The following is a 72,089-nucleotide window of genomic DNA, read 5'->3' on the forward strand; positions in this document are numbered from 1 at the left end:
GGCAGAACTAAGTCCTACAACATTCCAGAAATGCTGCTATTCAATGTACCCAGCTGCTGACTGGAACCATGGCTAAGGTTTTGCTGAAAATATGACCCAAAATTCCAATCCAGCACCTATTTTACACTAAATTTTCAGAAATCTTCCTGAGGTGTCTAAACACAATGATGGTTTCTGAAATGAGAGATGGCATGGGTGGGAAATAATTGGTGGCAGGGAGGAGGGGAAAGGACCACTATTATTTTACAGGAAGATTTTAACATGACCTGTATATTGGGATTTGGAGAAAGGATCCAGGTACGATAATATGATACCCAGTGGCAGAGGAAACAAAGAGGACTTTAGGGGTGGCACTAAGAGCTCCTTTTTATTTGCATTAAGCTTACACTGATGGCTTCAAAAACATAATTTCCTCTAAAATAGTCAAATTGTGCATTATGAATACATTATCTCATGGATTTTGATTGCTTTTTCTGCTGACCAATAATTCACAAAACAATCCAGATTTCTGCAAATGTACCCACTCAACGCTTAGCAAGTGGTCTAAAAACAGATCTTTTCAGCAGAGAGAGAAACCCCTCAGCCAGCTCAGCTCTGTTGGTAGGTCAGATAGATAGATCTTCCATTAGACAGTCATTCTCTCTCACACACATACACGCACACAAGTCAGGACATACTATCCAGCTCCTATATTATGGCAGCCTCCTAAACGTTTCTCAGCTTACAAGAGCAATTGCCATGGAAATGTTGTGACAATCCCCTCAAGGCAAATGAGTGGTCTACACAACAGCATTTCTGAGCTCAAGAGGTCCCTTTTCAAGGCTATATTGAATTGAGTAAGTCACACCATTACTGAGGCAGTCTCAAGACTGGCAGTGCAAAACTATACAGTGATTTGCCAGCCTTAATCGCTTTTCAACTCTATGCAGCAGCTCTCGGGAAGTCCTGAGACATGCTTTTCCAACACTTCCACACTATAACTGAAGCATCCATTGTTAGGGAGCTATTTTCAATTTTTCTTAGCAGTCCCTTTTGTGGCAGGGTCAGCTTTTTAAGGATGGCTAGCACTCCTTTAGTGTCAAAAGGATCCCAGTTTCCAAGAAAAAGATCCCACAAATTAAAAAGAATTAAACAGATTATTTAAATAACCTAATACGGTATTATCACAGCTCAGAATATGTCTATCTTCATTCTTCAGCACAGCTAACTTCCCCTGCCATTTCACATAGCTTTCAGGTATGAGCCTTGTAGGGGTTTAGGATTCACTTTATTCTTTCCGTTCTTTACCTCTTCACATCTTTTCTTCACTCAAGGTTTCTCTCTCCCGCTCCTGTCATTTTTGTGATATATAAGTGTTAAAAATTAGTGTTTATCGTGACCTGCTGTGCAACATCATCTTCCCACTGCCCTAGAGCTGTTATAACTTACCACAGATCAGAATATTTTCTTATGTCTTTTATATAGGAGAGACTCCAGTTTTCAGTCATTGCTTATAACCAATACTTTGAGATCAAAGGTCAGGAGCACTTGAACTGAGGAAGGGAAGCTAGCCAGACATGTAGACCAGTTGCAAACTCTAAGGTCCTGTTAGCTTACACCCCTCTCTGGGGTCTGGTTCAGTGCCATCTCTCTCTGTAAGGGTCATGTAACTGCTCTGTAACTGCTCACTAGAAGAGCAAGAATGACAGTCTGGGAATTTAGGAGACTTGCTCAGGGACAGAAATGATGTAGGATAAGTAAGAACAGGGCAAGGACTTTAGTTCATGGTATGTGTCAATGCCAAGTTTGAGGAAACATACCCATAGGAGTAAAAGACATTCATTCTTCTCTGATGTGTTTGCTGACATGCCCAACAATGCAAAGCAGTACAGTGACAATGCTGATGTGGGGATAACCTTTCTGCTAAGCACCAGGCTGAAAAATAATTCATTTCCCACTGGCTGCCAAATGGCCATTTCCACAGTCACAGCCCTTGGTATGTAGTTGGAGGCTTTTGTATTCAAATTGCATTTGCAGACACCCTGCTCAGCCCTGTTAGGAATACATACTCTCTTAAGGAGAGGAACCATGATGATAACAACAAAGGTGAGTAACCTGCCCATAAGGAATGGGTTCTCCTAATTCGCTCCCTGAAACTGCCTCCTGCATTGTCACCAGACCAGTCCCTCCTCACCAAATGGCAATCACTTCCAATGTCACGGCCCAAGCAGAAGCTGGCTCCCTCTTCCCACTCAACAGAGTTATTTTCACCCCTCCATGCCTACAAAGCTTGTGCTTACCCACCTCGAGGTGGGCAGATCTGAGATGGTCATGACAAGCGCCATGATGCATGTGCCCTCTAGCCACACAAATAGAGATGGTCTCAGCTCATCAGGTCCACCACCATTCCCTATTTCTCCAAGCTGTCATATGCCTGGTCCCACTCTAGCCAGACTCACGAGGAAAGTGCAGCTCCATCTTAAAGTCGGGAGCCTGCTCAGCTGTCCCTTCCTAGAGAAATGTGCAGCTCTGCTTGCTAATTATAATCAGCAGGCATGGAAAGGGAAGAGGAAACTTTTGTGACCAAGCTTGGACCAGTTTCGAATTTGCCTTGCCTGCCCAAATGCAATACTGTTTCTCTTGAAAGGCTCATTGCTAATATTATAATCCACACTGGCAAATAAATGTACACATCGCATTGATTACTAGAATGACTGAAATGAAATTACTTGCTCACGTCTTTCTGTCTTTCTTATCTCCGCACATGTAATTTTCCACTCTATTGTACTTGCTCTGAACTCTGCTTTGAAGAGTTTTTCCATTTACTGAAATACTAACCATTCACAACAATTTATTTGCACTTCTATTGTGCCTGGCTCCCCTCAGAGAATATCAACACAAATTACAAACATCAGTGGTTTTAGCCTCCATTCACTCCAGCAACATAATCCCCAGCCTACAGATGAGGAAACTAAAGCGTGACTTGTCCAAAGTCATATAAGAAACTCACTCGAGAAATCCGTGGTGTCTTAAGGATACTGGAGGCCATGGCCACTGTAAGCATATGCATCAGAAACACTCTCTGTACGTGCAGTGAGGCAAGATCCCCGAGCAGGAGGTGTGGATTCACTCCATCTGAGTCTCCAGTCTTGCAGTGTCACTGCCCAGAATGTCTGACCTATTTGGCTGTCAGGCTGCTTTTGAAGGAGAGACACAAAACCTGAGCCTCATGGTGCCATAACTAAAGAAATCACTTCCAAAAATAAGAACCTGATTCCTGCACAGATCCCTGCCAGCTGAAGTTTTAGGCCACACTTAAGAAAGTGATGCGCACATCAGCAGAAACTTCATTTCAATTTCTTTTCCTCCAAGAGGTGACTATAGTCCTTCCATCCCTAACCTTCACCAGTGGTCTGGAAACAATGTCATTAGGCAATTAGAACAGAATCCACTGAATCGTCTTGACGCATATGTTGAACTTTGAATGCTAGGCTTATGATGAGGAAGATCTCCTCAACTGTGTTTCAGTCCCTAAATAGCAAATATGGAATAGTGAAGACTTCAATAGAGAGGTTAGGTACCCAAATCAGTGACCAAATATAGATGGACTACATAACTTTTTAGAGTTTTTTCAAAAACATTTATCATTCCCAAATATTTACATAGAAGTCAGCCTTATAAATACTTAGATAATTAGATAATTATGGAAGGATCATTTAAAAAGCAGCTTAAAATATAAGCTAAAGTTAAATACATAGAGTAGAAGAATTAGACCTTATCTTCATCTTGTATGCCAAGTTCAGCTTGTTTTGGTTTTCCATTCAAGCAAAAACACTGTCAAAAATTATTTCCTTAGAAGTCAAAATTATTTCCTTAGAAATCAAAATTATTTTCCATTCATAATCTATTCAGTAAAAATCATCATACAGCCAACCTTTTTTAACACAAATACCATGGAAGCTGAATTTTCAGTCTTTCTTTTACAATGTGAAGTCACAGGGAATGAGTTGTTATCTTCCTCTTACAACTGAATTCACACTGTGCTAGTTTCATAAGTTGCCTGCTCACACATCAGACATGGATCTATCCTGAAAATATAGGTGAATAATAGAGTTGATAAAATATGTTGTTTTCACGTGATAGAAACTGTGTAAATTTGATTTGCATTTATTTGACATTTCATTTGAAAAAAACAGGAGTGAAACTTTCAAAATGGCACATTTCATTTCAACACTTTCAAAAGGAATCTTTTGCATTTTTTATCTCAAAATGGCTTTTTCATATCAAAATTGACCTCATTTGAAAATAAGAGGATTCAACTATATAGGGAATGGGTGGTTTTAGTTAGCTACACATTTTAGTCATGCCACTATGAAGCAAGTCACATTGTTTTGGGGTCCTGCATCTCCCCCCAAAAAGGAGACGTGCAGACATGCTCCAATTTGATGTGAGTTGAGCTAGCTTTTTTTTTTTCCTCTCAGAGTTTTTTGTCTCATCCTTGGGTAACATTAATCTCATTCAACTTAATTCCCCCTAAATGCAACAGTGGAATTCAGATATTTATGTGCAGGTGTCTAGGGTGCCAGTGTCTGCATCTGAGGTGGGTTTCATCCAAGAGCAAAAGAGAATAGAACCAACAGAAACTACAAAGGTACTGGGCACAACCTAGAGTAAATGTATACCTGATTATTAAGGAAATCTCCAGTTTCAGTGACCATGACAACTGAGGGACCTTTGTTTAGGTATTCAGTTGCCACACACTGTAAGCACCCAAGTGCCTAAGGGTACATTGCCTTGCCTCTGTCTGGTCTAGGCAGATGCATTTCCCTTGGCCCCTGTCACAAGTACCTCTTCTAGGGCACCTCAAACAGCCCTAAAAATATCAGGGTGGGACACAGAAGTAAACCCCACATGTTTAATTTAACCTACCTAACATGCAAAAACACTCCAGAGTGCTAACTGGCCTACCTATTTTAGCTATTTCATGTTGTCCTTAAGAAGGTGAATCAGTTGGGCAGAGTCTAACTCTTTCTATGGGTAGTGCCTATTCAACTAGCTTAGAGCAATATGTGTTTTAGGTTGATAAAGGTGCATAAAATAAATTTCATTCCATTCCATTCCTGTGGCTTTGCCGTACAATAACAAGTGTGAACTTTGAATATTCACAGCAAACTCGTCACACTGAGAGGACCATGAATGTTACACAACCAGTCACAACAAGTACTTCATGAGCTATTCATTAATATTTTGCAAAGAGGAAATGTGGGTTCAGTTTTATAATTAAAGCATCCATGCCAAATCATTTGCTGTATTATAAGAAAACTGCTCATTATAGAGTCATAACAGCACTTAGCTTCACTTGTGGAAGCCCAGGCAGTGTTCTAAATGGCACTTGGGGGATTCATGTTGCCAGCTTTAGGCATCCCAGCAAAGTGCCTAAATTAGGAGCCCAGTTTCCCTGGGTACCTTGCATAATCCACAGAGAGAAAACAAATGGAACCAATCTCCCTATAGAACACCTCAGTCACAAACACTAATCCATTCTCCAGGCTTTAGAGCCCTTCCAGCCCTACAGATGATTAAAATCATTAATAAAGTAGTTCATGATTGCTCTCACATGGGTATTTAGGACCTTGCAACACACCCTGGGGTATCATGGCTATCAGATAGGAAGCACAGACCCCTCTGGAATTGCTGTGGGGACCAGGCACAGCACCTCTGGCATCTCTAGATCTAAACTACATTACAGTCTAAGTGACTTCCCACTTCACCTCAAAATTCCCAGAAGTTTGTCCTTAATTACCCATGCACACTAAAAGGGAACTCTGTTTTGAGTCTAAGTATTTATTAACTGCCTAAAGCTCTATTGCAGTCCAGGATTAGGCAGACAGGTGACATTCAGGAGACTGAGTCTCTTGGAAAAGCTCAGTGTGTACTGGTCTGGCAGAAATTCCATGGGAAGACAATTGTCCCTCTTGCTGAAAAGGCTCTTTGGTGGCAGGCAAAAAAGGTAATGTAACGATTTAATGGTAATATTTGAAATTCACTTCACTATGTTTAGACTTGTTCCCTCCACAATTGCCTTCCCCTTGTCTGGACTGAACAATCGCCATGATGTAACTATGGAGGTCCTTGAGATGTGTACCATATTTGGGACAAAACAATGCTATTATCATACAAATGATGCTGAAGAGCCTGCCTCTTGTGCAGGCTATACTAAAAAAAAGGAATGAAAAAAAGATTAGATTCTGTGAGATCCTTCCTCTCAAGAACAATGTATTGTAAAGCAGATTTGCTTCATTTCCTTTAAAATCCCTCAGATAATGCAGGACAACGCTTTTCAATGGTTCCCACTATAAGCACTGCGTGTCTGAGTAAATGGGAACATGGTACACTTCAGAAATCATTGTAAAGAATTACTGTTTATCTGGATAAGGAAGGGTAGTCTTAAGACCTGATTATGCCTACTGATCCGAATGCATTGAAAACTCTGTTCTCATTTTCACATTCCTCAAGTAGCAAAACTTGACATCTGTGCAAAAACTGTCCCACCGAACAAAAAATATGGCTGCTAGTGCAACTAAAAGGGCTAGAGTTTGCTGCTAATGAAACTTTCACCACATTTTTATCTGTCCTTCAGAGGAGTTTGTGGTTATTGTTTTTTTAAAGTTCCCACAGGAAATCTCTGTGGTTTTATCTGCACTTGGAAGGTCATGTAAATGGTTGGGGCATGTTTGAATGCTGAAGAAATTATTCAGAATGCAGATTTGTAAACTAGGGTGGTTATTTACTCAGAACAATTGTGCCTGGGCATAAAAGCCAGGAAACACATATACAGTGAGAGGGCTAGATGCCAGCTCTACATGCTCGCTGCCTATCTGTGGTTCTGAGCAGCACTGAGTATCTCTCAGTCAGTGACACTAATGAGGGATGAGGATTTTCAGCATCTCACAGGCTCTGACTGCTGCAGAGCTGTTTAGATGGACCATTCCAGAGTGTGCATGCCTGCTATAGTTCATGGAAATATGGCAGTGGGGATATATCAGCTTGCACCTGGACTTCTGCTCTAGCTTTAAACACATGGCACTGGTTCTTACTGCTGTTATTTGTTCATCTCTTTAACACTAGAACTGCCACAGACACAGTTATCCTCTGTAATTTGATAGTATCCTGGCAACAATTTTAATTAAAGGATGACATCACCAAATATTCCCAAACAGTCTTTCCATCCTGTAAAACATGGCTGATACATCCCTGAAAGACTTGTACCTGATCCATGGAGAGAAATGCTGAAGTCAATCATTTGGTCATTTGCGTAGTGAAATCAGTGGTCGACTGTAGTAGGGAGCAGGCTGCAAACGGTGCTGATTTCATTATGCACAAAGAGCAGGTATTGAAATGATTCAGCACTCAGGCTCTGCCTCCTAAAGATTGCCCACCACACAAAGCAGAGTAATATAATTGTTAAGAACGGAGGGGTACATTTTCAGAGTGCTTGGCTCAGCAGTTTATTCTCCTGACTCTGATTAAAATTAATGGGAGTCATGCAGCTGAAACCCCATGGATTGCTCATGGTTTGATGACACAATGCAGCTGCAAACGAAGGCAGGATTGTGAAGAGTCAGGTACAAAATGGCAATTTTTGCTCCATTTAACCATAATCTCTTTTCCAGCTCTCAGCACATTAACCACTTTTCTGCTGATCATGTCTGAAATGTCTAAAACTAAGTGGTGCTCTTTAGAGTGCCCTATTTCAGCAGTAAAACTGAGACCTTGTCAATAGAGCCACTAGTACCTATGGTAACACCTACCTTGTAATTTGTTCCCTAAAGTAGAAGGAATTTTACAACGTGGATTGATACAGGATGCTTTTCATCCTTTTGCAGGCTGCTAATAATTCCTTACTAAGATATGTGAAGGATTAACTCCTGGGAATGCTCCACAGGTGTTACTGCTAAATCCTGTTTAGTGCATTGCTCAATTAACAAACAGTATTTTTCACTGTATGAAATACACTTGTGTGATTTATGGGTACAAAATAGTTCTTGGCCGAAAGTACATTGTGAATGTTGTGAACAAGCTATAAACACACACTATTTAAAGGCAAAATTTGTAAAAGCTTACTTAATAAAGTACTTCCAGGAAATTTTGGTTAAGTCTTATTTCTCTTGAAAATTGAAAGTCCAGAAACCTTGTGGTCTGTCCTTGTTATTTGTTCACCCCCAAAAAGCTTTACAAAGCCAAATAATTCAAACTCTTCCTTCCCATTGTGATAACAAACCTGTATCTACTTTCATTTTTATCCTGTAAATATCATCTTTAGACTTCCTTGGACACAACACTTAGGACACTCAGCCCAAAACCCACCAAAGGATGGCAGTGGAAAAACTTCTTGCTCATGTTTTACAGACACATTTCATATGGAACTGTTTCCCAAACTGTAAAAAAAAAAACAAGGTAAAACAAAACAAAACCAAAACATCAACAAAAAAAAAAAAGAAAAAATCCAAACCACAAAATAAATAGTATATCCATATGATATCCTTTGAGACATAGAAATCCCAGCTGGAAACTGAAGCTATGCATTAAGAGAAGATCTCTACTCATAAATATCCACGGATGAGGAACCATTCTGTACTGGTGTTCATCCACACAGTGTTTCTTCACACACTGTCTCTGCTCTCCAAGCAGATTTCTTCAAGAATTATTTATGAAGAGCTGGGATCTCTCACCAGTGTGTCAGCCTGTGTCACTTGGACTCAGCCCTATTCTTCTTGCAATATACATAGTGCCACATTTTTTTCCTGAGGGTTGCAACAATGGATTTCTGTGATCTGCTTATGAATCCACCTCCATTCCCAGGAGGAATAAGTGCACTTAAAAAGCCATTTATTTATGAATCTAACTACATTCAAATGCTTTTAGGAAGGTTGCTTTGCAACAGAAAGGTGTTACTTGCTCATACTTCTCCATATAGAAACATGAAGAATTAACACTGGATAAAAATAAAAATCAACAGACCATTTTTTTGTCTTAGGGCTCTTATGCCATGACTATCATCCCAGATTCCAGACATCACTCCAGGGATCAGAATAAGAAAAATAATTGCCAACCTCCCTGAGCCTTTTTCTGAGCTACAGATGCACATCTGAATCTCTCTGGGCCACTTCTCTTACAGCTGATACAAAGGGAAAAGCAGGAATTATTCAGAGCTACGGAAAAGAGAAAATACTTCCCATCTCCAGCAGAGAACAGACACACAGTTAAAGCCCCCAGGCCCTCAATAAGAAGACATCAAAGAATCACTTCCAAAACATAATCCGGTTGCCAAAGATTTGCACTAAGAAATCCCCAGGAGCTGGTGATGCCAGGAACAGTACCATTCCCCATCCTGGATCCTTTCCTTCATGGCAGGGCATGGTATGAAGCTGCACAGACTGCACCCCCACGTTTTTAAGGGAGTCATATTGGCCAAAAGGGAAAAAAGTCTCAGTAGACAAAAGCCCAGGTGCACACACTTCTTTTGTCCTACAGAAACCTGACTGTCCCCCATTCTGGAAAGCTGCAGATTCTTCAAAGGAAAAGAAGCTATAAAAGGAATGTTTTGGAGATAAAGAGACCTTTCATAATTTCCAGCTGACTTTTCTTCCTTCCCCATTTTTAAAGACATGGAATTTTGCATGAATATGGGGATTATTATTGTATCTTCCATTCCTCACACTGAGGTTTCCAAGTTAAATTACTGCTAGTGAAAGACTGGGTGGCCCACAGAGGAAAACCACTTTATGGAGAGCTAACCATTATTATTATTATTCCCAGCAAACTAATCTTTTCGTTTTTCCTGATCTTTAAAATAGACCAAAATGGAAATGCAGAAAATCTTAAATCAAGCTGCATTTTATCACTCCATACTTTCCTGAGTTCCAAAAACTTGGCATCTTTAACGCCACTGTTCCTAGGGGTATTTTTCATCACAATAAAACAATTCAGCAGAGAATGTTTCCATTCAAAATATTTCAAATTGCATTCCTGTCAAATGCATAAAATATCCTGCATTATGCATAAGAAGGATTTGTACCTCAGCTTTGCTAACATAAAACAGTATTTCCAGCATAGGCAACTAATAGAACAGGTTAATGCTCTGGGGTCTGTTCATAATACAGATGATAATGATTTGAGCAGCCTGTGTATGTGCTTCCCACATAAACATCAAGAACCTGAGCTCTTTTCATCAATCTTTCCAACAATGATCTTCTATCACACAAGCAATGGCAGCAATCTTCCCTCACCTTTGTCTTTCAGAGTATTCTTTGGCCCTCCCTGATTACAGGGCAGGAGCTAATTAATTGAGTCACACAGATGCATGTAAAATGAGCCAAGAACCCAGCAGGTTAACCAAACTGCAGCTCACTAGGTAAAGGCACAAAATTTATTCCCACCCCCTGCTGCAGCACGTCCAGCACTGAGGAAGTCGCTTCTCAATGCACCTATGCCACACTGCACTGAGGGGCTCCTCAGGAATTTCTAAACAAGCTGGGTCATTTCTGTGGCAGAGTGCTTGCAGTCTGGAAGACAGTTAGCCACATTAGCATAGCCTGCTAGCCAAGTGCTCATGTTAGCATCTGTTAAAACAGCTATCCTGTGCTTCAGCTTCAAGAATCTGTCTATACTGCCAAATGAAAGACAGCAAAGAGGATTCTGTCCTTGGTCCAAAAGGCACTGGCAGCTTTGCATCATCACAGCTGAGTGACTCAAGTGCCACTGTAAGGATTTGCACTGCAGGGCATAGACATGTCTGCAGCTCCCCACGTAATACTGTGAGAGACCTGAGCTTCTCACAGGAGGACGCAGAACAACCAACAAACACACTGAGCCAGCCAGAAGGAAATGCCAAAGAATGAAATCTCCTAGTAAGCTGGCACTACAACACTAGGAGTCAGAGCCAAACCCTGTACAAATCCACATATCCTTCCACTCTCATTACAGCACAGCAGGGAATAATACCGATGCTGGGGTTTGGGTGAAATTCTCCTTTCCCCCTCTGAAAACTGCATTACTGTGCAAGCAGGAATGCAATATTCTTGGCCCCTAAGGGATAATGACTGCCCAATTCTCCTGCACTTCTCTGAGGAAGTGCTAGGCTGGTTCCTCTACAGGGCAGCTTCTGTGAACTGGATGCTCATGCACACTTTTCACAAACATGCAGTGCAGGAGGCATGCCATGGGACTCTCCATGTTCAGGATATTCCTTGGGCTAGGGTATTAGCCCTAGGTTCTTGGGGTTTTTCTCTTTACAGCTCCTTAGTCCTTTCCTTTCAAACCAGATTGGGCTAAAACTCACTAGCAATAGAAAAGATGGTGCCAGTTGAAAGTGTTATAAACTATGAGATTACAGGTAATCAGTCCATTCTCCTAAAAGGTGATTAAAGGAGTTGTAGGTCAACTGAAATGAGAATCAGCACACATTTTATAGGGTTTAGAAAACTTGACCGAGGTGGAAGAGGCAGGAATCAAGACTTTCTTTGTCTAGAAAAGAGAAGATATTGTAGCTTTATGAAAAGCATTATCCACAACACTTCTGTGTGATTCTTACACAGAAGAGGGTTGAGAGTTGTGCTTTGAACCTCTTGCAGGCAGACCAACAAAACATTCCCAAACTTCAGGCTACAGAAGTCCAGTGGTGGGATTATCACTGCATCCTTGTACTGTTGCTATACACTTCGGTGAAGCCTCTGCTATTGGCCACTGCTCTGTAGAGATGCTGGGGCACTGAGCCTTTGGTCTCAGTGACATAGTCATGCTTATCTCCTTAAGTCCACTTAATTTTCAGCAGAGAAGGTTTATGAAAAATTTCCTACTTGTGAGGGTAGTTAAGTGCCAAAAGAGACCACTAGGGAGACTGCGAAATCTCCATCATTAGAGATTTTAAAGAACAGATTACCTACCCACACAGCTGTCAAAGGCAGCTCAGACAAAACATGTTCCTACCTTCGAGCAGAGGGGTGGACAAGGAGACCTCCTGGGGCCTGGGTCTAGGATTCTGCCTTCTTTTGCACAGCTCTAGCCAAAAGCAGTACACTCCAATATCTTCTTCCAGTGACACTTCCCACCATCAGCAGATCCACTAGCTGTACAGCACTGTTGTCCAACACCTTCTCTCTGCAGCGTAATACATGGACCCCAGTCCGGGAGATGTATGTGGGATATGGCTGTGGCCAGTTATTCCATAGGAATCACACTTAGCAGGCAGAAGTTAAAGAAGTTTAGGAGCTGCTGAGTTGGGGACTGGGCCACTGATTTCCAACCTCATTGCTGAGGAAGAACAACGGTTTAAAGCCAGATTTGTCTTCACATCTGTTCCAAGGACAAGTACAGCCAACCTGGCCCAACATATTGGAGAATGTACTGGAGCCATGCCCTGAAGGCCTGACAGAAAGGTTGTCCATGCATCCTCCCTCCCTCCGTTTGCTTCCCTGTGCATGGCTGACAGCTTGCAAACTGGCAGCAACCCAGAAAGCAGAGGGGAAGACACATGCATTCACCCTCACACATGCTCACTTTTACAAACAGTCATGTTGCAAGTCCTTAATTCTCATCTCTTCAAACCCAACTCACCAACAAAGCAAGCTTTTTGTCCTATTAGGAGAACTCCTAGTCCTGCAAAACGACAGGTTGTTTGGCAGTGTGAAACAGGTTGTGGCTGCAGACTCTGCACATGGCTCGCGTTTGTGCCATTGGTCTGTGGCTTTCAGGGAGCAACTGTTGTGCCGTGACAAAAAAAGCAAAGAAAGAAGGGAAAGAAACCAAATATTTACAGGAGAAAAAGTGATTCTACCCCACATGGTACAAATTTAGGGATGCATTGTAGCTACATCATGTGCTATAGCTACTGAAACAGTTTCCAACAGAATGTTTACACTGTTGTCTGGAAGCATATTGTTTGCCTACTTTTCAAAGCCAATTTATATGCAGCACACATCACAGCATGCACGAAAATTCAGACAAAAACACAGATGCATGCAACAATCCCTGGCCAGCTCTTGTTGTTCCTTATTGTTTGTTTCTCAGAAGTACCCAGGAAAGAGGAGGAAGGTAGTAGCCCATTATGCTGGGTGCTGTACTACCCAAAGTCAAAGACAGGTATTTCACTTGAGGAACATGCAGTCTCTGTTTAAGACAAGATATAACAAGTAAATGTAACACAGAGTGAGGCAGTGACATACGGGAATGAATAATAAGAGAGTTTATGTGTGCCAGCTTTATGCGCTCATGTGCCAGCTAATTGAATACACGATGCATATAAATACCAGTCTATTGAAGGCAACAAGTAAACTGTAGCCAGTTAGCAATTTAACAGGAGCTTCACAGAGAAATTAATGAGAAATTCAAAGGAGCCCATGCAAGGGCATCCCAGAGAAAAGCGTCAGGTAGGATAAATAGAAGGGTATGTAACAAGGGAGCAGGAGGATGAAAGAGGTTGGCATTGTTGCATTGTTTAGATAGCAAAGCAAGGAGGCTTGGGTAACTTGGTTGCTGAAAAGATGTGGAAGTCATGGACCAAAGAATAGAGAGTTTATATCTAACCAATTAAAGAAATAGTGGGACCAAGGAGGACTGCAAAAGACAAAAAAGGATGTCACTGCACTTTGAATAGACCCGTCAGAACAAGGTCAGTGAACGTAGGAAGGTCTGAGTGAAAAGAGTCAGACTGCCACTCATGTCACTGCAGCCAAAAGCCTTCTCAAGAAACAGCGTAGAGCCACCAAACCAGTTAGAGTCTATGCTGGGAAATATAGGGTATGATCTTCTCCACATCCAAGGAAGAAGGAAAGGAGGGAACACTCCCCAAGCAAACCTGGCAACTGGAAAGGCAGCAACAGAGACAGTGAGGAAGGCCTGCCCAAGGCTGTTTACCATGGCCAGCTCAAGAACACACCTTAATTTTAACAGCCAGCTCTACTGAACCACCTTCAACCAAGGCCTGAAAGGACAAGTCTAAGAGAAGAAGTGAAAAGATATATTACTCCTACTTCTTGAAGTGCTCTATTGCAGAAGATCCTTTCTCCCTACATGCCATCAATGCATGGATCAGAGCCAAGTCTCCCACCTCAGGTGTCTTGGGATAAGTGGTGTGAAAACCACTCCTCAGCAAAATTGCCTCTAAGTCCCTGTACTACAGTTCCCTGTGTCACCATGCAGACATACGTCCTCACCACCTACCTCTGTGGCAGGAGCTATTTATGTTCAATATTGTTTATAGACCCCAAAACCTCCATGGGGAAATGCCAAGTCAATAGGCTAAGAGCTGAAAGAAAGTCATTGTGCACTTTTATTTTTTCTGCTTTTAAAAAGACAGTGACCTTTTTGCAACTCTGCAAGCCCTCTTATTAACAGAAGCACTGCCAGTACCATATGGGCACTTGTGTACCTCACTTCCCTCCATGCCCACTCACTGTGGTTTCCCCCCAGTGATGCCACATCCAGCTCCCCACAGCCCTGTCCTGCCCAGTCCCCAGAGGGTGCCCAGTGCCTGGGGCTGCCCTGGTGCCCTCTGGCTGCCCTGATCCTGGCAGGGGCAGTGGGATGGTCCCTGGCTGCCTGGCCTTCCCTGACAGATCCGTGGGGAGTCCCCACTGCACCCTGGCACCTGTCACCTGATAAATATTAGCACAGGACAAAAATGAAAGGACAAGCTCAGACTTGCCAGCACTGAAACATCCCAACCCAGCCTCCCTACACAAGATATTTTGAAGTTTTGAAAGTGCAGGGACATTTCTGCTTTCCTTCTGGTACTGAACTACCAAGAGCCAACCCACTTGTGCTTTATCTACTCTGCAGTGACGTTGAATAGCATCACAGAGAATGGCTGCTGTCAGGATCCCCCCACACCATGGTCACAGTTGGAGCCTGATGCCAAGTCACACAGGGTCTGGGCCACACTGCAATTGAACATGGTGGGCAGCCAGAGCATCCCTACCTCCAGATCACCATGGAAACCTCTGGTCCAAGCCAAATGTGGTTTCCAAAGGGGAGAAAGCTGTCCCCGGGAGTCACAGAATGAAAGAATCATAGAATGGTTTTGTTGGAAGAGACCTTAAAGACCTTCTAGTTCCAACCCCTCCGCCATGGGCAAAAGGACACCTTCCACTTGACCCATCCAACCTGGCTTTGAACACTTCCAGAGATGGGGCATCCAGAGCCTCTCTGGGCAATCTGTTCCAGCATCTCACCACTCTCACATAAAGAATTTCTTCCTAATACCTAAAGATGAAAGCCATTGAAATAGTAAAGACATTGAAGGAAGGACTTGAGAACCACAACCAATTCAGTAGAATCTATTACTTGCATGCTAGCATCACCTCCCTCCCTAAAAGGTGGTGAGCTGAGGAGCCTCAAGGCACATGCTGATGACATTTCTTGATAGTAAGTGGAGAGCTATTCACCTTCCTTGACACACACACAGATGAAGAGGGAAACAATTTTTTGCAGTATTTTCTTCTTCCTTTCTTAGCCAAATCCTCATTCAGGCTGTTGCAGATTATTCACACAGCAGCCGTGCCTGTACTGCCTGATCTGATTACTGCACCAACACCTCCATGGCTTTCAAATTCATTTCACAGGTTTCCAAGAAACAGATGCTGATACCTGATAAGTGGCAGCACCTGGATTCAAAACACGTTATCAGTTCATCTGCCTCCAATATCTTGAGTAACATCTCAGCTTGGTGAAGAAGTGTTGCCCTAACCAGCTAACATATTTCCATGCAGGGAAATAAAGCTCCCGTTCCATACTTGTTGACGTAAAGATTCACACCTTTCATTGCTCCTACTTAAGCACACAGAGCCCAAGTGAGTACAGTGATACTGTTTCAAATATTTGGTGCCCAGGGCTCCCCTTGCATCCCAGAAGTTACCTATTTGTTGCTAATAGCTTTAAAAGGCTGTATAGAACAGCTGAGATTCTTTGAAACAGTTTTTTATTAAAACGAAAGCAATCATTTGCATACTTTTTTTTTTATTATCAGAGGACACAGACACAGTTGTATATGTAACAGAAGAAAATTAACCACATGAACTGCTTTCTTTGTCATTTCAGAGCTCTGAATTTCAGTGTTTCATCTTGCTTTCTGATGTGAAACAATGAACATGTTCAGAAACTATCACACAATAACCATTTAAAAATACAAAAACCATATCATATATTCAACTAGTTTGACCAGACTGATGTTTTCCACAAGACCCCTTACCTTGCTGTAAAACAGAATTACCCAGGAAACAAATAGGAGCCTAGATTAACGAGGCTCTCAGGAATCTAATTACAGAACAGCAAAAAACGTTGGAAAGAGGCACATCAAATAACACGTCTGTTATTCTATGGCAATGCATTATATACACTGAGAGCCACTCATGGCCAATAAAATCAATGGGAGGATTTGCATAAACTTAGAAGAACATAAAGAAAAGGAAAACTGTTCTTTGCACTGCACTGGCTGGAAAAAGGAGTATACAGCTAGATTATAGTAAAACCATTTGTAGGGCTGGGTTTAGACACAGAATTAATAAAGAAAGCAGAGTGGGACAGAAGGGAACATTGATGAAAATCATACTTGCCAGTTTCGCCTCCACAAGCACGCCAATAAGGCAGCCTGGTAGTGTGGCAGCTTGGGAGAGTGTTGAACTGCTTGGAGGCAGCTATAGGTGGGGGCCAGGGACCAGTGTCCCACTACATCACTGATATTAAGGGCAGTGACCCCTGTCCCTTCCACAATGCCTTCCCCTTCCTGTGGTAGCCCTTACACAGCAAAGTGCATTTTTGCCCTCCCTCCTGAACTCGAGCCAGAAACCACTGCTTCCAACTAACAAATGGATTGCTGTCTTCCAACCAAGTCTACTTCCTAATCTATTTTAATCCTTGAATTAATTTCTCTGAGGCCTCATTTCACTCTGATGAAGATCAGTGGAAATTCATTCTGTTTCTGAGTGCCTTGCTTGTGTTACTCTGACAAATGCAAATCAGTGGGTAATTAGCTACTCAGTCACCAGATAGTCTGTGCCCAGCTATTTCTGCAAACAAAAAGCACTGAATCCACCCTCCAGAAAAAGGACAAATTGCAAAGCACTGAGCACAAACAAACACCAAGCAAAACCTAGAAAAAACCATAATGCCAACTGCTGCCAGCAATATTAGTGGTCAGAGTGGGCAATCCCTTTAAAGAGTACAAGTACCTGTATGACACCCCCACATACAGGTCATCAGACCAAATGAACTCTGAAGTGGCAGTAGCATTGTCTAAAGGTCCATTGGATCTCTCATATTGGCTGCTGCCAGTTTTGTCATGGGCATATATCCCTGAGGGACTAAGCCTGAAAAGTCACATCGTATCTTACAAGGTAACTATCACTGTAAACATACAGTTTCTGATCTGTGGGGCTATAATCAATGCTCTGGATTGTATCTAACTTTTTATCCATGATGATACTAACTCTATTTTCTTGGCGAGTACTTGTGTCATACATGTAGAAGATCTCCTCTTTCTTAGTGTTCAATGGCCTTGTGGCGTAAAGAACACCACATAACATGAAAGCATTGGAAACAGATGGCTTGTACTGCCTCGTCTGCCAAGTATTCAGCACATCAAGTGTGGTCTCATTGAGCTTGCTAATCACAATGTTGCCCACGTTATTTTCAGTTGAATATATTACCCATAACCCACTTTCATCCACGGCAAAATCTATGTCCTGCCATGCTACGCCTGCATAAGAGAAGCGGTTACCAATAGCAGCACCTGGAAGCTCCTTCCTCAAAACCTCCGTGTTTGTTTTTATATCGTGCTTCACCATATATCTTGAACCATAACGATGATAGTACAAGTAATTCTTATAAAGGGCAGCACCACTTCCTTCCCCATATGTTATTCTCCTTTCATACGAGTATTTAAACAGTAGCAAATCATCAAAGGAATTATAAATTCTGAAGTATTCTAAGTATCTCCCATTGGTGTTCAATGGTGCAACCCAATAGACTTCCTTCTCTGGGTTAGAGGGATCGTAATCTCTACCCCAGGAACCATATTTGTAGGAAAATCCTCTCCAGTTCAGCTTGGCAACATAAGGCTGGCTAACATTCATCAGTCCACGGTGAACGCAAGTACCTGTAAGTAAAGAGAAAAAAAAACAAAATAAACAGGTTTTCCAAATGTCATTACTAGGGGAGAGGTTTTGCAGACCATAGCCTCTAGACTGTGCTTAGAAGGGAACAGTTTTGTGACCAAGCACACACAAATGCACAGCTTCATGTGTAGAAAGGCTCATTTTGGGCCAAGGTCAGCAACTAGATGGCACCCAATGTTCCAAGTTGATTCAAAAACTCAGAAAAAATAGAGTACATATTATTACACTTATTTTAAAGGGGAGGTGGAAGATTAAGTCACAGAAAGTAAGTGCTCACTGTGCTGTTCCATACAAGGGACAGATTTCAATTTCTACCCATTTGAGGCAGGCCAGCCTGATGCATTAGGAAATCCCTTGGAAAATACAATTTCAGAAGCATTTTAGGTTGTTTTCTACTTCAGTGGAACTGAAAGCATGGGAGTTGGGGGGAAAAAGAATGAGGAGCATCTGATTTCTGTGTATTTCACTGTGAAGGGGAAGAAAGGAGCAGAAGCAGCAATAATTCCAGAGTCACATTTCAGATTAGCATTCTGCTGTCAGAATCACAGCTTTACAACTGTGTGTCACAGCCACATGGTGCCTTCCACCTCAGGCCCTCAAAGAAATCTGCAGACAGTAACAACCACAGCCCAGGAAATGTACACTGATATTACTCTGACTTTTCATGTGGGGCAACTCTAAAGAAAATATAACTTCAAGCTGAACCAGAACAGCTCTGTTTTACACATATCAACTGCAAAACCATTTTCAGCGTCATGGAAAAAATAATTTAAGTACAAGAAACAGTTCCCTTTTGCTCATGCTGAATTAGTGACATTCCCGTTTCCTGATAAATTCTCAATATTGTAAGTCACTGGTAGAAAAAAAACTCACTCAAAAATGTCCCTGGGCTTCTCATGAATGTGAAGCTGCCACTGGCAAAAACCAGTATGCACTTTTCCAAGTGTTAACATTAGTTTTTTTATTACTGCCACACAAGTGTCCCAGATTTTTCTCTGTAAGGTTAGCTTCACCTGAAGACAGAGTGGCTGGTACCAGCTCACAAGTTTAGTGGTACTCCAATGTTTCCCAGTTCAGTGGGGTGTTGAAGCCGCTAGATAGCCTTCCTTATTAAAGATGGAGTATAATATGAATAGGCCCAAGTCTCACACATAAGTTAGTGAATAAATTAATAGCCAGAAATTCTGGGTTAATAATACCTCCACCAAGACAGGAACTCTGTGCTCTGACAGCTATGGTGCTGATGAAAGTCAAGACTAACTTTTGAGGTTTTAATATTTTGAGTGGGAACCATGTAACGATTTCTTGCAGCTTCTATGACAAGAATGGCTCATAAGCTCAGTCACATGAAGGGATGTCTGGCATATAAATAACCTCTGTCTTAGCACAAAGAAGAAAGAGGAATAACAGAGAAAGATTTTTTTCTTTTGCCCTCAAAGCTGACCATCCCTAAGCATGGCCAGACAATACTTATGGAGATGAATTGGAAACTCCTGAAACCAAAGACATAAAAAGTCTAGGAGACATTTTGTTCTCAAAGGCTTTGCAGTCCATCTGACAGAAAGAAGGAAAATTAGAGGCAGCCCAATCTGAAGTATTCTACTTGGAAAAATACTGGGAAACAACATAATTGGTGAAAAAAATACACAGTTACAAAAGCAGAGAAATCTTTTTCTCATCTGCTTTGCCTAGGAGAAAGGTGCTCTACCTGTGGGACTAAGAAAACCTGTGTCCTGAATGTTAGTAGTGTGCAAGCACTGACATTTGTGCCAATGTGTAAAGTTGGTTTGGGCAACGAAGCTCTGTGTGCCTCCCCCTTTCTCAAAATGTACTATTTCTCTGCTTCTACAGCACAACACCTTCACTCCTCACAGTTTTGTACTGTCTTATGCTAGTGACTCTGACCTGAGGGACATGTGATTCATCTGCAGCCTTCTCTCAACATCTGTGAGGAAGGTGGGGAGCAGTTTTATATTTAATATAAATCACTGTAAAGAGATAAATCCCTGTGTCCCAAGGCCACTTCCTTGTTGGCAACTTCCTTGGGGTCAGTATTACCCATGGGAGTAGCTCTTCATCACTGAGTCTCCATCTGATGGCAGAGAAGGTGACACAAATTGTAAACACTCCCATCTCCCCCCCCCCAAGACACTTTTGTGTCCTGGGTTTCTTGCAGCTGAAACATGGCATGACTCTGGTTGAATGCTGCTTTCCTACATGCCACCAAGAATCCATTCGAATCAGCATTCCTGGCTTGGAGCAGATGAGCATTTAAGCATGCACTTAAGTGCTTTACAAAGGACGAGGCCCTGGAGCAGAAACCTTATTTCCAAATATAGCGCACCAGGCAGGCACTGCTGTATGGCTGGCCAGGCTGGATCTCTGGAAATGGCACGTAGCATGTCTAGTGACATGGCCTCAGCACTTGGCACAGCTACCAGCATTTGGAAGTGCTTACACCTCAGCTCATGCAAAGGAAGAAAGCTAAGGCAGCCAGTGCAAAATGGCATGCAGCCTGCCAACTTCATAAATCAATTTGAACTGGTTTTTTTCTCATATCTCTAATATGTATTGTTACCTCTGGCATGAGGACTTCTTTAAAGCTGGTGACATATTGAATATATTACTGTGCTTAAATCACAATAAACTTATCTCAGAATTAAATGGTTATTAAATGCTCTAAAACACTTCATTTGCTTAAAAAAATGTAGCACCAAAGCTTGCAGGTAGTAAAGTACTGCTAAGCTCATCTATATGCGACCTCAAATAATTTTTCATGTCATTAAGCAGAACACAATTCCAGATTTATTTTAATAATTTATACATTGTTTCATAAATAAAAAACAAACGTGTGTTCAGCAGAGAGACCTTTTTTTACAAAAGAAATAATAAATTATTATTTCTTCCCTTAAAGAGATCTCTCTGCTGAACACTTGTTTGGTTTTTATTTATGAAACAATGAATTATTAAAATAAAGTTAGAAGTGTGTTCCGTTTTAATGACATCAAAAATTGTCTGAGGTTTCTATAGAGTATGTGCTTGATTTTTATTTCCTTGAAAATTCTCCCATAATTATTAATTTTTTTTACAAAAATCCTCTGTGGTAGTCGGGGGTGATCTGTCTTTCACACAGGTTCAGAAGAATTCATTGTTGTTTATTTAATCTAAACTTGCCTCCCTGTCTAGATCTTGTGGGGAAAAAATGCACAAAGGAAACAAAATGTCATGTAATTTTGTAAATATTAGAAGGTACTTGAAATAAATCCATATGCATTATTCAAACTTTCAAGTTTTTAACTCCTTTCTCCATTGTTTTGGCCCACAGATAAATGACATCCTGGTGTTTCTGCCTTCGTCTGGTGCTTATGTAGCAAACAGAGAAGGGAAGGACTAGCACAGGTACATACACACATACTTGTCCCCACATAAAGAACCAGTATCTCTCAGCTCAATGATACACTAACCCTTCTGATTCATCAGAAAAAGAGCTGACACCAAGTTGTCAGGACTGAAGGGAGCCTGACTTGCTTGGCTAACAGTCTGCAGAACTGCGCATGAGGTGCATGCTGCTGGGTCTCACTTTACCCTTCACTCTGAAGCACTGGCAGAGCACATCAGCTTCTTACTCCAACAATACAAGAAAAAATTCCAACAGCCTCTTCCCACCAGGCAGCTGCATCTGATTGCAGAAGAGAAGGGACCACCCTTGGCCTATGCAGCCAAAGCTGACAAGACAAGGTGGGACCCACATTGGAAGGAACACCCATGAGGGACACAGACACCAGAAGCAAGCTGGGGCTACATTCTCACACAAGCTCCCAAGCACCAGATACGCACCCTCACCTCCCATCAGATCAGCCACTGCATCCAGATATAGGAGCAGTCTCCAAGCCTTACTAGGGCTTGAGATACCAAGGACTGAGCTCCAAAGGAAAGGCTCATCCTGGCTCCTACTGTCTCACTGACACCAGAAGATCCACTAAGACACTCCAGTCTTCCACCAGTATCATGAGGGACAGACACAGGCTTGCAGCTCTGTAAAAGAAGACCTGTGTGGGCAACATCTAACAGGGGATGGGGTGAAGAAAGGGCATCAGCTCCCTCCAATGCCAGTGAATAAATACATGTGTCTCCAGGGGCAGTTCAGGAAGTTCTGAGGAGGACAACTGGCCAGTCCTTTTCAGGTGCCTCTAGGCATATCTCTTTGTGTATGGATGCATTCAGTCCAAAACACAACCCCAAATGTTCAAAAAACACAGAAGGCTTAGGTCCATAGGAGGTAAAACATAAGTTAAGAGTGAAATCATTGTAAGACTCCAATAGGATTGCCTGAGTTTCAGCATTAGGTCACTCCAGATATTCCTCCTGCTGAGACCTACCCATCAGTAGCTTGAAATCCTTAATTTCTGAGTATATAAAATCAAGGAATAATAATAAAAAAAAACAATGCTGCTCCTTTTTTTCCTTTCTTTCCACTTTGCCTTTGAATTTCACCTGACTCACTTCTCCCTGCTTCCTTTCTCACATCATTTCAGTGAGGTTCAACACAGCATCTGCTGCAGAGTCCTCAAAACACCATCCTGGGGTCTTTTCTGTCTGTACATACCCAACGCAGCCACATGAGATCAGCCCAAAGGAAAACTAGTGGATAAATATTTCTTCCCACTGGAGTGGTGAGGAGAGAGATGCCGTGAACCACTGCAGATAGAAAAGCCAGTGACGATGATGGGGATGACTGATGTATCAGACACACACCTCTTCAGTCAGGGTAAGGTAAATGGAAACCAGTGATTTCTTCTGCTATGTTGAGAACAGGCCTGCTCACTCGAAGAAATACAGCAGCAAAAGCCTTGGGGGACAGAGTCAGAGGGGCTGCATACTACAGCAGTGTGAAGTAAGAAGCTTTAATTAAACTTACATTTAGACTCATGATCTTAGACTGCTTGGGGATTAGTCAAGCTCTCTCTAGTTCATGCTGCCTACCCAAAATATGCAGGAGAGAGGATGAAGGGGGAAAGAAAAAGAAATCTGAAAACAGGACAAAGAGTTTAATACAAACATTATAAATATAATATGAACTAAAATCGGGGCAAGGCCAAGAGGTTTGGCAGGAATTCAAGACATTCAAGTTTGCAGAGAAAACACACTGAAATTGTATTCATATACACAAATGGGTGTTAGAAAGCTCCAGAGGCTTAGCTGTGAGAGTCCCTGCAGCACCTCTAAAATGACCAGCTCAGAGATGCAGCTTTCCCACGTACTTACTCCATCGTCCCAACAAAAAATATCTTACTGCTTTTAAGTGTTTTCAGATACAGTTGGCAGGACATGTAGTTGCTCTACAAAGTCCTCTGCACAGATGATAGTTGCTCCCCATGAGTCATATAAAGTCACAATATGTTAGTCCTGTGTGGATACTAGGGATCTGAGCCTCTACACAACACCTGGGTTATCTGTAGAGCTAGCATCTCCCAACATGAAGAAAACTTGCCAGCAAACAACAGTTTCTCTTCCAGTCCTTTCTGCCATCCTCAGAGACTACACCCACCTTAAAGGAGGCCATGTGCTAATACACTCACACACATCCTCCAACCCCTCCCAGGTTCCTACCTCTGGACAGAAAAACTCTCAGCACTAAAGGTTGTCCTCAGCAGATGTCAGTGCTGGCAGCGCTCTGGAAGTTGTTATACCAAGTAGGGTTTTTACCTCCTTCATTCTCTTCTGCTACAAAGCAGTGTTGCCTTATGCAAAGGTGCCTGCACTGTCTGACCAGTGAGGAATAAGGCAATGCTGAAACAATATCATTTTGGGACCAGATAAAGCCTACCCTTCTCCCTACATGCCCTGAGAAACAATGCTGAATAAGTCTATTACAGTCACAATTCCATGCAGTTCCATTTACCCACCCCAGAGCCACCATCCTGCTCTAGACTGACTTGCCTATCCCTGCATGGAACTGCACTCCAAGCAGTTTCCCCTTTCCTACACAGTGAAATCTGCTATGTCCCACAGACATGCCAACCACCCAGGTGATGAAAGCACCCCTCTCCTCCATCACTCATGGAAGGACACAGTATTCTTGTTCTGGAGCTCAGTACTTTCTCACCAAAACAAAAGCTTGCTGTAGGCTTGAAGAGAACAATTGTTTCTTTCTACACACCATCACCCTCAATAAATCAGTGAGATGTCCTTCAAGTACTTCTAAAACATAGTGCAGTTTTTTTCATTGAAATATTTCAAGTCCTTCCTTAAGGAGCAGAGAAAGGCCTTGGCATTTTTTTTACTGCAGGTTTTTGTTTCATATTTCTCTCCTGCCTGATTCCCAGACAAGGTGTTACTCATACATTCTGTCAGAGAAACACAGCAACTGCTTGCATTGCCGTGAAGCCCTAAAGAAGGATTGCTCATCCTAAGGGAAGCTTGTATTTCTTCCTCTACCTTTCAAATGAGATGTTGGAATTAGCTGACTTCAAGGTGATGAGAACTAAATGCTGGTAGGTGCAAATTTGTGCCCCTTGAGCGCAGGACAACTCCTCCTTTACTACGAGCTCCTCTAGTTGATTGTTAACCAGCTTATGGGAAAAAGCAAGAATCTTCCCCTGGGTATTGTATACAACACAGCACTTTGCTCTGACAATACTCTGGCTAAAGGAAGCCCCTGTGTATAAAACACTCAGGGGACCAGCATGGTTTTAGAAATCCTCCTGTCCATTAGCAATCGGTATTTTCTTGGTCTGGCATATCCAATCTAGTGTTTCCTAAATGTTTTGCTCCAGTACATCATATCTGACTCTCAAAACCTCTCAGACTATGAGACTATGATTCACTCACAATGTGACTTGTCAAACTGAACACAATGTCCAGACAAAAGTTTTCAGTTATAAACTAACTATCACACACCCTGCAACTCAACACCATTATATGAACTGCACTCTGAGAGCCATTGACCCAAGACCCAGAACATAACCTTTCCTAGTTAAGAAAAACTATAAAATCTTAGTTCCATTGAAATCAGTAATACAGCTCCTCCTTATCTTCCTGAGACCAGAATTTTTCCCCAGGTCCCTTGACCACCTGTTTTAGAAGCATCTTTTGATTGTCAAGCAAAAGTAATCTTCATGCAAAACTCCTCTCTGAAGCTTACATATCTACAGCTTTACTACATCAACAGTTGCTCATACATTTTCCAAGGAGCATTAGAACAATATTGCCGTGAACACAGGTCACTTTCACAGGAACTACTGAAAAACAAAGCTAGTTAGTAAAAAGACAGTTTCCTCACAGGTAATTGTTCTAGAAAAAAAAAAAAGAGAGAAGAGGGATAGAGAATCACTTTTCAAACTATAGTTAAGAGGAAGACTGTAACTTCTTCTAGCTGAAAACAGCTACTGTGTTTGTAAGAATTTGATTCCTGCCTTCACTTCCTCTTTTGTGCCATTGATGAAACATGAGATGTCAACTCAAATTTTCAAGAGCTAAGGAGTATCATTACAATTGTATTCAATATTAACAAAGGGAAGTCCCTGCATTTACAGATCTAACCATGTATTATATTATTTCTTATGTGTTACCCAACAGAAATGATTACCTGGTGGGAAATAAGGGGGTGGTGTAGTTTTGGTTGCGTTCTCTTCACACTCTTTCAACCGATTCTGCAGAGACGTAATTTGTCGACGAATTGCCAGGACATTGTTTTTGTCCAGTGACTCTAGTTCATTTACCAGTATAGTCAGATTGGTGATCTAGAGGGGAAAAAAGACAGCAAGTTTAATGCCAATGTTATTTTACAGATATTTGCAGGCAGGACTGACCACAGAAGATGCTACAGAGAAATGTTCTAAGAAATAGGCTTTGTCCTCATAGCCTCAGTTTGACATCTCCAGCAGAGTACATAACCACATGCTTTAAGATTAAGTTGTGTAAGAGTATGCAAAAATTGTGTTATTTTACCCATAGTGTAAAACTATCCAGTGAGTCTTAGGCAAGTAGCTGTTGAACAGAAAAAGTACTTTTTCCAGCCTTACAAAAGTATCTGCAAATTTGATTTACAAAGATAGTTCTTTTAGTCACCTGCTTGATGATATAGAGGACAGTGGAGCAAATGAGATTTCACTTTCCATCTTAAGTAATTATTCTCTCTAGGTGAGTGATTAACTACAATTTTGAAAATGATTTCTAGTCTGCTAGGAAGGTGATAGTCCTTCCCAATTCTTGATTTCTTATTGATTGAGCCACTGCCTTAGCAACAAGCAGCTAATTTTTTAATTATGTAAATTAAAGCACAGAGGCTTTCAAGCATGGGGGTCTGTAAATTAATATTTATTATAATTTAATCAGATGATATATTTAAGGCTATGCAAAATTTTAACTTTCAGGCAGCTATTTGGCAAAACCAGAGTGGACTCCATTTGCTTTGGGATTTCTTTACTTTTCTGTGCTCTATATCAAGGAATAAGATGTTAATACATTTAAGGTCAAGGTCTCTTTTAATTTATGCTGATGAAATGCTAAAATAATTCCACTAGCTGCAGTAGAGATATACTGCATTTCCTCAACCTAAACACTAAAGGGAGAATGGACTATCTGTGTACTTGAACCCTCTGTGACTAATTAAGACCTTGGCAATACCTCCAAATATATTTGCTCAACGATGGCATTGCTTCCAACAAGGCTGGGTTTCAGCTGAGTGACCAGTCTCTCTAGGTCACTGATTTCCACTTTCAGTAACTGGAAGTCCAGCTCTGTGTAAGATACACTGCCTGTCTCCACTTGATGCACTCTGATGGTTAGATTGAGGATTTGCTGCTGATACAGTTCAATTCTTTTTGAGTACTCCCTAACCTGAAAGAAAAAAAAGAGATACATATTCAAGTCTAGGTTAGCAAATAAGACAAGGCTGTCTGACATCCTTATTGCATTTCTGAGAAATATATATATAAAACATATATTTCTGAGTACCCTGTGCATATCTTCCACATACTTGCCATATACATTCTTTACATAAACTGCATAAATGTAATTCTCATCACATCCATTAAAAAATATAAAATTTAACCCTCATTTATTGTTGGCAGTTTCACAAAATCCCCTCAGAAACATCTGGGGATAACTGAAGGCAGAATTTTACTCACAGTCTTCCATTTTTTTAGTTCATTGCCAATATTGTCTCTGTGAGCTAATTTTATCCTCAGTATGCCAAGAACTTACATTGGTGAAAATTTTATTAGGAAATCTGCAGTGTATTATCTCTCAAAAGCAACCAGAGAAGGCAGTAAAATGCAATAAAAGATCCCCAAGTTTTTCAACTTCATTTCCTATTAACTCCGAATCCAAATAGGACTTTACCCTGTGTACATTTGAATTGTGTCAAACATTGGCAGAACTGATTTGATGCTTGTCTTTGGGCAGGGAGGAAGCATTTAAACACAGTGTTAAAAATCAAATCTGGTTTAAATGAAAGTGTTAAATATATGGCAGGCGTTAGCTGGAGTAATTTATATAGCAGCCTTTTCAGTCTTTGAAGCATTAAATAGTTGTCCAGATAAATATATTTTCACACATATATCTGCTGAAATAAAGGTCACAGCACAAGCATTGTGAAGCAGAATGTTAAGAATATTATATGGATTTGGGACTTCCCTTAGAAATGTTAGTTCCTTGAAATTTAATGCTTTGGTAAAGGCACATAATTTCTCTCCCATATGCTTCATACATCATTATATCACAAGAGATAAGTAGGAATAAATGCAAATAGCTTGTTGCACTAGTAACTTCATATTTATACCCTCAGATGGTATTTGTGCCTCTACCTACAGCACTGTAATTTCCATTATTATTATTTCTTCAGCTGAAAGACTTAGCCTACATCTTCTGAAGCACTCCTGCATTATCTTAACATTAAAATAAAGTCAATACTCTTTTCCCATTGTCTGAAATCCTGCCGTGGTGTGAAGACCACGTACTCTCTGCTTTTTCTGCTCTGGCAGCAGCCCTTGAGACAGGGACCCAGAAAAAAACCCCACATTTATCAAATTCCTTTCAATCTTGATTGAATCCCTTGGGTACCAAAGAGGAGGTATGGGAGCTCATGGCATGGAAATTTATAAGTTATATAGTGATGTGGATTAAGGAGGAGAAGCATAAGAGTAGATCCTCTGTTCAGAAGTATAATTATCAATAACGGCACAACTACACTGTAAATCTTAAGCCACTACAATAGCCCTGCATGGACATACATAGTATACACCAAAACCAGGATGCTCAGTTCCATGTACTTAAATTTGAGTTTGAAACAGATCTTCTGTTCTAAATATGTGCAGCCAGGCTTCAAGCTGCTCAAAACTGTCAAGTTTCCACAAGTTGTAGCAGAAGCACCCTGGCTCACAGCACTGGATGCTCTAGATGTCCCAGATCAAGCCAGGATAACTTCAAGTCATTGAACTAAGAATCAAAAGTTATATAATTCAAGTTACACAATTAAGAATCAAAAAATAACAGCCTGAAAGACCTAGACCTAGTTCCTTGTTACTGGCTAGCAACAGTGATAGCTGGGATCCCCTTGCCATAGCTACCACCATCATCTGGCAGGGAACAGCAGGAAGAACCAACCCTTTTGGAAAAGTCAGCAGTACTTGGACCTCATACTTTCAATGATCACCAAAATTAGTTTGGTGTTGAAAGACAACCTGTAAAAAATCATTTGGAAAAATTATTCAAAGGTGAATGTTTAAACTATGTGTGTCTAGGTTTGTTCAACAACAACAACAACAAAGTAAGTATATTATTACAGCCCGAGAAGTATGAAGCAAGTCCAAATTTTAAGCAAAATTGTACTGCTGTGTGAAGCTATGTCTATCACAGAGGTATCTGGAAATCTGTCTAAGTATTAACCTTTCTCACAGTAATACTGGAAATAATGAACTTTCTCACAGTAATACTAGTAATAATAATGCAATACAGACCAAATCTACAAACCACTGAAATAAACAGGCTGCTGGAATTAGTGATGGCTACTCATTAGTGAGTAACCTGTGAATTTGAAGTTTTCTCCAGGATTTCCAGAGCCTGGACAAAATGCTGAGGGCTGGAACAAGGCATACATAGTAATTTCAGCCCTGCCTGCAGAATGCAGACCTGAAGTTCTCTTCCCATATTAGAGGATTTTCACTCAGTCAACCATCTAGGTCATTTAAGGACATGTCAACGCCATCCAGCAGAGTGTAGCTGAGCCTGAACTAGCACCATCACTCTGCAGTGCTCTGCACAGCCACACCAGCATCGCAGAGAGCTTAAGCTAATAGCTCCCCTGGCGAATTATAGGACAAATAAAATTTTCTCAGCAGTGCTGCACTACCAGGTCTATACTGCTTCTGCAGATAAATCCAGCACATATGTTAAACACTGCAACGCTCTGTGTGGAGATTCCCACCTGCTCAGATCTGGCTTAGGAGCTTCTGTGGGTTAGAAATATCAGTTGAAAAAAGAACACAATATTGCTCTGTTGATTGGCAGATAGATTTAAGCAGCTTGTAATCCTTGCTCTTCTACTGCATCTACCTGCTCAAGACTGCCTGTAGTCTCTTGACAGGCTGGCACAGAAATTCTGTGCATATCCTATTTTTAGGGATACAGATCAATAACTAATACTGATTGCTGCTGCATTTGTCATAAAAGCCTAAAGTAGGGTATGATGAGTGCATAGGGCCTGTATTAGCCCTTTATGGGGAAAAATGGAACCATATGAGGCATATGTAAGGAGAAAAATCCTCAATTTCAATTTTTCCTTATTCCAAGCATTGTCACCTTTGTTTAATGAAAAGGGCAGGAAAAATCTGCAATGCTCATTTAGTGTGTCATTTACCTGCAACTGGTATTTATCAAAACAGGTTTTGCAGCATGCAAGCAGACATTTCTCCAGCACACATTTGGAGAGTACAGAAGGGGGAACAAAAGTGCAATATGAAAATGTAAAACAAAAAATGTGGGAGGAATGAGGGAAGATAAAGAAACTACAAACCCAGCGACTTGCTAAAATCACTCAGCCCAGGACAGTGGCTACGAGCAGGTTTGACCTCTACAGATCCATAAGGAGCAAACTAGCAGTCTGCCTTCTGAGAAGAATTCCATTGCAGGTTAACCTCTTTCGAAAAGCAGGGGGTTTTTTGCTCCTGTTTCTGTTAAGTGAGAATGTTGTGGCCATCGTGAGCCATGTTCTGAGGCACTTTCTCTCCTTGTGATTGTGTGCTGATCTACCCCAGTTACAGAATTGTCCTCTTCCCCTTCCTATTGAGAGGAACAGCCAATTCCCACTTTGCTTTAAAAGGTTAATTTTCTTCTGTAATCATAATTATGCTGGCAAAGGTTGATGCGACAGAGGAAAAATTAGTCTGGTATTTTCAGCCTACGGTTTGTACTCACTTGGCACATGAGAGCATCTCTTTATCTGCAAGCTTCCTTGCCTGCTGATTCTATAAAAGGACCCCCTTGCTTTTTGAATTAGCCAACAATCAGGCAAAAGGTTAATGATCCAATCAGGTTGTTTATCTGGGACTTTTAGCACATGGAAAGCATCCTTAAGAGGGTCCAATCCTGCAGCTCCAATCCAGGAAAAGTTCCCATGAGCTTCAGAGGGCATTTTAGAAGAGCAACAAAAGCATGGATTCTCATAGCCAAAAAAGGAAGCATTCAGTAGAAAGTCCCACTTCTGTGGAGAGACTAGGCCATGTCTGAATGCAATTCCCTAGGATTTTGCTCAGGATCATTTCTAATAATGATCAATATTGAAAGCTTAGGTTTCCTCCATTTCATTACTTCCTGGTCTCTATGAGTATTATTATGACTGACTTAAGATACAGGATTGCATAAGCAGAATTTTTTTCTACAATTTGAAGGGTAAAGAACTTTTGAGCATGGAGATTCATGCATGACAGGATCTCAGAATACTTAAGTTGAGATATCAATAAGGTAAAGCTCAAAAACTCTCTTCTTTCTAAAAAGAAAAAAACCCAGATTATAACTGAGAAGTCTTACACACATCAATTTACACCAAAATTCAATCTGTTCGTTTCAATTTCTGACCTAAAGTGTCTCTTTGCCCATATCACACCAAAGTATATGTCACACTTCAACTAGATGCATTGTAACACTGCTTGGCTGATTGGTCTTGACAGGATGAAATTCAGTGAAGCCTGAGTTAGGTCAGGAATTTTCACCATCTGCAGCAAGAACTGCAAGTCAAGGTTAGTGTCTACACTGTGGTACACTGCTGGGCACAGAAGGGTGACAACAGTCACAGCAGCTGACAGCAGCTGGCAACTTAGACATTAAAGTCGAGGGTGGGGATTCAGCCTGCTCTGAATTTAGAGGGGAGTTTCAGGTACAAATCTGGACACCTAATTTTAGGTATCTATAGCAGTAACCTGTGTTTTTATATGAGTGAGATGTCTGACTTCATTGGAGATTTGAGGCTGCCCAACACAGAGAGGTCAAGCAGCACTTGAGATGCTCCCATATCTGCCCGGCACCAGCCTAAAGGGAACCTGCACCATTCTGAGTAAAATACCAGTAAGAGATAGGTTACACCAGCACAAGAGACTGGGAAAGGTAGTACACAACTGCCTCAAGGAATCATGCCAATATTTAGCTAGGAATCATGCCCCTCATCCTGTCCCAGCACAGTCACTTTCAAATGCTGGCACTGACCACAGTGGGAACAGTATGGGGGCCTGAAATCTCAGGGGTTTTCATGGCTCATTAACCCTGAGCTGCACTTCCACGCTCCAAGAGATCAGGTAACTCCTGAGCTTGGAGGCAGCAGGACTTATGTCAGTTTGTCCTTCATATGCCTGCCGACAGCTGAATGTGTTTCACTGTTAGCTCCAGCTCTTTCAAAACAAACTATTTGAACTGAAAGATCTTACCACCGAATCCTATGCCTGTTGTTGTGGGTTTTATGCACAACTTCTTATCTGTTCTTGATTATACCAGAGGAGGGTTATGAATATTTATGATTAGAATTTATAATTTAATGCTTTGCCTTTTCTGCTGATTAATTCAAGGACACTTAGTTTCTTAAGATGCTTGGTTTCCAAAGAAAACACTTTCTGCTGGACACCCAATCTGAATCCTGAATATTTATCCACCACAAAAAGTCAAAGGCAGACTCCTGTCTTCACAGGCAGCTTCACCCAGTGCACTTCAGCATGTGTAGGTTTGCACAAGTTCCTCAAAAAATGGATCTCAATTCATGCAACAAGCAACCAAAGCAGTGTTTGTCTTCAACAGAAATGCATAATTCAGCAGTCTCACTGCCACAGCTTCAGATGTTGAAAAGAATGATTTTTTTTAAATTTATTTACTTTTCCCTGTGACAGCAGAAGCAGTGAAGGGGCAATTATTCACCTACTTCTTCACTCTGGACTGTGGTGGTGACCTTTCTTCTCTTTCCCTTCACTGCCTTCTCACAATCTGGCTGGCTTGATACAAATAACACATGAAAGAGCAGGAGGCTGGGCTTCCTATAGCATAGTGTAGCAATCACAAACTAATAAAACTGAGCCAAAAGAGGAAAAACATAACCATTCTTCCAAAACATACCATATGCCTCTAGCTGAAAAGGCCTAGAAAAGAGACCTGAGAATATTCAAATGTATGACACGTTACAGTGTCAAAGATTAGAGATTTAATCACTTTTCTCCTTGTTCTTGCAAAGCCCTCTTTCTCACTCTTTTAAAGACACACCACAGAAAAAATTTCACTTCTGTACTTTTTTGTAGGCAGCCATTCTTCAGAAAAGATGCAACTGTTATTTTTAAGACAAAAGAACACCTTACTTTAGAAAGCTCTGCCTCAAACTTCTGTGAGAGTGTTGTGGCTATAATTTCCAGTTGCTCAGCCTTCTGCACTGGAAAGGTGGTATCAGGCAAGTACACGGAGCACTGACAAGTTCCCTCATCATTCACAGAGCCGGACACGTTGGCAAAGAGCTGCAAAAACAAATTGGTAAGAAAAAAAGTGTTAACATTATTCTCTAGAATCAGTCCCCAATAATGTCTGGCAATAATATGAGTTGTGCCAATCATGAGATCAACAATTTCTTTACTAGTCATCTTTCACCTTTTTCTTCCAAGGAATACAAAATATCTAGCAATTTTTATTACTCATCCTTACAAATCTCTCCAAAAATAATTAAATATTGCTTTAAAGATTTTCCCATTGGAAAAATGGAGACATATAATAGTCATTATGTTCCCAATCCTGTGGACAATGTTCCTAAGATAAAGAAATAACTTTCCAGCAGATAGAAAAGCAGGCAACAGCAGGGAAATAATAATGTGGTAAGTTAGGTCTACTATTCTGTTCATCTAAATTGGACAAATCATTTAGCCATTTACATCCATAGAGAGGAAAGCACTGAAGTAGAACTAGTAACAGGGAATGTTTTGGAAAAAAAAAACTCATTTGAAGATTTGCAGCCAGCCACAGCAAACAGACATATGCATTTAATTATACACCACTGAAAGGTGATGAATTAAATATGCAGGTTGGCCTAGGGTAGAGATTCTTATTTTGCTACAAAATATTGTTCATAACACCCACACATCACAGCCCACCCATCCATCCTTTTGGATAGTTGGCAAAGCTCTTGCCCATGAATTTCCTTGTCCCAGTTGTCTGCATGCTCACAGCATCATCACCAAGCAATGCACATAAGGGACAGAAAGGTCAGGGTTGGCACCTCCTGATCTTGCCATAATTTACAGCCAAGGCACACTGTAGTCTATAAACACCCGGCTGAATACTGAGTATGTTCAGAACAGTTTTTTGTTTGTACACAAAATGCTTCCAATTCATAAACCTATCACGAATTTATTAATAAAGATATTTGATGTTACTTTAAAATATTCTGGCACACACTTCAATGCAGCTGCATATTTTAAAGCTACAGACTTGCTCTTTAAAAACACTCTTTCTATAATCTCTTCTGCCTTGCAGAAATCCCAGTGTTATTAATGTGTTTTCTCTTTTTCTTTCGCTCTTAAAAATAAAAAAGCAAACAACAAAACTATGTCCTGAAAGCTGACATTTCAGTACTTCTTCCCTTGCTTTTTCACAGCTTTCAACTAATGCACTAACTGAAAAACCAGCTCAGAACACACAGTGATGACCAGCACCAAAGTTGTCTTGATCTGTGAGCCCAAAAAGAGAAGAGCAGCAAGCAGGAATGATCCCGCTTCACACTTCTGGCAACCTCTTTACTGCAGCCACAACAAACAGCATGCATCTCGTTTTGAAAGAAAGCATGGAAAGTCGTTTTATCTGTGTTGTTCAAGCACCATGGGTCTTAAAACTTCACTCAGACTGCTGAAGACATTTAACATGAAAGGAAGCAGAGAAGTATCTCATGGCATTCCAGAATGTCCCAGCACATAACGTGCATTGATTTCTCTGCCAGGCAGGTTAACAAAGCACTTCTGAAAATCCTACTGAGAACACATTATGCCTAAGTTTCCATGTATTTTTGAAGATATGGCTACCAGTATGTAAATTACTATGAAAAATTAGTTCCTAAATCACTCAGGTATTTTTACACCTCTGAGTCCTCAATGCCTTGGCATGGTTGGGATGGCAGGAAAGTTGCTCAGCAATAAAAAAGGAACAGATGGAAAAGACTAAAAGAAGAAATAAATGTGGCTTAGTGAGTATATGGGAGCTTATTCAAGACCATTGCATATTAGCATGCTAATTTTTGTGTGGAAAGTATTGTGTTCTGTTCCTTCTGTGTGTAACACAAATATGAGTATATGTCTACAAGAGGGAGTATGCTATACATTGTATAGCAATAGTGTGTGCTATACCTTTGCATGCATTATAGACCCTGCTGTAAACTGCAGTCTCAACTGTACTATACCAATTTTCATGTGCTAAAAAAAATTCATAAATGTATTCAGATACCTCCAAAAAAAAAAAAAACCCTCTAACTCATGCTTTTAATCTCCTTGTGAAAAACAATCATTATATTTTAACATTTGAGTTAGGAGGGAGCTTTGAGTTGAAGGCAGAGCTTCACTGCAGTAAGTGCTGCTTATATTGAAGCCAACAGTTTCCCCAAAAGAGTGGAAACAGCCTGGGCAGACAGAACTGCTTCCATTCTTCCATTGACATTACAAACATTGGGATCATGATGTTGACAAGACCAAGAAGCATTGTTTAGTTAAAAGCCCCTTGGGTCAATAAGTGTTTCAATCAAAATATAATACCAGCCAAATGACAACCATGTAACAAAATTGTCTTCCATCATCCTGTAGAAAAAATACATGAGATAGACTGCTACTTTTGATGGAGTTGTACAGTTTTTAAAGTTTAATAATTTATACAGAACACTTAAAAGAGAGTAAAGAGTCCTAGCCTACAGCAAGGACTTGACAGCAACATTTCACTCTGAAAAATTGTTACATATACGTATTTGAAGCTATGAGAAATGTTCCTTCTCCACATCCCTTCAAATTAAGAAAGGGAGTAGGACTGAGCAGTTACTCAGTTTTCTGAAAATCAAGAAATTTGTCACTGTAGCCTAGCAATATTTGCAGCTCTAAATCAGCTTTTTGCTCATCCTAAGACAAAGAATAGGATCCACAGAAAGCACACAGCAGAGCCACAGCAGGGAGAGAAGCCACCTCAGCTGGGCAAGGAAATGGATAGAGTTTGGGTCCTGCTAATCAGAATCTGAAAGAGAGCCCTGGCTCTATTTCACTTTCTAAATGCTCTACTAGAGCCAGAGACTCAACTCTGTCTCAGGAGAGGTCCCTCCACACACCCCAAATACCACACTGGACTTGCCTGGACATACAAAGGATCTGTTGTGAAGCTGAACATGTGCTTTGGATGAACTCTGTTTTTGACAAGTTGCAGGACCATACAGAGCAATTGTGACCCACTGAATCTGCTCCAAAGTGAACATGTTACTAAACAGTCATTGATAGAAAGATAGAAAGAAACTGAACTCCAAAATCTGCAGATAATGAACTTAAGCAGAGGGACCTGAATCTCATTTCTGTGCCTTCTGGTACAGACCAGAAGGCACAGAAATAAGATTTAGGTCCCTCTATCATCAAATAGCTGATAATATTTTAACTAGGTAGAACAGGGAGAATCAAGATTCAAGAACCAAGAATCAAGATTTTCTCACTCCCAGCAACCACAAGTGGGCACTCCTCAGAAGGTATTTTCAAGGCCCTGTTCTAGTTTAAGAGTGAAGACTTCCTCAGGGAGACTGCAATCACCAAACTGTTTGGGACATTGGCATTAAACTCCCAGTGCCCCACCCGTTTCATGTCTGTGGTCCAGTTCAGCAGTTACAAGGTTAAGGCCAAATTTTGGCTTGCACTTAAGGCATTGAATGACATGGTAACAGTAGAGATGATTTTGGATATCCGCTACTTCCTAAAGTACTGGATACAAAACACAAGTGCTTCTTCCAGGCAGCACAACTGGTTTACCTGTGTCAGAATTAAATCACTAAGTGACTGTGTAGCATTAAAACAAAAAGGACAAGTGCCTAAATTTTGTCTTTTCCGGACTATATTGAAGAATAGTAATGGTTATACCTTTGGGGAAGTGATCAATTTGCCATTTGTATTCCTAGGCTGAGTCAGATATGGAAGCATCGTACTGAGATGAGCGGTCTGAAAAGCAAAGGAAAGGGTTTTTTAGAGTGATTTTCTGCATACGGCATTATCCCTTCCCCACCAGGTAGCCCCCATCCTGCAGCTCCGAAGCACTTGGATTTTATTATGGGAGCTATCCTGAGCAACTGTAACATTTCTGATCTGCTACTGAGGCGACAGTCTCCCTGGGCACAGTGTCACTTCACAGACACCTCTCCTTGAAGAAAGGCTCTGTGTGACCAGAGCAAGGCAGGGGACACTCAGCCTGTCCAGGAGGTGTGAGCTGAGGATGTGACGGGCAGCCGTGGCAGATTGCATGGCAGTCTAAAAGGACAGTGCTTTGCCCCTCTGCCCTAAATCCAGAGAATACTGTCCTCCCAGAGGGAATGTCTCCTCCTCACCACCCAGCTCATGCCCCAGCCTCTAAGCAGAGGATTCACTGCCCCTTTCACACCAAGCTGTCAGGCTGTGAGCTGTGATGGCTGGGACACCTGTCCCACTCTGCTACTAGCACCATGGAGGTGACAGCATCCCACTGTGGAGAGGGAGCAACGGGAGAAGACACCACATTGCCAAGGATACCACCAGATCCACCTTGGGAGGCTTTTATGCAATAAGAATATGTACATTCCCTTTAACTTCCATCCGTGGCTAACACCTGCCTTCCTGCCACAGCAAGGACAGCAGCTGTCACCCTGGCACCATACTGGGGGTTACCACGGCCCCACACAGTGGGAAGAGCACAGTGCATTGCCGTGATGCAGCACACTGTCACCCAGAATGGGAGCTCACCAAAACCTGTGCCAAACTGAGAACTGGAGCAAGACACATCCAGTGTCAAATGGGGTAAAAGACAGAGCATCAAATGGGCTCCCCCTGCAACAGGACACTCACTGCTGGATCTTTCTGCATTTCCCAAATCCCAGCTGGAACCCTGCTCCTGGAACCAGGGGATGGTGGGGATATCCAAATGGCCAGCAAAGGGCAGGTCTGTTAAGTGCCACATTGTAAACAAGTTTTGTGGGACAATTTGTCAAATAAACCCTCTTGAACAGGTACTTGTGTGCTCATATAATCACACTGAACATGATTAGCAGCTGGTAGCAATTAACAGTGTTAGGGCAGACAGCATCCCAAATTGTGCAAATTACACAAACTCAGGACTAGCTTAAAGCTAAGCAGACTAAGGAGGACTTTCTCCCCATTAAGCTTTCTATCCTCAGCTTATCAACATATATTTACACCTCCATCTTGAATTCTGCAGCTTTTCATTCCTTTAGCAGATAAAAGCACCTTCCCAGGAGGTGCTAACTTCACTGCCTGCATCCACAACACTCTCAAACTTAAAAAAAATTTAACTAGGGACACACAGAAATTTTCTGGTTGGTGAATAAACCAGATAAATTAGAAAGAATTATTGGGAGTCAAAATGGATTTCTTTTCTCTAATTTTAACTAATAAATACCAAAAAGGCAGCCATTTTTGGTCAAACAAAACCAAAATGCTTTGCTTCATTTAAAAAAAAAAAAAAAGGACAGTGAAATCAAAACTAAACTATCTTTCACTAGTATAATTTTTTGCTTTAAAAAAACATTTTTTAAAGTTGTCTCCTTCCTCCCTGAATTTGATGTAGCTTTTGGTTGGGGGTTATTGTGGGGGTTTTTCTGATTGATTTGGTCCGCTTTGAATTCCCCTCTTACCCAAACAGATAGAATTTTTTAGGGAAGAGGGAGAGAACCCAACAATAACCCACCAATATGGCTTTCATGTGCCCAGCCACAGAGTATGACAGCAATCATGCAACTGGGAAAGCTCCCACTTCCCAGTTCCTTCCACATCAAAGATCTCGATCTGTTCCTGCTATAAGCCCTTGCTAATTAATTAGAAGCTACACAGAGCATTTAATATCCACTCAGAACCTCACTGGGAGTTGCATTCATCTAACCAAAGGCAGAATTGGACTCTGACTTTAAACCTGTGCCGCACTTTTACGTTTATTACCCAGTCCCTATACATTAGCTGGGGGGAGGATGGAGGAGTACTTTAAACTTTCTCCATGCAGAGACCTCAACCTTTGTCTAATAATTTTCCAGTAACCTTAAAAGAATTTTCATCAATCTAAACTACATGAGAAGACAAGAAGGCACCAAAGCTCAGGTTATGAGATCCCTGTCTTACCGCTCCTGTTGCTGCGGTCGTCTCAGCCAGAGCACTCATGCTCTGCACAAGGAAAAGCACAGCCACCAGTGTGTACTTCATCTTCTCAGCCTGCAGATGAGACAGCAAAGGGAAAAAGGGTTTCTTTTATAGTACAGTCTGGGGATTTCCCCAACCAAACCTTAAGGAACTTCTATGATATTTTTACAGGTTTTGGATAAGTGATGTAATAAACTCATATAATAACCAAATTACTAACGTACAAAGAACACATGAGTTACCATCATAAATTAACGATATCCAGTTTTCTAACAGGAAACCTTTTCCATGGGGTAGAGTATCTGATCTTAATCTTGATTCTATAGAACATCAGGTGCTTATTTGCTACGAGAGGTAAACAGACATTCCCTTTACAGTGACTCAATCATAAAAACCCTTGTAGATTCTTTGAAGATTCCTTCAAAGTTGTGCAGACAATACACATCATTGTGGTATTTATTACTTACATGTACAGAAAAGAGCAGGTCAGGCTAGACTGCTCATACACCAGAACCACATTTCCCTTTTCCCAAAGGCCAACAGACCTTTGCCAGTAAGTAAAATACACAGAGGTCTCAACAGCTTTTCAGCTCCCTTGATTATCATATAGCACAGGTGGGACACAGACTACCTCCCATTTCATTCCCAGCAGGTTTGTGAGTCACATATTAACACTACATGCCCATTAATGCTTACTTGTGCATTAACACTGTGTACCCATCTATGCTTACCCACCTGCTCTCTTTTCATGGGGCTGCATTCCATCTGACCACAACAATTCACTGTTCTGTCTCTAGAGCACTGATCCAGAGAGATGAAAAAAGGTCACACACAATTAGCATGGCCCCCACACTGCCCAGCTGTGCCACACCACCCTGTGAGAGCCAGCGAGCTGCCTGCAGTTCCCACAACACCCAACCCACCATGGGAATTCTCCACTTCCAACAAGCTACTGCCTTGATAGCCTCAGCTGCAGACCTTCTGCGCAGAAAAAACTAAAATTTCTCTGCTGAGTTCTTTGGATCGCTGGGAAAATGAGTTTGTTTGGAAGAAAGGTTCTAGTTGGGACTAAGGGAATGGCTATACCTATGTGCTTATAAAAGTCAAGAAGTCTTAGACCAAAACATGACAAAACACCATTTCAATTTTCCTTTTTCATTCTGTCAGGCTTAGTTCTACTGAGTAAGCAACAAAAGGCTGTAGCTGTGCCTAAGTGAAGAAAGAGGTTAGGAGACTCTTATTCCTTACCAAAGTTGGTGGGCAGAGGTCAGGGCAGGAGCAGCAGTACTTCTGAACAGCAGTGCTGCCTCATCGCCCTGGTGAGGAGCTTTAAGGCTTCCTTGTACTACCATAGCACTATCAGCTCCAGGTGGCTATGGGAAAGCTGAGGCTGAGGGCAAATCCATACTAGAAAACTCCTGAGAGAAGCCATGTCCATTGGAGTAACATGTTTTTTAACCACAGCTTTGCATAAGCTTCCTGACATATTCACAAGGCTGGCAGCAGCATCTTGCAGGGTAAGGATATAATAACTTCTTGCAAAGACATTTTTTCACAGCAGAAGCTGCATCTCTACTGGAGGATTTCATGCTAATAATTCAATAGAAGATAGACAAGACCTGGAAGGCATGCGATAATGTGTAAGCAAAAAGAACCAGATCCATGCTGGTAGAGCAAGGAAATGAATTCAGGTTACAGCAGTGTGCTTTCCTGTGTAAATCACAGTGCTGTCAAGGGAATGGAGAGACTGATGCTGTAAGTACAGACAGGAATAAAGCCCTGAGCTCCAAGAGAAGCAGATTGGCCTGTCAGAGCTGCTGAAGGCTGCGAAATATCCTTTGCACCATAAGAAAAACTCTTGGCCACACCAGAGCAGAGCTCAGGTGCAAACCAGTACATACGTATTGCAAACAACTGGTAAGCCTATGCTGCCCACCAAGGTAGCTCTTCTCTCAGGTTGTGATAGCCTGATACTGTGGAATTGCCACTTCCTTTCCAGAGTTCGGGGTTTTTCCGGGGGATTTTTTGGCTTTTTTTCTTTTTTTTTCTTTTTTTTTTTTGGGTGGGGGGGGTTTGGGGTTGGTTTTTTTTGAGTGAACCAACTGGTCTCCATACAAAACCAAGGGAAACTCTGGAAACGGATCACTCCCAAAAGGTGTCATGGATGAGGATTTGTTCCTTATCGGCCATGCCTGATGCTAACCAGCTCTCCAACTCCTGCCATCAGCCCTTCTATCACATCACTTGTTATGAAAATGCCACCCTGTTAGTCTTCAATCCATGCCTCAGGTTCTTTCTGATGCTCCAAACAAAAAGAAAGACCCACACCAAAAAGACCTACACAAACCCACACAGAAAAGTAATGATCGCATCTTAGCACCAAAGAGCCCAGAAGAGCTCTAAGAGGACAAGTGTTTCATCATGTGGATACAAGGGAAACCACTGGGCTGTTGCAAGGGAGCAAGCTATGACCAGCATACAAACAGGCCACTTTTCCTGAGGCCCAGGCATTATTCCAAGGGGTGAATGCATTTAGCATGATAGATGAAGCAGCAAGGGAAAGCACAACACAAAGACACAGGTAAATCGAGGTGACAGTACAGATGCATCTGTGTGTATGAAGACTCCAGATTGCAACAATTCCTTGTCAGCTTGCAAACTGCCTGAAGGCAGCTGTCCATGGCACCTACAACCCCACTGGACTTGCTAAGGCACCACGAGTCCGGCTGGCTACAGAGAGGGTAACTTTGCAGCACACACGGCCGCACTCACACACTCCACTGCGTAGCAAGCAAATGAAACTTTCTAGGCAGCTTTGTGCTGTCAGCACAGACACAGCATAGAGTTTGGAGCCTGATATCTAATCAGGAGAAAAACCTGTTTTCTGAGCATAACAGTGAGGCTCTGTTCTTTCCAGAGGCTGGGACTGCAAATCACCCACAAAGCATGAAAGTTTCTCAATAGTTTTATGTTTAAAATGCAGTTCCAAGATAGGAAGCAAATATTGGCTAAGTAATGACAGTAAATCAGTTGCTTTGGCATTTTCCGCAGTATCACATGACCTCGCAGAGACAATGGGGACCTACATTTTTATTCCTAATTGAAGAGTAATTAATGCTAAATAAAAATACTTTCTCTAGATCTACATAGAACTCTTAATCTGAAAAATAACTTAGACTCATTTTCTACATTTTAGAGGAGAGAAACTTTATTTATATGTCATATAGAAAAGTTGTGATTATTTAAGAATTTCCACTTGGGAAAACAGGGAAATACAAGGATTTTCTCTTGGTAGAGCTGCACCCTCACTAGTGTACTTCCTTGTTTGCAACAGTCCAAGTGGGCAATTCAGGGCAAAGTCCCTTCTTTTCAACAGACCTTGTCTTTGATTTCAGTGGGAGCTATACAAAAAATATCTTCCCAAAAAGCACACTTATGTCTTAGGTGATTCATATCAACTGCTCTCTAAAGCTCAATCTAAAGTCACAGGAGTCAAGTATTACTTGATCATGCTTGGCGGTACGAACATAACCTTTTACATCTCAGTTTCCCATCAACATTTGGAAAAGACAGTATTTCACTGCCTCAGAGCCATGTTTTGCAGTCATATGCATTAATAAGACTAAGAGGCATTCAACTATTAGAGAACAGGGACCACATTAAATATGCAAAAATGCAGGCCAAAAAAAAAGATAAAAGTTCTCAGTCTATTGGGCCAAAACCAGGATGAATTGAACAGAATTCTACCTATCAAGTAAGCACCCACATATATATTTATCCTAGCTAATGTCACAATATCAAATTCTCTGAATTGTTTACTACATTCCCAGGACAGGTGTATGACCTGCACTTTCTTAAAACAAGAAAATAAAAACCAGTGGATCCACAGTGGGATATAGTATCTCACTGTGCTAACTTGCCAGAATGGTTCAGACAAAGTACTGCACTGCACATTATGTTTTGCAAGTCTAATGTAAAAGCATTTCTACTGTTTGCCTGCAGACGCGATAAGACTCCGAGCCTCATGGAATCAGCCTTTCAGCGCATGTCGTCCAGTACCCTCTGTACTGTGGATTTAGCAAAGCTTGCCTAAAGCTGGTTAAATCCCTCCTCCTCCTACCAAACTACGTATTCCTGAAGTAAAGCCAGAAATATGGAGAAAATGTTAATTCAAATTCATCCTATGACACAAGAACATAGCAGCTAATACTCCTTTTTATTTTCTGAAGGTGTTTCTTTCTGGAAATAATGAGTCTGGTCTTCTTTGATTATAGGATCATCCTGTAGTGAAATAAGGAGGTTAGGGGGGTCAGCTTCCTTCACTAAGGTGTCATAGAACAATTGTCATCAGGAAATCCATCTATTTCATTATACCAATGTTTGACATAGACCTGTTTTACTCTGCTAATCCCTTTACAAATTACTTGCACTTTTTCCCCTCTTCAAGTGATTCATATTTTTATGCAACATATTTTGATGTCATCTATCATGAAGCTCATCTATTTGGAAGACATTATGCAAATACTTTCATTTAATCCCTTTATCAGTAGAATGTCAGGTTAGTGTTTCAAAAAACATCCCTCTGGGCCATGTCCAAAATAAGAAAGCATATGGGAAATATTAACACCTAGTTTAAAAATTATGTTGGTAAGAGTGAGTCTCAGTCTTCTGAGGCTGTAGGAAAGGGGCATCTTCCTGGAGCAGAATGAGAATCTGAGTAGAATTTGCAGAAAGGGTGAAATTTTCTTTATACCTTTAAAAATGCCATGGACACCAACTGGGCTGATTCATCCACCAAAAAAGAAAGAAAAAAATTGACCATATGTCAAAAAGAAAGACCTTCACCAAGATATAAGACTAGGACAACAGCAGCTGAGGTTCCACCAGCCAGAATGATGAGACACTATTAACCACAGATTCTGTCTCTTGGCAAAAAAGCTTGTTACCCTGAAACAAAGCAATCCAGAGACTCTTGGGTAAGTGAATTGAGTCTAACCATAATCTGCCTGAGTTCAAAGCCAAAATGTACCAATAAAGTATAGTCCTGGTCTGGAAGAACAGGAAGACAACAGGCAGAGTGGAGAGTGGATGGAAAAATGGTAACAGCATACATGAAAACTGGTATATTTTATTAGAGAACATCAAAATGCATGAAAAGCAAAATCTAGAAGAGGAGTATAAGGATGTATATATAAAACAGTGACAGCAGTATCAAAATATGCTGGGGTGGTGAGTGAGAATCAATTCCCATTCAAGGATGTGTAAGAATAAATAACTAATTCCTTAAAAGAAACGAGAGCAAACCCAGAGAATAGTGTATATTCATAGAGCACAGCAAAGGAAGGCAGAAGAAAACATCCAGGAGAAGGAGCGTTAAAGGACATTTTGGTTACAAAAGTATACAGCTGCCTGGGGATTATGATAGATTTTCATGGACATCTAGCCACATGTATAAAGGCAAGAGAAACCTGCATGCAATTTTGTTTAAAGAAGGAATAATTACTTAACAACAACCTGGGGCAATGACAAGGCAGGGGACATGTTATTGCTGACAACAGAAAACTGCTCCTTCAAAAGGCATCTTGGAAACAGACCCAGCATGACATTGAAAGAAATTATTTACTTTGGTATTATGTTGTGGAAAAATAATTTTCAAAAATAAAAGTTGACACACAATTAGCAAAGACTGCAAACTAATAATGGTTTTCTTATCTGAGCAGCTATTCGTTTAGCTCTTCAGTACACTGCAGTTCAAACTTTCAGTCTTGAACTTATTTCTGTCCCTTCCCCCTGAAAGTGTATCCAGTGAAGAGAATTCCTACTCTCTCAAAAAAATTTTTCCTTCATACATATGTCCCAGTCCCAAGGGACACAGGTACATGGCCTGGATGTAATCAGAGTCACTAATACAAACCCAAACACTTACTGGCACCTATATAATAAAGACTTAATACAGAAAGGTCCTTGAAACATCTGTTCCACATACCACCATATCACAAGTCCCAACAAAAATAAGATCTTTATTAAAAAAAGCAAAAGCCATTTCTCTAACTCCTGCACATGCCTGTGGCTGGTGAATACAAATGCAGCCACTTGGCCAGAGGGAAAAGGCTCCCAGATGCTTTTTATGGCTTTGCACATTGCAGGCAAGCTGCTGCCTCCATCAAGCTGCAGAGCAGCACCAACCTTATGCACCAGCAGCCATGGCTGCTTTGTGAACAAGGAATGTGGCTCCAGCCCAGCCCGGAGGTAGCAAGTGTTAGCAATCCCTTGATTAAAAGTGCACCTCAATATTTAAACTTAAGGGACAAGAAAGAGGATCTTCTTCCTTACCATTGCCACAGCTTTCAGACATGGGGTTTTCTCCTTTTTAGTCTTCCTACTCATTCTGAATCTCAGATCAGTGTTGGCTGGACATGCCCAGGTAGATAATGAGAGAAATGTGTTTTCATGACAGTTCTATGAATACTTTCCTTCTCACAGATACAAAGAAAATCTCTTCCTTCTCTATAGGCCAAACAATATAAAGTGTTCAGTCACACCAAAAACATTAACAAACACTTTCTCTTCAGTTGTCAAAACCTTCTGGGCTTGGCATGGTTGCAAAAACAGGTCCTCCTTCAGGTTTTCATCTTTAGCCAGATATCACAATTAGGAGGACATGGAAAATATCTGAGCTGAAATAAGAAATGAGGAAACCTACAGACTATCAGCTGGTTACAGCTGCAGCTTTGTTTAGCCTTTAGCATTGTGAACATTTTCACATTAATATTAGATATCCCTAAAGAGGCCTGTAGCATGCATTTCAAAGGCCTCACTAATCCCAGGCAAGGAGAATATTCTCATCCCTTTCCTGTGGCATGCACACAAAAGTTAAACCAATCCTACACCTACTCACTCAGCCTCCTCCGAGCATTGCATCATCACGGCATTATTACATCCAGGATGCAGGTGTGACCATTTTATCTTCAAACTGCCCAACACTTTGTGGCACAGGCCTGATCTATTCATGTCAGACAGGCTGTACAAACAGACCAGACCAGTAGCTATTCTCTTGACTAGTCCCTTCATTCCAGCCATGTTCATCACCCATGGAAAAGAAAGCTCACACCCAAATAATGCTTGATGCTGGAAAAGAAAGTCATCATTTGGTTTTATAAGCTATTCAAACATTCTGCTTTACAGTACCTGTAGACATGGACACATGTGCTTTGGGCTTTGCAATGGGCACAATGATCCATTCTGACTAGATACATAATTTGCATAATGGTAACTGCAAGCAATGCCAAAGCAGCCCTGGTCTCCCAGAAATAAATAGATGGACCACACAAGAATGTGCTTCTTGGGCAGCACAAAGGGAAATCATGCTCAGATATTCTCTGCAGCTGATTGACCTGAACTATAAATATAATGGCATGCTAAATTTCTGCAAACCTCAGGATGGGATAGGCACTGTGTCACCTGCAGCTGCTCTTATGCAACTCGGACTACTTCTCAGAACCAATTAACATACCAGCTCTCAACTTTTCAGACAACTGAAGGAAATAAAGTTGCCCAAGCAGCCCTGGGGATCCTGGAGCAAGGTAACTTTCCTCCAATACTACTCACACTATAACACACACCCTGATTGCTTTCTCCCCTGTTGACTACTGCAGACTTTCTGTGGGCTCCAGAGTTTATTAGTCCAATCCATCCTCAGCTGCAGTGGGCTTAATCCAGTCACAGAGAGAGCACAGGTAATGACCCCTCTATTAAGACATTTACTAGGGCAAATGTCTCATTTTCAGTCCTTTGTAATACAGCCAAATTTCAAGTGTCTGAGTTCAGTGCCTGCCTTAATGATTTCTTAAGACTCTGGGGGACCAGAACAATTTTTTGTTGCTGTTGCTTTGAGAACAAGGTTAAAGGGGAACAGGCAGTTCTTCTGAATGCTATTTTTTTGGCAGAATTCTGAACAGCCTCACTGGCATCCAGAGGAATCTGATATTCAAATGAACCTAGAGCAGGGGCTGAAAAGCCTTGCTTATTGACCCCAAGAAAAACCTGATTCCTTTATAGAAAAATATCAAAGACACCATGAAAGACTACTTCTACAAGGAGGGAGAAAGAATACGAGTCCATAATGCCCAGATCCCAGGTGAGGTACTGAGCCACACCACCTCTCGGGCATCTCGACAAAGTGCTGCACCTTGTTGATCTCACTCCAGCAGTGCTTATGTTGCATCCATCTGCTGCCCTGCAACAGCTTAGTAGCCCCAAAACAAGAGTCAAAAAAACAGAACTGCATCCCCAACCACATTCCACTTCACAGTCCAGGGTAACTTATGAGTGAATCCAGGTTTGTGCTAAGACAGTACACTTCTTACTGGAACTTGAAGGAGCTGGTGCCCCAGTCTGCTATCTGCCAGCCTGGCAGGAACTTCTTATGGACCAACTGCAATAAATAGCAGAGAAGGTGGGGCAGTAATAACATCTTGAATTGCTGTAGATTGAATTGCACATGAAGATGTAATTCAAAACATATGGTATGCTCTCCGATGCTTGTTTATACCACAAAATGTGTTTAAACTGAGATAGTGTGAGCTTTAAAGAAAAATAAGTTTTTCCTCAATATTTGGATAGGCTCTCATTTCAAAATAGGTTTAGTCTGATATAATTTAAATGCACACCAACTGCAGTTAAGCTAATTCAAAAAGAAGACACCCATTCAGTGGAATTGGTGCATCTGCTGAGAGAATGCATTGCTCTTCACAGATATAGATAAGTCTGAAGAAATGTCTGAAGAAATTTCTCAAAACACATATGAAAAACAGGTAAGAATAGAGCACGCAATGAAATTATGGCCAAAAGGAAAGAGAAGTAGGGGAAAAAAATCAAAGTTGATTTTAAAAAAAAGGAATTATAATGTTCAGTTACCTAGCCATTCGTTTCTAGAAATACACTTCACATACCATTCTGAAAAGTCAAAACAAATATGAAAAAAAAAAAAGTTGTTGTTTTTTTTTTTTTTTTTCTACAGATTCAGTCTCTGGAACCTGTTTTTTTCTTTAAGTCTGTATTTCAGCTTCTCCCTGAAGGTAAATGAGTGTCACAACATAAACTTGACAAGGACCCATCTGCATGTCTGTGTATTAAAAACTCAATCCTCTTCCCATTAGACTCACAATGGCTGTTTTAGCAGTACAGCAACTAATTTCCCATAGCCTGTGGAAGTTTGCCATTGGGTTTGAAATTTCCGGCCAGGCTGTTTTCTGCCAGTTTGTAACAGTATTTATGCAACTTTATCATTATGATCTCACCAGGAATCTGAAGCAACAGTAAAATGTATTTACACAGAAACAACCTTTACCTTGTTTCCTCAAAAATACACATATCAGAATAGTTCAATTTGCCCACACAAAAATTATTAAATCCTCCATCATGAATGATTCTGTGCATTCCTTTATAATAATCATAAATTAATCCTCTATATTTTTCATTATCAGTTTTTAAAGAACAGCATTAGCATCCTACTCAACTAGGATCTCAGTTCTGATCTCTTCAGTTGTTTAATTAAAAAGTAGATCTTCATCCTTCTTATATATTAAGTTATAGACTCAAAATGAAAGTAGAAAGTCTGCCCCTCCTTTAAAATGCAATTAAAGTTTCTCAACTCATTAGTTTTCATTTTAATTGAAGTAACATTGCTCCCTAGGTTGCTTAAAAACAGGAGTGAAACATCCATCAATCTTCTTACACCACTTGTTTAGTTTCTGCCCATCTGGACTCTGTTCTCATTATCAGAGGCATGTCAATAGAGCTTCCTCAGTGCAAGTCTGAGGAGAAAGGAGAAAAACTCTGCCATCTTTACACACCCAGACAACCTGAAATCTCCAAGGCCAGTCGTAGCCATTCTTGGCATGACATTTCTACAGGTTTCTGCCTCCAACTGTCCCTCACATCACTGCACTGGCAGTACCAACATGGCAACACAGCAGAAAATGTGACCCTCTCCAAGCCTTCTCTGCTCATATCTCAGCACCTCAGCTTAAATGGCTGGAGGAGGCAAAGTCTGTATGCAAAATGTGTTAACCTTTTCTTGCTGCCTCTTGGGTTTGGAGGGGGGAAGGAGAACCTCAGGCAGGATCAGCAGTGAAGAACTGGCAAGGACTGCAGCACCTCCCACATGGCTGAAAGCAGCAGCCCCAAGCTTCTAAGAATCAGGGTGTGCAAGATGGAACAGGAGAATCTGAGGCAACACAGCTCTCAGAGGAGCAAAGCATAGTGTGAAATGAGTCTCAGAAGGGGACTCACTTCCCCAGGTGGTTCAGCTGAACTCAGCCACCCGACCTGAGGGTGAGGTCACCTCTCCAAGCCCAGTAACATGGCTATCTGATGGCAGAGCATGTGACAGGTCTCAGACCATACCATGGGAAAACCATGGCTGAGAGATGCTTCCTGTTTCCCTGCTATGCTCACTCCAAATGCACAACAGATATTATACAAGCAGCTTCCCTTCCGTTGGATTTGCTTGCACCTGTTATAATCTAATTAGGAGGAAATTGGACTTCCTTTGCTAGCATCATAAAAAGAGGCAACATAAATCTTTCTCTCAAATTCCTCTTTCTTCTTTTTGAAATGCCAGAAGACTGCCCTGTGAACCCAATGTGCAATTCTATTTTGCATAGCATGTTGAATAATGGATCAAGTTTATATCTACCAGAGATGAAAATCATGCTTTTTCTGAAATCCATTCTCTGCTTCATGGACCTCAAATCCTTTATGTGTTATGCATTTCAGCTGTCATAAATCCATGTAATGTTCCTGTGCATGACACTATTCATTTAGACCACCAATTTAGTTAAATTGACAGATGTGAAAAAACCACATGTAACGAAACAACTCCCCAGTGATCACACAGCTGCTGATCCTGAAGGGACTGTATGCTTAATTCAGCAACAATCAGGCACTTCCATCCACATTTGCCACCTGCTGTCAATATAATGTCAGGTGGAGCTGTGCCACTCTCACTAAGCTTACTTCTATTCAACATTCTCCTGAAAGCTTTTGCAAGCAAATTAAGTGCAGTAGATGGGATCCTGCACCCACTTGTCCTGTGGCTCATAAGAATCTCCCCACTGGTTTGATCAGAGCCCAAACACCAGCTCTTAAAGATGAGGAAAATTAACATTTGGTCCTCTTTCACTTCCTTTGCACAACATCCTTGTGTGCATTAAAAATAACTCAAAAAAACAGAAAACACGCTGAGCAAAGGGTATTTAATACCCTTATCTTTGAAGTCTAGATACTGCCACTCACACTACAGTTCAACAGTGCAGTAGACTCTGCTTGGAGTCCTGGGCATTCTTAAAGAAGTTTAGAGACCTTCTCAAACTAAGCCAGACAAGGTATATCAAAGCACATTATTAGGCCCCAATTCAGCAATGTCTTTAAGCAAATCCTTATGGCCTTAATGTAAGTAGCCAAGAGCTTTGACAACTCAGGTCTTCAAGCAGCAAGGAAACCACATATCTTTAAAATGAGCATATGGCTCTTAATGTTTTCTGAAAGGCTTTTGTTTCACAATATGCATCAATTTATTGTGCAGAATCCAGTTTTCCACAATTTTTAGCACAATGAAAGTCATCAGGAAAAACTAAATTTGCTTTTCTATAGAACAAAATGTGTTCAGATTAGATTTCATTTTGGCATACAACAAAGAACAAATGGAGGATGCACTTTCTTCACACAGAATTCACCATTCTCTCTCTCCAAGTGGGAGAAATGCCTGCTTTTCTGTTCAAATCACTATAAATCAGCTTTCATCATGAACTTTCTGTGCAATATTAGCCTGCCCAACCATGTAAATAAATAAATGAATCAATGTAACATTGTTTTTATATGGCATATTGTCATCGTTCATTAGTAATTTAATTCTGCATGTGTTCTGCAGCTTGATAGACAAGTTGTGCATGGGAAAAAAAAACAACATTCTTAAGATTTTGGCACCTACAGCAAAGCTATTAAATTCATATTAATGCTTCAAAATAAGTAATCAGCAACTCTGAAAATCAGGTCATTCATTTTTGTGCCTAAATTTAGATCTAGATGATTAACTTTAGGCATTCACAGTTGAAAAATGTTCATCCAAATGTGTCATCAGGGAGGGTTGAATAGATTTCTAGAAGAAACACTTGAGAGAAAAATTCTAAACGATAACAATTTAGATGATAAACAGTATTATAATTAATTATTCATATAGTTCTATTGGTGTGCCTGGCATTCTAAAGGCAAGAGAAGAAATACAGCTAAATATGTTACTCTAAATATACTTTAAAGGCTAGAACTAAGGCTATAAAGATTTAGAACACAATTACTAGTGTTCATCTGATTGTAGTATTTTTCAAAGGAAAGAATTTAAATAGAGATTTTTTTTTTCTTGTCTGCCCTTTGAAAAGGTAAGATAATACTTGTGAACTGAAGCTCCATAAAACAAAATTTTCCAGCTTTGACCTATATCTATAAAGATATTAGGATTTTCAATTTCTATGTCAACATCCAGCTTCACCTTGATATCAAGGGATAAACAATGGGAAACAGGAATGGGATTCATGCCTAAAATAAGCAGACAGCAAAATAATTCCAAGGAATGACATACATAACACTAAGGCAAGTGCCAGTTAGAAAGATTTATGATATGACTCTCCTTCTGTTAGTCAGAGAGGAAGAAGGACAGCTAGTTTCAACCAGACTTCTGGCTTTCAGAGGTGAAATAAATCCTTTCATTGGTGCTTACATCAAAGCTGGTATTCTTTTACCAAGATTTACTTCTTTTGGATTTAAGCAAGCAAAAACCCCAGCATTTCTAGATGCTAAAATTTAGGAATATTCAGTACCCAAAAATACTATGGTTTTGCATAAAAATTCATGATCACTCAAGACCAAGAATAAAGTATTTTAGTAGAGACTTTATAAGTGTCAACAAACTTTTTTAATGGGGCCAGTCACCCTCCTGACAAAGCAAAAGGCAAGTGTTCACTTGAACAGAGGGGAGAAGGTATGAGCACCAAGAAAAGATGTGGTCCTTCTTAAAGATGTGTTAAACACCTCACATTCCTGGTGAATCTCACTCCTGGCAGGCAGACAGTGACCATTTGAGTTTCACTCTGCGCCAGCTTCTGTGTCTGGCATCCCAGCCAGTTAGTACAATGGATTTCTCTTCCTAAGGATCTAACAGTACTAATGAAGAGGTACTGAACAAGTCTAAATGCAAAAGGAAATGCATTATAGCAGGGACATTCACAGAAATAACTTAATAAAAACTGCCCATTTTGCAAAGAGGAAGATGGATGTTGTTTAACAGGGTCTTTTTGTCAGTAAAACACTCGCTTCTATCCCTCTAGGAAAACTCATTCCTTTTGTGTCTAAAGACAAAACAGTTGCAGTGTAAAAATTTCCCATGAAGACAGTAATGAGACCAGAACCTGGAAAGCATTTTAAATGTGCACACCTGGATTACAGACAAGAAGAAATGTTTACAGATCCAAATTCCCTCTTGCTACCACTCCCTGAGATGACAGTGGCAGCAAACGACCTCTTAAGTCTACCTTCAGCAGTGACACTTGATTTCTTGTGGACTGTTGCAGTGTTGGACAGAACACATTTTCAGTCAGTACATACGGCAAAGATGAGGCTCAGGAATCTGTAAACTATCAATGATGTGGCCACCAAATCCTTTCATTAAGGGGGGAAGCATGAGGTGGTTCAGAGAGGGTCAAGTCTGTATAAAACAGGCTAGCTGGATTAACTCTCTCTCTCCCCCCACTGGCAGTGGAGTCTAGAGGCAAGCTATCTAATCATAGCCTAGACACCTAATTTTTAGACAGTAATATTTAGGTAAGACCAATGCAGAAAATAGCCTACAGCAACTTTAAATTGAAGACTAGGGTAGATTAAGGGTATGTTTTGCTGAAACAAAAGTAATTCTCATAATCTGCTTTCTGAAAGAAGGAAAGTAATAAAAACACAACCAAATCTCAAGCAGTAGCAGAACAAACCACTATATGAGAAGCACACACTACATGCTGCTTTTGTGGAGGTGTGAGAAAAGGCCTACTACCCTCACAGCACAGCTAAACAAGCCACGCATCAGCTGGTTACCAAATCAGAAAAGCACAAGCTGTCAGACCTTTCCTGACAGCTCCCAACTTCTGCAGGACTCCTCCCATGCCAGCAGAGCCTGTCTTTGCACAGTGCATTTCCCACCAGCAGGTCATACAGCAGTACAGTGGGGAGGGTGCCATGGATACAATGCCAGCTCCCGATCACCCTGTCAGAACAAAACTGCCTACTTTTCCAGTGCTTCCAAGCAGCCTCTGATGAGGAACTCCTACTGGGAGGTGTCATTTTGATAGAAGGCATCAATGACCCACCTTCTCTGACTGACACCTCTGGCACAGGTCCCACTCTTCCCTCCATTGTCTTGCACATCTCTGATGAGAATTATTAAACTCTCACATCAGCAGAGTCCTTCCCACTCAGGCCCTCCTTGCAGCAGAGTGAAATACCAACAGTGAGACTGAATAAATCTGATGCAGTGAATATCACTTTTCTTAGGACTGGTCTAGAGCAAACAAAAAATAGTTTTACATCTGTAGTCTCCATAAATCTCATTATTTGGGTCCAGCTAATCTAGGCCCAGGACAAATATTTTGTGTCTAATTAGGCAAACCATCCTCTCCACAATAAAATTAATATGATAAACAACAGATCTTGCAAACAGAAAGCATTGTTTGAACATTGTAGTGATATTTTTCTCTATTACAGAAAGCATTGAGAATAAAATTTAATTATTCTATATGTTTTAAACAATTTTTACTAACTTTAGTAATTTTAATGGACATTTTTGACCACTTACAAAGGCAAATATTCTTCTTTAACCTACTCAGTGTTCAGTATGGGAAAACAAAAAGAGGATGTTTGCAGTTTATGGCTACATCTGGTAATGCTGCAGCTCATGAGCCAAATTGATATTATTTAACTGAGTGTCATTTACCACCAGTTAAATACAATTCTCATAGTTCCCATGCTAAAGAGCTTGAAACTAGGCATATTTGAATTAGGGTTTTAAATTTTGTCCTTCTTGTCTTTCCAGATATTTAAAAAGGAAATTGTAACTTCTAACCATAATGAGTTATTCTGCTGCCAAGCCACTAGGATGGAAAGGAAGAAGTCTTCATACTTAGAAGGCCTTCACATATTTAATGTTGCAGGTCACTGGGGTTACATGCTCTTAACTGAGAAAACACAATCTCAGTCTTTCAGCTTTTATCTTTATGCACTTTCAGTCTACAATTAGCTCAATTCTGAGCATCTGGTCTTTTTAACCCCTTACATTCAAAGGTCATTTGATCTTTTACAAGTCAAGGTTTTCTGATACAACAAACATCATTTCATATTTATTAAAAATGGAGACAAGTTAATGACATGTAAAATTGACCATCACAGGGTTATATGTTTTTTCGGATCCTTCCTGTTATTTGCAATTACATTGAAATGCTAAAAATAACTTGAAAATTCTGTCCATTTTCATGACACCTCTTCTAGCAAACATGCAATGGTGCATGAGAGTTTACACATTGATCAGTTACCAATTTAGAAGTAGCTCCAGTGGTCTTTTTCTTTCAAGCATCTATCATAGAGGTTAGCTTGGAGTGACTGGTTTGGTTTGAGCCACTGCTGCTTTTCTAACTCCATTAGGTTCTGGCACAGATGAAAGTAGGTCTCTGCTGCCACTGAAGGCAATAGCAGAACCCTGAGTTCTGTACTACAAATAATTGAGAGAATGAAGGACAGTCATGATTCTATATTTTCATACTAATATCAGGTATAGCACAACTGCTCAGATCCCTGTTCAATATAAGTGAAAAAACCCCCAGGTTTCAGTCACAGGTTTTTCAAACACAAAGCTTTTAAAACAAAGTCTGAGAGTCTTAGTGTTTGAGATTCATTTGAGACATCCTTAATTCTCCAATAGTATGAAAATATTTTTGTGACTGTTTCTAACACTAAATGAGCCAATTTGAACATCCATTCATCTTTTCCAGAAACAAACTCTTCATTTTATACTATATAGCTGGTAAGTATAGAAGATCCATCTCCTACAAGTATTTGGATTTCATTAAACTAGCTCATTGAAGTCAAAGGGACTATTAGGTGCACACCTCAAAGCATTTGAGTTCAGCACCTTATTTAGAAGGCTGTGAAAGAGATGAGGAAAAAATAATCAATTTCACTTAATTTGAGACAATTCATTGATTTAATAAGGTAATAAATAGGAAATTCAATAATCTTAAGTGATTTTATGCAATGGATAAAACAAAGACAGTATCACCAGAGAACAGTTCTTGTTAAATCACTCTTAACTAGCATTGTCACACCCCCAGCCAAATATTCAGTGCAGGCTTCATAAATAATACCAGAACACAAGCCATCTTTTTCAGCTGCTTCTAGATTACCATTCATACCAGAATTAGCATATCAAGGTAGGAAGAAATGCATGAATAGTTATTATCTCAATTTCTACATGGAAGATTAAATGAAGAATTTGCAAGAATATGAGGGGCAGACCTACAAATATTATTTATATGTTGAAGCAAAACCTTTGAGCTAAAATTCTGATGGTACAGTAATGACTTTGAAGGAGTGAAAAAGCAGTGTCTTTGAGCATGTTATTTCTGTGAGATATCACTGAAATAAATGGCAAAAATTACTCTAATTGGCTGTACTGACAATGAGTAGAATTCATGGAGCCCTTGAAAACAGACAGCTAGGAAACCAGAGGAAGAGCACAGCTGAAGGCAGATGAGCCATGGCAGTGCACATAAGCCAGACAATATTTTGGCACAGTGAGGGCTCATGAACTCCCAGTTCTTTCTCCTTTTCACCCTTCAAATTTTCAGTGGTACAACTTCCAAGCAGCTCCTCCTCATTTCCAAGCCCTATTTTTCCCTTGCCAGTCACTGTCCTGAGGACCACAGGGAAAGCTCTACCAATGTCCATCCTTCTATCAACAACCATCAGACTTTCCATGGAGAGGTTTAGGGTAGAAACCATTCCATGTCTACTATTTCTCCCCTAGATATCAGATAGCCATGGATAACTCTTCACACAGTGTCAATATCATGTGGCCCTTCTCAGCCATTCTTGTATCATAGAAAAGACTGGGAAATCTGGTGCACCACTATGAGACTCCATTCATTTTCTTGAACAAAGAGAGGAATATCTATAATCCGTGGGGTTTGCAGATGTGCCCACCTTTCTTAGGTGTCCACTTTTCTCCATTGATTAGAAAGAAGGGGTGCCCTGCAGGGGGACAGGATTATCCTTTCCTCCCAGGTATAGGTAGCAAAAATATAAACACATTTGCACTCAGGTTAGGTAAATATCTTAATAGCAAATCCCACCTCTAAATACTACACAGGGGTACAATAATGTTTTATTACATCATTTATGATTGTCACACCACAGAAAATCCCTGGCTAATTCCTGCATTTTGCCTAACTACCTGTCAATGGACTAAAAATAATGTTATGTATTCACATCAGAGCAGCTGGTCCACTTCAGACCAAGCAGCATCTGTTTTTGTTTCAATAGTGGAGAGAGTATGAGAAAAGGGAGCTTTGCAGGAAGGAGAAAGAAGGGGAAGATAAGGAACAGAGACAGCAAAAACAGAACAAGGAAGGGGAGATGAGAGAGCATCACTGAAAGCAACTTTTACTGCAGTTTAAGATTAATGACTGCTCATCCACAGGCACTCTACAATCTGAAGTAAGTGGAAGAAACTGGAGCTGCTACTCAATAGCTAGTGTAGCCCTTTGCAGACATAAAAAGCAGTACACTGATGTTCCCACTCAGACATATAAAACCAATGTGATGTATGTAGCTTTTAAGTGTTGGTGCAGCATAAAAGTTTTATTGCTGCTTTGGCTTGAAGAAAGCTTCAAACCTCAGTTTAGGAATTGCAAGCCCCTGTAAAAGTGGTTATGAAAGGCATTTTTCCTAATCACGTTAGCAAACCCTTCTCTCCGTTTTCCCTCTCATTAAAAAGCTTAAATATTTTACAGCTATAGTGTGCAGGCTTATGTCCAGATTACCCTTCATTAAATGACTTTTACAGTAACTGGATACAAGCCTTTTCTATTATTACACAGCAGCTAATTATGTCTCCTTTGTTTTCATTTCATCGTTTTAAACAAAGCTTTTAGGGACCCAGCTACTCTGTGAGAGGTGTTGCCAAGCTGAACACATTTCCAGCAAATCCCAGCTGGGCTGCATTCATTTCATCTGATGATCTTTGCAACATGAAGTAGCTTTTTGGAAAAGAGAAAAAAGTGGGGGAAAAAAGGTAGGAAGGAGAAGAAAAATAACATCCAATCTATAGTGTTCTTACACTGCTTTAGTGCAAAGACAACTCACTGGGGAAAAATCCTTCAGGATGTTAGTGAAGAATGAAATATGATGTACAATGATTCTAAACATCATAGCTAAGCTACGTGAATGATCAGTTCTATCAGGCATTTTCTGAATTCTGACAGCATTGCTGTTTTAGATTACCACAGTAATGTTTCCAAAGTGTATTATTACATTCACTGCAAGAAAAGAAGGGGAGGAGGCCTGAAAATTACTTCCCTTCTGGCAACAAATTGTCATTCATGCCCCACATTGAGCCAGCTCCTCACATTGCCCAGGAAGCCAAGGGAACCAACAAAAAGATATGATTTCCCCAGAGATGGGGAGCCAAGGGAAATGATCAGGCATCTGAAGACTCCCTAGGGTGCAAAGAGCAATAGCAAAAGGCTTTGCTAAAGAGATACTTTTCAGTATATGTGCAAATAAAATCTACATTTAGATTTTAATTGCTCATTCTCATCCATGATACACTGAATAATCAAAGTAATCATATCAGAAATAAGATTTCTTATGAGTGTTTCCATGCACAAGGCTGTATATTATGCCTCCTGAAGCATCTAAGATGACTGGACCTTGCGCCACAGAACCTTAAAGACCCATCAGTGTACAAGCCTTCTTTTCTCATGGGCATTTAATAACACTCTTTTAACTTCTTTTTAATTGTTCTTTCATCCTTTTAAGCCTTCCTTGACCGAGTAGCTTTCTAGCCCTTCTTGAGCAGATGGTACTCAACTAGCCCTCAAGGGGAAGCCTTGAATCTTCCTGCTATCAACATTCTTTGGGCCTGTGCATCCCACACTTTACTTGCTATAGCTTTACATGTGATCTGAACTGCAAATATTTCTAGGATTTAGGGAATATAAAATCCCAAAAGACAGTAAATTTGAAGATCTTCTATTGCTATGAGTCTAGAAGTTGATAGGATTATTAAGGAGAAGTTAACCTTTCTAAAATATTCCAAAAAGATGTCACTGTAACGAATTCAGCAAGAAACTGAAAAGACTGAACACTTGACCTTACCTCTACCAAGCAGAGTAGATGGTTAACAAGACACAATGCTTTTCAGGGCCTTACAGTACCACCACATATTCTCACTACCAATACCAATGGGGAATCAATCCTTCTTTACCTCCTGAGCACTTTCTCATGTAGACAGGAGAAGAAATGAGCAGCCAAAGGCAGTATATATGACAGCCCTTCTTCAACCTTCATATCTTGTAAAGAGGGTATGCATGGCAGGTTTTGTTCATGCTGTCCCATCTCAGGTCTTTCTTGAGCTAAATAGGAGCCAAGCTAACTAACCCCTCTTCCCAAAAATCACCTCCAGCTGCCTAAATAGTCCACTATAGCCCTTCATCCCAAATATTGCCAGAGCAATATGACCAGTTCATAACATCACTGGTCAGTGCAAAGTATGCACTCCAGGAAAGTCCTTCTTTACACCCACTTCACCCACTCTTCTTACTAACACCAAACTTCATGGCTTCTTTCAGAAAGACCTGTGAAGTGAGAAGGCACCTTTATCTCCCACTGACAGAAGACATGAAGCTGCCTCCTGTTCTGTTAATCCACAGACCTCCAACCCCATTTGCTTTATACAACAGCAAAAAGGCACAATTCCCTTCATTTGTTCCAGATGCAGGAAATTAAATAGGAAAATGAAAAATGGTTTAGCAAAAATGTATCTCTACAAGATCCTTAGTGGGGTTATCTTTCCAAATCATGCTTGTTTTTCAGAGATATTTGTTCATGCAATGGAAAAATATGGAAAACAACCCATCTGCCCACATAGGCGTGGCCTTCATTTTCATCTTAAAAAACCCTGACATTTCTCTCCCTTTTCAGGCCAAAAGGAGAGGGCTAATCACATAAGGGGACCCCCAAAAGCTGTCTCCTTGTTGCTGTTCCACTGCATGGGCTTTGGCAGAGACACAGCAGGGGTCCAATGCAGCTGCTGGAGAGCCTGCCCTGCTTTGCCTCTGCTCCTGCTATTCTGCTACTATATAAGCAGTATAAACACCAAAAAGAAAAGCCTGTCAGGCAGACCATTTGCCATTATTTGGAAATTAGCAAGCTTTATACTGTTTCTAAAACTAATTGTTTCCATTATCAAAACATTGCAATGCTGTATGCATCAACAAGAAATCATCACACGAACGTATTTCTCTCCTCAATATACTGAGCTTTTTTTTTTCCTGTGAACAGCTTTGCTCCCTTTTTTTCTGAGATTCCATTCAAGAGAAATATAATAAAAACTGAGGTACAAACAGTCTGTCGGAAACTATTTGCTCCTGCCTTTCAGTACAAGAAAATTTGTTCTCCTAAATTTCAAAAGAGAGCAACAATTAATTTAGCTAATGAGAATTACAGAAGGAAAAAAAAAAAAAAACACAAACACGTACTTCAAACAATGTCTAATCTATGAAAAAAATCTTATTTTGGCCCTGATGTGAAAAAAAAGTTTTTGCATAAATACTTTTACTGAAGCTCTATCCCTGAAAACTTATTCCCAGGATGTGCATTTGGCAAATGCAGGCTTCAAATTGCTGTTGTATTGATTAACTGATTTGCTTGCAAAGTCCTTTTTTAAGGGAGGGTATTATTACCAAATGAAAGGCTGAGGCATAAGCCCATGATGCTACCCAGGAGCAAATGGGGCAAATGTTTGTACTTTTTGACAACAGCACACATACTTAGACTTTTTGACTGTCACTTTACTAAGGAGAAGAAGAAAGAAGAAGTGCATTCACTGGTTCAAACATCCCCCTTAGCAGAAAAAGGCCTGCAGGGAAAAGAAAACATATAAAAATGCACTGAAGCAAAGTAATGCTCCTTGAAGCTGGCTGTGCCCCTAAACTATGCTCCTGAGATTATATCCCGAGGCAGCAGGGGGCATGGTTAAGAGCAATTCTCCCCGGCTCCAAAAGAATGAAAGCAAGTGTCAGCACTGCCATAAAATCAATGCATGGATGATTGCTCCCAGGATGACTCGAAGCAGGAGTGACATGAGTCTGGACATGGTGCTGGTGAGGAATCAGCCCTAATGGCTTCCCATCTGATCCCTGGCTGCAGGGGTCAGTTCAGCTGCACAGAGCTGAAAAGAGAGGTCACAGATCTGATGTGTCAGCGTGCAGCCAGCTCGTGACACTTGTTGAGCTGTAAAGACAAGATTGCCAAACCTGCTGGTGGAGCTTAGGATACAACGCAAATCTGGCAGGCTTCCTTGTACCCTGTTAATCCACTGTTCCCATACCTTACAGAGCCCTATTTAGTGGGTTTTTCCTGGTTTTGAATTACATTATTCCCTGGTTCCTGAATTACAGCTTTTTCAACAGTTAGATGCTGTTAAGAAGAGACAGATTAACATGTACCAACATAATATAGGGGAACTTTTAACCTTTATAATATGGTGATTGCTTTGTGTCTGATATTCTTTCCAGGATGTGCTAGCCTGGTCTATAGAGCACAGACCAGAGTTACGCACCACTAACAACTTACTGTCAAGGTGACTCTGTGCTTGCTCACAAAATCTACACTGGTGTAATTAAAACTGGTTTTCAGATTGGCTCAGCCTTTAGCCAGCACAGCTTCTTTGCACACGGGCACTTTCATCAACTTACCATCAGGTCAGAGTAGCTAGCCCAGGCATCAGTCCCACGAAGCATTGAAGACTGCCTTGCTCACCAGCTACCATCTGTCAGCTGAACCATGACAACAGATTATAAACCCATTCCTGACCTGCCCCTAGTGTCTAATAAAATACTGTTAAAAGCCTCACTCTCACTTCTCTGACCAGCTTTTCCAGACCACACAGCACCCTGGGGTATGTCAAACATAGCTGGGTCCTCTCAAGTCTGCTCTCAGAGCCAACAGAGCAGCTCCCCTCATTCTGACAACAAGCTTAGTACCTTCAGCTCTTTTCCTCTTCACTGAGCTATGCAGCAGACCTGGATATCAAGGCTTTGATGGATACCAGTGACTATTATGAGTGAATGAGAATTCTAATTACAAGCACTCCTATTGTGAATGGGGTTAATTTCCCTACACTCCCTGAAGGACATCAGGAGGTAAAATGAAGGGAGACATATGCCCTGAAATCCCAAAATGGCAAAACAATTCCCTATCTTAATTGTATTCTGCCAGTCCTCATGAAAGAGATGACAATAGTACGACCACTGCTGCAAACTTCTGCACTCAGCAGCACAAGGACAACAAGAGATATTTGGACCAGGTGTGTAAGCAGGAGACATGCTATGTATGGGTAACAAGACTTCTAGCCTTCTGATACTGCCATCTTTCTGTATTTTTCACTCTTCAGCTTCTTGCATGTTTCCTCTGGCTACTCAGAGCAATCACTGGTGGCAGCTCAACAGCAGGCAGCAGCAGAAGCAACAGGACTCCAAAGTGGAATATCAGAGATGAGGGCAAGGCTGTTAGGGACAGACTGCACCATTTCTTCATCATACACACATCACAATCCTCAACACCTGAAGCCACCTCTGACACCCTGGCCTACTGCCTGCACAGCAGCAGGAGCTCCTGGAGAGCAGACAGCAATAGGACAGTGGCAGCAGCACTCAGCAAGAAGCACAGCCCATGTGTGTGGGCTGAAGCAGATCTCAAACTTCACCCACAGCAGCCCATGGCAGGGCAGCCCCCAGCTGCAAAGGGCACCTGCCAGAGGATACCACACAGGTACTGCAAGGTTACCTGCTGTCTACAGCTGCACTCCATGGCTGCAGTTCAGAGTTTGGAATCTTCCCGTCACTGCTCTGGGAAGTACCAATGTCAAACTAGAAAATTCAGCCTGGTACACAATAGGTTATACTGAGGAAGGACCTATAGTGGGATTGTAACTTGATACCAGTTAATATCAACTGAGACTTATTTTTATTTAAACAGTAGTAAGCACAGCTTAGATCCTGTGATCTGTGAAATATGGGGTTTAGTCACAGGACTAAGTCCCATAGGGCTGGAAGGTCACACTTCCCATGCAAATTAGCAGCAACTTTGCCATTAATTTTAGCTGTAATTTTTAAATAGCAGCACCTACAGACTAAGAACAGGATTTGTCCCTCTTAAAGCTGAATGTCTAAACCCAAGGTGTCTTGTCTGAGCTCACTGCTCCAGGCTAGCCCAGTAACTGGGAAGAGTTAAGCACTTCCAGTTGGGCAAGTCATCTCTCATGGAGCAGGTGTTGAAGACATGCCCTTTAGTAGTGCTAACTCACAAATAGACATCATTTAAACTACAGAGTTCTAGAGGCAAGTGAGATGAATCCTTATGCCATATTTTTAAATAACTGGGCCTGAAATCTTTCAAATTTACCCCTGCAGTATTAAACCTTTCTGTTTTGACACTTTCCAAAAGGACAATCCAATACTAATGGTAAATAATTTATCTGGGGAATTAGGTCAAAGTGCTCAACATTTTTGAAATAAAAGATTTGCAGAGCAGCCACATCTACAGTAAGTCCCACCTCAGTCTCACCCAAATAACTTCTCACAGAGATCCTGCAAGCCTCTACCTTTGGCAAGCATACCACACTTCCTTGCTTGTGACAGTAGGGTGCCTTAGGTGCCCTAGGGTGTAATTAGGATCACAGCTCCTCATAGACTACCAACCACACACTAACCCCACTTCTAATATTGCAGCCAGAATGCTAAAAAACAAATTGCTGTGATGTACCACTGTCATAGCATATGCCACAGTCCAGACAGCCAGGATACAGAGTCTCACCATACAATTTCAGAAGGCTTCAACCCATACAGAACAACACCATACCTCATCACAAGGCTTCAGGCACCCACCCATACAGAGTAACAGCATATCCCTTCAGAAGGCTGCCAGCATCTGCCCTTCTTGCTCTTTAGCCCAACCTTTTATACCCCTGATTGCTCATGCATTGCACCTGTGTGCTCTCTGCTCCCTTTGGTGATTGCTCAGTGCACCTGGGCACTCCCTGGCCCATTACCTCCAATGCTGCTCACCTGCTTTTCACAGCTGTGGCCCTTGGAGGATGAGGCTCAGCCACAGCCCCACTCCCAACCACCACAAACTGTGTGCCTACACACCATGACCATTCCCTAAAAGGACAATAAGAAATGAAGGTCTTCTTGCAGGAATGCCAGAGAGAGCATTCACCTTATCAAATCTACATCTGACAATCTACATCTGGTCTACTAAAACCACCAACGGGAGTGGTTTTCCCTTTCCCAGACATGCAACAGCACCATAATGGGAGAGCTTTATCTCAGCTAACTCTAGCTGCCCAAGCACCTGACGTAAGCCAGTTGCTCCCTGGGCTTCCTCCTCCAGAGTCACTGTGAAGGTATATTTCTTGGTGCTCACCAAGAATGAGCACCAAGCTAAAGTTGGGTGAAATGAATCTCATCTGAAATTTGCAAAGCAATTCAGCAAGACTTACTAGAAGACCAGGAACAAATATGACATTTATTATACTGTGTTCACTCACCTCCACATTAAAAAAAAGACAAACCAATGTCCTCTCATAGTTACAGAAAGTGGAGACATTAAATAGGAATACAAAATGTTACATGAATACTTAAGACTACTATGTTTCTGCCTATATTACCTAATCACTTATCATAAGATATAATACTCAGAAAATTTCACTCTTTTCCCTACATATGCCTGTGTTTGTTTCCTCTTCTTTTCAGGAACAGGAGGCTTTTCCAAGCAAACAATTACTACAGAAAAAAAAACAAACTGTTATTGCTAGCATGCTAGATTAAATTTTTAGAGGCAATCTAATGTACTTAAGAGAAATAATGCTTTTATAATGTTGGAGGGGAAACTATGATGCAAGTTTTTTTAGGTCACTGTTTAAAGATCTGCAAGAAAAAAAAACACCAGGCAAGGCACAGCCTACCTGAATTTGCATTCTCCTCTGGTGACCTAACCTCTTACAACTTAGAGAGAGGATCTGTAGATCTGAGCCAGCCTGCAGTGCTACCAGCCTAAGTGAAGAAGCTGGTCTCCTGCAGTATGAAATGAACCAAGCCACACTGAGCCCAGTGCTGCTGCCACTAGGCCAGCACAAATCAGCCATTTCAAAGGCAACATAGGTCAATTTAGCTGTTTCAAAGGTAACTTAGGTATATCACAGGTACTCATTTGACGCCAACAAGCAATAAGTACGTTGTTGGTGCTGCATTAAAAATCTTATTCCTCACCGTTACCTTTCCAGCTAGAGCTCACTAGCTAGAATCTAGCCCCTGATTAATTAATCTAATTAATTTCTTACAATTGTTGAATAACTTTTAGCTTTAACAAGTTTGAGGACTTTCAAAGGACAGCAAGCTCCTTCTTTCTTTCTATTTTTAATTAGATTAGAGGTAATTTTAGTATTCAAATGAAGAGCAACAGATGTAGATCTGTGTGGTAATGCTGAATCAGAAAGTAATCTTCTAGTAAACAGTTAGGCTTTTTACCAATGTTGACTGTTCAAATCAAATTACAATACATGCATTTCTAAATTTCATTGCCTCAGTCCTCTTCTCCCTCACTCGAATATAAATATTGATCATGGATACTTAGATCAGTTAGCTTTTGATATTTTGGCTGATTTTAATATCTCCTAATGGAACTAGAAAAATTCACCTTTTCATGTGATGTGTATTATTCTCCTTATTTTTACACTGAATTTTTGGAAATGGTTGTAATTAGGTGTTTCCACCTCACCAGTGATTTTATTTATTCTTGGATCCAGTCCACTTACAGAGTACTTAATTCCAAGCCAAGTTCTCTCTGCAGAAGCCTGCAACTGTAGTTTGGCAAGATTTTGACTTAAAAATACAGATAAACAAAGGCATTTGAATCCTGCTGGGTATGCTTGTTGAGGCACCAGATATTTAAATGGCACCTCGAATAGACAGCACAATCTGCAGGAAGAAATGCATTATCCTACTTTGCTTTCTTAGAGTAATAAGTTTGTAGACAATATCATGAATATGTTCTGAAAGGGACTTTGATCAAATTCCAAGCATTCCAGTTGCAAACATTAAAGTTAATTGAAGCAAATGGAATTGCCTAGATGGGGATTGAGGAGCAACTGCAGTTTTGCTCCCAAGTCTCTTTTTTGCTCCCTTCTCTTACCAAGTTTCTTCTATTTATGGACTTGTTCCAAAGCTTGTTATAGCCAGTCAAAACACTTCCACTTTCAGGGAATTCAAGAGAGAACCTAAATGCATAGGTTACCATCTGCAAGGGATGTAAGCACATACTTGACTTCAAGTAAGACAGTAGTGCCACTGCAGTCAGTAGCATTACTGAGAAACTTGAAGACTGACGAGTATTTTTATGCCTGACTGAATCAGGTCATCATTTCTAATTATGATCCTGATTATATTCTGAACTGAAGTCAGTGGGAATAAGAGCAGGGAAGTGTGTCTCTGGAGGGTCATGTCGACACAAGAATTAAATCAATACCAGCTCCATTCCAATGAAATCACTGGAGTTAACACCAGTAGAGACTGAAAGTGTACAGTGGTAAATCAGATCCAGAGCTTGTTACATGGTTTTGACACATCTTTCAGTTTTATCAGACATCCAAACACAAAACTTAGCACTCTGAAACATCAGTGGATTTTAGACACTCCCTGAAGGGCTTTGAGTACTGAAATCAATGAACGGATTGAAAAGGACTGACCTATAAATGTAGTTTTTCAGCTGTGACAAATGAAATATTGATAACGGTCTTCATTTTGCTTAACTCTTTCTCACTCTTTCAAAACATCATATGTAATAGACCATAACAGAATGGAAATTACTTATAAAAATGTGACAGGTTTTCACAGAAAACAATGATTTTTATTTCCCTGAGAATCATGCCACATACCAAGAAATGCAAAAATTTATACTGCAAGAGACTGCAGCAATGATTGGGCCAGGACAGGCATTACTGATGGGCTGTATCAATGCTAATACATCTAATTAGGTTGAATTTAATGAATTTGGGGATTCATTTTGATGGTGAGTATATGAGCCTTATCTAGCCACAAGAGTTATCCTACCTGTATTCCCCTCAGGGTCAGCACAGCTTTACAGAGGGAGGCTCACAAAACAATAGGGGCCTTCCAGGAACATGAGTGCTACCAGTTGAGTCACAAAGGACTTCCCTAACTCCCAAATAACCTAATATCCTCAAGCATTCAAAGCCCTGTCATAAACAAATCCAAATGTATGCAAATAAACCTTCACAGCTAAATGGCTAAACTCAAGGTTTTCTAATCCCTAAGTCCCCCTGCAACATCTTTGTGGACATCCTCCTGAGGGACCATCCAAGACCATTCTTTCTAGATTCCACAGGCATCTGTGAGATAAAGGAAATCTGATCTTTCTCAGAACAGAAATGACCATGAAAATCCACCACACCACATATTAGGAAGTGCACCCTGGAATGTTTAGTGCACTCAAAACATAACACAAGAAATACCTAACCATATCTAAACACCGTAGGCAAGATGTAGAGACAAATCCATAACCACAGTTTCAGAAAGAAAGAATAGCAAGCCTGAGGCATTGCCACAATGCCAGTCTCTGAGAAAAATAAGGCAAAATTCACAAGTTAACCAGGCACATCTTTAAAAGCATAAAATGGGATCCTTCATTACGGAATTACCAGGCTATCTCACCCAACTATCACTCTCCTTCCACAGTCTGTATCTCTTATTTTTTCAAAATAACTGGGCTGAGAAAAAAATCAGGAAATTGGAATAAAATAAATAAAAACCCTACAAAACTCTTACTGATTATTTTTAAATGTATCCCATACACCTCTCCTTAACCCAGCAAGAAGTTTCACTGCCATCTCTCCAAAATATAAAAAGAACCGCCAAACATGAAGAAGCATAAGTAAAGTGGACAATTAGTGAAGAGCTGGCATGTTCTGAACCCCTATTCATTATTTGGCATGGATCTTTTTCTTTTTCCTTTTTTTTTTTTTTCTTTTTTGGAATTGGCTTTCAAAACGTTTCCATGGAAAACGGAGAGGAAGGCAGCTATCACAAGCAACAACAGAGGCTACCCAGCAATGTGCTTTTTTTTGGACCCTCCTTTTTCTCCCCCTCTTTTTTTTTTTTTTCCTCCTCCTTTTCTTAAACTCGTCCAGGCTTAAGTTGAACAGTTTGCACCAGCATATGGCAAAGGTTGAGGTCAGACAGATAAAACGTTTCATTGCACCAAAGAATGGTTAACAACACGTGAATGTAAATTCTAACACATCGTAAAACTGTTGCAGAGCAGGCTGAAAGGGGTCTTTAGTTATGGCAGGAAATCTGCTTCCCAGCCCCACCCCATCCCTTCCAGTTCATTTCAGGTATTGTGGAGCCCGGAGGGGCTTTGCAGTCCCTTCCCCCGGCAATCTGCGCCCGGCCCCGCCAACAGATTTCTAATGACTTTCTGATGAAGATTTAGGAGGTTTTGTGTCGCGGAGCTGTGAAGGATTTCAGCCGGGCACTCCTCTCGGGCAGCCAGCCCCAGCCACCTTCTTTGTCCCCTCCTCGCTCCACTGCACCCCTGGCCCCGTGGCTTCCCTGCAGACCGTCCGGGCGGGAGGGGGCCCTCCCCGGGGCCCCGCGCTCTCCTGTCCCGGGCCCGCAGCCACGGCAATTTGTAGCCGTGCTGGTGGCAGGACCACCCCGCCGTGGGGCCCGGGCCCCGCCAGGGCCGTGGGACGCGGCCTCGCCCCCTCGGCGCCGCCGCTGCCTCAGGGCCCTGGGGCTGCCCCGCTCCCCAGCCTCCCCTGGCCCGGGCCCCAAATGCCCTCTGGGCCTCGCTCCCCTCGGATGCGGGGTGCAGCCCGCTCCCCAGATGGATTTTCCTCGCTTAAACCGAAAGCAAAGAGGGGGAGCGACGGCCCCACCCCACGCGGGGACCGCTCCTCCGTCTCTGGAGTCGCTGCTTTCTTCTTTTCCCTTGCGTTTACGTTCATTCTTGCCCCCGCACCCCCGCCCCATTCCCACATTTTGTCACCATTATTACAATAAATACAAAGGTTCTGTGCCTAAAAAGAGACTACAAAAACATAAATGAATAAATAAATACTTAAATATCGAATGACATGTTTGTGTCAGACATTAGCGCAGGCTCTGGCTTGATGTTTTCGTTTATCATTTGCTCTAAGTTCCTGCAGCTGAAAGAGATAAACCCCGGCTATTCAAAAAAGAAATGTACAAATCATAACAAAGCACCCAGTTAAAAAGCGCTTTTTACTTTTTTTTCTTTTTTCTTTTTTTTTTTTTTACTTGTCCAGAGATAAGCCACAGGCGCATGATGTTCAATTTTGTGAAACTATTGAGGTGGTGGTAGATCATATATATTGTAGCAATTATTGGAGAGTTTGTTGTTTGTGGCACAGACATGGACACACACTAACACGTGCACAGAGACACTGATCATCTTAATTCCCCAGGCCTCTCCAAACTGCGCCTGATGTCCTACTTCCCTCTTCAGAGCTGCTCCAAGGCAAGACTGATTAATGCTCTTTTTTAATCTAGGTAGATGTTAAAAGTGTAAGGGACATTGAGTTCAATTATGAAATATGAAATGCTGAGAGGGTCAAGTCTACTCAAGCCCTGCAATGGAAGAAACTCTCCCAGGAGACTTTGATTTTTGGTTGGATGACTGATCGTCATGTCCTCAGAAAGAATTAAATTTTATTACTGGCTTTTTGGCAGCATTTGGAGTTTAACGTGGCTAGAATTAAAGAGCGCTTCATCTGATTTTGATTTCTAGCCCTTCCCTTTTTGTTCAAAAGCTACTCTATTTTTCTCACTGACTTGGAGGTGCCTGGTAGAGAAATACAGGTGGCAAGTTATCTCTGAAGGGGCTGTACTGCTGGGATGTTATTCACAGCTCATATTTGCATAATCTCTTGTCTCCTCTTAAATCTTCTGTTTTATTCTCCTTCTCTTCTTACTCCCTCAAGAAGCCCTCACAACAGTCTGGCTTGGATTTCTTTCCTTCCACGTGCCTCAGCAACACCGATTGTTCTTATCAAGGGGTTGCAAGGCAGTGATCAGTCCACCTTCCTTCCATTCAGAGAGGCAAAAAACACTGCAGATTTTGTTTACTTCTAACATCTGCCAAGACTTTTAATGTCACAGTGCAAGGAAAGCCCCAAAGACAAATCCAAAAATGAGCATATTAATAATGGTTGGCAACCAGGATCCTGCAGGGAACCATTGCTTTACCTTTCGGTGCTGTTTGCCCTCCCTTAAAGTTCTTTCTTGCCCTACATTATGAAAAGACTTCTGCTGGCTAAGAAGAAACTCACTGGTGTCATTGAGAAACCTGGTAGTAAATGTTAAAATGCTCAGTTTACCGTGCTGAAAACATTAATGAAAAATCAGCAGAAGGTTTGGGGCTAAACAGAGGAAATCCACGTGCCCAATGTACAGTTACGCCTTTACTTGGGAAGGAAAGTTCCAATCTTAGTTTATTTCTTTTCAATTTAAATGTGCATAATTCTTTTTGCTTTTCAAGATTTTGGAGTCTGTTCTGATGTATGTAACTGTAGTAACCAAATTAAGCAAATACAACAGAAAATCAGAGAAAGACGAGAGGGGACAAGGAAAGGAAAGGAGAGAAAGTTATTAAGGTTATGACTTTGGATTCACTCTCACTTTGGGTGCTCCCTCTGCCTGAGACCCAATCCAGTTGCCAAAATATAGACAATTTGTGCTTTCTAAGTTACCCTCATGTCTGCTGAAACCCCAGCTGCTCCTTTAGAAGAGAGCAGGTTTTATGCCGTATCTGCCCACCTCTTCAGATTTCCCTCTGGCCTCTCAGATGGGACAAGATACATCTCTGAGCCATCTGAGTCAAACCCCCATGGGCTGTGCACTTAATTAATTCAGAGTACAGTGAGATTCCAGTGCTAACATCTAAATTGAGGTGTCTAAAAGTAGGTATCTATTCATTACAGTAAGGGGAGACTGATAAAATGCTCATATTTACATTTGGCTGAGCTGGATTGTTCTCCGTGCTCTATGGATTATAATGGGACACAAAACACTTAAGACTCTTCTAGAAATCTAAACCTACAGTCTGGACCTGGGACTGCCAAACAGAGAAACTAGCATTAATCTGTGAATTCACTGACTTTGGTCCTTTACCACCTCAGTCACTGCATTGTGCTTTACTCCTTCATAACCATCATGGAAGCAGTTAGCCCTTCCCCCTCTGATGGAATGACCATTGCAGAACCTCACTGTGTCAACCATTAGGAACATTCTCATAACTCCAAGGCTTTATGCATCCATAGCAAGTCTATACCCATGTGGTTCTTATGTCAACATCAACCTTTGCATAAGAAATAATTTTTTCGTTGCTGGTGTTTAACCCCCTGCTCCACATAGAGCAGTTATGTCCTCCCTCAGTCTTCAGTTTTTGAAGGAAAACAAGCCAGGATAATGAATTTTTCTCTCATATGCTAATCTCCTCCCTTTCCCCAACCACTCATGCACAAGTCTGTCAATTTCCAACCAGAAATTACACAGGATACTCTGGATGAGGCCTCAGAGGAGCCTTGTACAACCTTGTCAGTGCTTTGCTATATCATTAAGACTGTTTAAAGCAGAGGAAAATCTGTAAGCCAGTAGAAAATGTGTGGGAAGTTTAATTCTGAAAGGAAATTAATAAGAAATGACACCATATAAAAATATAAAACAGCAAATGATATAGGGAAATACAAATTGTGAATTAATCGTCCACCATAACTAAAACAGCCACTGCATATCATAAGGCAGCTATCAAAGACATCTCAGAAGACAGGAGCTGGCTGATTTTTAAAAGACCCTAGACTTGTCCAAATAGTACCAGCTCCTGCAATTACTCTAGATAGAATTAGGAAAGAGGCCAAAAATCACTGGTTATTTTCTCACCATTGGTTCATGATATAGGCTAGAAATCTACTGACAGGGATACAAATAAGAAGGAATTTCTAGAAGCATGTTTTGTTTGTATAGCAGACCCTCCCAGCACTCAGAGCACCATGGCGGTACTAGACAATGACCAAAAGGACTGTGCATATAGCTGCACTGCTGACTTGAGGTGAAAATTTCTGCCTGGGATTCTGATTTGGAAAAATTTTGTGATGCTTCTGTAAGCTACTCACAGGGCTGCTGTTCTCAAAAGCTACAAACTTATATAAACAAAAAATGTATTGCATATTAAGGGGCAACCAAGTGGAATGGAAGGAAAAGTCTATCCACTTTGCCAGAGTCATAGTTTACCATGGCAATTTTTGTGGGACAAGGCTGACTTCCCCCATCAATTTCGCTTTTATGAAGAACCCATAAAAATATACACAGCAGTAAGGGAATGTGGAGCAGCAACACCATCATACAAAATGCTGTCACCCCATTTTCACAAAGCTGGCAATTATTCACTGAGATCAAAGATTTTCTTGCATATGATGGCTCCTCATTTTCCTTGAAAAACACTGTTATTGGGTGTGGTGAGATGATCAAGAACATTGTCATTTTCTTTGCTGCTTCCTACCAAATTCCTGACATTCCAGGTTCCTTTATTCAAACATACTTAAACTTATGAATCTACCAAATTCCTTTCCATCATAACACAGCCTTACTATCTCCATCCAATA

General features: G+C 41.0%; 1 protein-coding gene across 1 annotated transcript; it reads right to left on the bottom strand.

The window, feature by feature from the left end:
• Positions 1-17,336: 17,336 nt before the first annotated feature.
• On the bottom strand, positions 17,337-39,073 carry OLFM4 (olfactomedin 4). Its single transcript, XM_041407259.1, has 6 exons — positions 38,993-39,073; positions 36,755-36,832; positions 32,981-33,133; positions 26,778-26,990; positions 25,738-25,891; positions 17,337-18,130 (listed from the first exon to the last, which is right to left on the bottom strand). Exons 1-6 carry the CDS (start codon positions 39,071-39,073, stop codon positions 17,337-17,339), a joined length of 1,473 nt encoding a protein of 490 aa, XP_041263193.1.
• Positions 39,074-72,089: the final 33,016 nt, after the last annotated feature.

This window comes from Onychostruthus taczanowskii, unplaced genomic scaffold (genome assembly GCF_017590055.1).
Source record: "Onychostruthus taczanowskii isolate IOZ18803 unplaced genomic scaffold, ASM1759005v1 scaffold26, whole genome shotgun sequence".
NCBI classification, from domain to species: domain Eukaryota; kingdom Metazoa; phylum Chordata; class Aves; order Passeriformes; family Passeridae; genus Onychostruthus; species Onychostruthus taczanowskii.

Excerpts from the sequence above, each read along its gene's own strand:
- OLFM4 (XM_041407259.1), bottom strand. The coding sequence starts at position 39,073 with ATGAAGTACACACTGGTGGCTGTGCTTTTCCTTGTGCAGAGCATGAGT. Across the intron at positions 25,892-26,777 it reads TTGAGCAAATATATTTGGAG|ATCACCAATCTGACTATACT; the intron begins GTATTGCCAAGG and ends TTTCCCCTCTAG. Across the intron at positions 18,131-25,737 it reads ACCCCCTTATTTCCCACCAG|GTACTTGCGTTCACCGTGGA; the intron begins GTAATCATTTCT and ends CTTTACTTACAG.